The sequence below is a fragment of the Hyla sarda genome, chromosome 4, assembly GCF_029499605.1.
Source record: "Hyla sarda isolate aHylSar1 chromosome 4, aHylSar1.hap1, whole genome shotgun sequence".
Lineage (NCBI taxonomy): Eukaryota > Metazoa > Chordata > Amphibia > Anura > Hylidae > Hyla > Hyla sarda.
Genome location: NC_079192.1, coordinates 120274167 through 120346255, shown reverse-complemented (window position 1 = coordinate 120346255; position 72089 = coordinate 120274167). Strand labels below are relative to the sequence as shown.

General features: G+C 43.6%; 2 long non-coding RNA genes across 2 annotated transcripts; one reads left to right on the top strand and one right to left on the bottom strand.

Moving 5' to 3' along the window:
* Nucleotides 1-788: 788 nt before the first annotated feature.
* On the bottom strand, nt 789-10976 carry LOC130368369 (uncharacterized). Its single transcript, XR_008892433.1, has 4 exons — nt 10887-10976; nt 10638-10746; nt 3669-3768; nt 789-2182 (listed from the first exon to the last, which is right to left on the bottom strand). It is a non-coding gene; the product is annotated as an uncharacterized LOC130368369 (long non-coding RNA).
* A 9096-nt stretch (nt 10977-20072) lies between these two features.
* Nucleotides 20073-56938, top strand: LOC130368368 (uncharacterized). The gene is made up of 3 exons (XR_008892432.1): nt 20073-20190; nt 22408-22600; nt 56861-56938. It is a non-coding gene; the product is annotated as an uncharacterized LOC130368368 (long non-coding RNA).
* Nucleotides 56939-72089: the final 15151 nt, after the last annotated feature.

Sequence of the window (72089 nt, the reverse complement as noted above, 5' to 3'; positions counted from 1 at the left end):
TGTCTGTCCAAGGGGTTAAAGTATATATCCTGTTCAATCCTGTTTACAGAGCAAAGCAAAAACTTAGGCAATATGGCTGTCCCCATAATAATATACAACACATTACAATCAGAAAATTGAGAAACAGATTAGATTACAAAAACAGAAATTTGGCTCTAATAAAAAAAAAAACTAGGTGACACCATCCCTTTGAGCAATTAAAATATATTTACATAAAGTACATGTAATGGGCTGTCACTTTGAGGCCTGTATCATTGATTAATTTGTATTTGCACTTTTATGTATGTTTAAAATTAAACTGGTTAGCTGACAGGGACAGAGATACTGACCTGAATTTAAGGCCCCAAAGGCCATGGCGCCAGTATGGTTAAGAAAAGTTGCCACTGACATTTATAAAGTGCCTAAGGAATTGAGACCCACAGATTTTAAGCTTCAATTCCCAGAACCACAATAGAATGTTAAATCCGACCACACTGAAGAGGTTACCCCCCAATATAAGTAAGAATCCCTTAATCTGTTACAAAGTTTAACAGGCAATTAAATATAGAGCATAGGCCATTACCTCCTCCCCCCTCATCAAATCAATCATACTTCCAATTAAAATGTGCTAGCAGAAATAATAGAGAAAATGTCAGTTAAAATAATGTTTGGGCAGTTTGAATGCGAGTTAATGCAAAGGACATAGCAGGCTATTCAGACTTAATGCTTTAATCTTACATGCTGCCACCTCCGTCACACCACTCATCATTACACTCTTTCTCTCTTTCCCATAAGACTTTGCCATTTATTTTAGCGAGCAATTTCATTAAAACCTATGATAATTATCATCATTATAACACCTCTTTATGTAACAGTGGAAGAAAGCCTAGTTCCTTAGCCTCCAGTAGTAACAAGGATGTGACTACAAGAAGAGGACTACTTTTTTTTTTTTCACTGAATTTTAATGATGGTGTGTGTGACACCTGTCCGCAGATACGAGAAAGGTTGACCCCTTCTTATCTCTTCCAGAAGATGCTTTGCATTTTCGTGTTGCTTCCCACGGAACAGGACCCTGGAAACACCTGTTCCTGATTTTCTTAATGTATATTCATGAGCACAGTATGATATGCTGAATGGAAATAAAAAAAACCTTGGGAAAGCTTTCAAGTATCCATATGTATTCTGCAATTAAAAAAATGAATGGTTCATTAAGAGCGTGTGAAAGAGAGCAAGAGAGCGGCAGAGTGTGCGCTCTAGATCTGTACGTATGACACTCTGCATCTGTAATGCCACTATAAGTGATATGCAGAAAGGAATTAGCAAGGAATATATTCAACGTTCTCCTTCTGCTTCTAGGCTAGGATTAGCTGACTATACTGTGTGCTGCTATATAGCTGCTAAGCCTGCTCTAATATCATCTATAAATTTGTAGGACATCATTGTATACTAATAATGTATATATAAAAAGGATAAATGTGAACACACCGTATTAACTCATAACCAGAAGTGAATTGAAATACTAGCTACTCATAGACTTCATGTATAGAAATAACAACTATATTTTTCCCCAAATCTAGAATGACAGCTTTATAATAATGATGTCACTATATTGCATAAAATAATAGAATACAGTGGCAAAAACATAATATACCCCCCACTGTATATAATGGGCAGATCACGTCATCTTCAACTTCTTTGGCCTATATAGGAAAGATGGTCATGGTATATCATAGTGATTTGTGAGAGCCATATAAGGTACAGTAGGGGGTACATTAATCCATGTATTATGTATGTGATATTATAATTGATGTCGGAGTATGTAATTTATTATTATTACATGCAGCCGTTTTAGCATTCGTTAAGCGCACGTAGCATCATATACTAACGTTAAGATGACGCATAGAAATCAGCATTTTATGACAATAATGCATTAGTAAAACCCACAATGTGAACGGCTCTCCATACTGGATCAGTTAGTAGTTTTGATAACGACAGCACATTTGATCCGGCCTTTTATGCTTCCCTCTGTTAACAGAATGAAGAGTCTATCCTTAATCCGAGGATTGGGACACTGAAAACATCAACGTGTTCTGTCTTACAGCAAAATGAAAGAGCCACTTGGGGGCTGGGCTGAGCACATGCACTGTAATGTAAATAAGGATGTACCGTGAACATTTGCATCTGAGATGAAAGGAATTGGGGTCTGTGGAGAAAAGAGAGAATTACACTGCATTATATATTCACTTTACAGCTAGTAGGTCAGACACCTCAAATACAAAAAAAAAAAAAAAAAAAAAGAAGCATGCAATCACATATTGGGGGCTATTTACCATGCCAGCACTAGCTACTTTAAATATAGCTCTTTCCCTGTATGACTTAATCTTTTGCATTGTAGTGCAAGAAAATTATCCAGTAAATGTTACAAAAACCACTTAAAATGGTGAGGCATACCTCCTAGAGACATGTTACAATGAGGTCCATTCTTCTGCAGACCAAGATTATAATCATGGTCATGCTACAAAGCATATTGTACAATCTTTTTCACCGACAAGGTTTAAAATTGCACCACTAATGTAGCACATAACACACAAAAAAAAATCTTATGTCTAAGGCCTTGTTCACATCTGGGCTGGAGGTCTGTTTGCAGAATCTAGTGAAATAACTGGACTTGAGAGAAGAGAAAAAAATCCAATTTCTAATCAAATCCTGGAAAATAACGGACACCAGATAGAAAACCAGACGATTCCCATTCAAGTCAATGGGATCCATTTGTGTCCGTTGTACAAAAGAACCAACAAATCCTATTCCTAGGATAAAAAATAGCCTTATTATTACCCCACCCTAAAACATCACTTTTATTATTGTGTTTATTAAAGGTATAACCAAAAAAATGTTTTAAAAATCCAGTGTTACCAGTCCAACCGTAATACGGTGTACGACACTAGGAGTATCACGTCAAATATACTGTTCATGGCTGCAAGTCCTAACAAATATAATAAAAATCTGACTGGTGACAAAAGCTTAATAAAAACTCAGACAACTAGCCCCCCTGATATGTTTCACTCCTCAGAGCTTCATCAGAGGTCTGGGCTAATGGCCATCAGCCCAGACCTCTGATGAAGCTCTGAGGAGCAAAACATGTCAAGGGCACTATTTGTCTGAGTTTTTTTGTCTGAGTTATTTTTTTTTTTAAACGGAGGTCTGATGCAGATGTGAACTTAGCCTTAGTAACATTACTGTATTATGGATTTGTGTTGTTTGGCTCTGGGTAGTGGTGAACAACCTTACACAATGCATCACTTACAGAAATCCCTTCCTGTGCAGAGTTGACAAGTTGCCCATAGCAACCAATCTGATTGCTTCTTTCATTTTTCACAGGCCTCTTTCAAAATGAAAGAAGCAATCTGATTGGTTGCTACGGGCAACTGCACCACTCTTCCTCTGCACAGGTTTTGCTAAATCTTCCCCACAATGTACACATGGGGACTGGGTTTACTGAGACCATCATTTCCCACACCTGTCATATCACAGAAAAAGAATATTGCTTATACATGTTGCTCACTAGGTCATGCAGATGTGTCTAGCTTCTGTATTTGGCTCACAAATGCCTCTGTTCTGCTGCTCACTCATTCTGGCAGCCACTACTCAGGAAGAGGCATGTCCAAGGCACTGAGCCTGCCCTCACTCACCATGCATTCACTTCCTCCCTGATTCTGTTGTTCTGAGCCTCTTCATCCAATCAGTGTAGGCTGCTCTATAACCACCTCCTCTCTGTTCTAAAATGGGAGTCTGAAAAACATGACAGGAGTGAGCACAGAGGAGTCCTCTCTTCCTGGACTTTTTTCCCAGCCTGTGCTACATCTGGGACAAAGATGATGCTACAGCTAAACAGGATTATGTTCTTTTTTTTTTGTAAAATATTTTAGAAAGGTTAATGTTTTGCCAAGATGTACATATAACAAGTTTTTGATTCTGACAGTGCCCATTTAAGGTAAATCCTGTTGCTGTGGCTTTTCGCAGATTCATTAGAAGGCATGTGCCTGTTTCTGAACTTGCCGAATCCCACAGTAACAGGATTTTATTTAAAGGGGTTATCCAGGAAAAACACTTGTTTTTATATATCAACTGGCTCCAGAAAGTTAAACAGATTTGTAAATGACTTCTATTAAAAAATATTAATCCTTTCTGCACTTATGAGCTGCTGAAGTTGAGTTGTTCTTTTCTGTCAAAGTGCTCTCTGATGACCCGTGTCTCGGGAACCACCCATCGGTAGAAGCAAATACCCATAGCAAACCTCTTCTACTCTGTGCAGTTTCCGAGACAAGCAGAGATGTCAGCATTGAGCATTGTTGTCAGACAGAAAAGAACAACTCAACTTCAGCAGCTGATAATTATTGAAAGGATTAAGATTTTTTAATAGAAGTAATTTGCAAATCAGTTTAACTTTCTGGAGCCAGTTGATATATATAAAAAAGTTTTTTCCTGGAATACCCCTTTAAGACTGGCGTATGAAACTTTAGCTGCTGCCCAAACCCTGCACATAGAAATCTATGCTAACTGGGGTAAGCAAAGATTTCCACTAGAGTTTACAATAGTGTATTTATGTGAAGCCCGCTCAGTTTTTCCAAATTGGCAGAGGCAGTGTAGATGTGCCCAAAAGTCACACATTTTTGGGCAAAGGACATGCACAAAAAGTTATGACTTTTTGCACCAAAAACTGGCACAAAAATAGCAAATCCCCAAAGGAGGTTGATATACTGTTCTAATTAAGATTCTACATATTAGAATATGTGGAATCTTATAGAAATAAGACTGTTTTTGAAATGGCATCTATTATTTTAGGTGGCAATGGAATGTCATGTTTTTAGTTGTTTCATTGCATTTGTGTCCTATTGACTTAATAAAAAAGAATTGCAAAGAAAACCATAAATATAGTTTTATTTGTCAGTTCTGTTGCAGTGAATCCAGCAGGAAAGAAATGTATGAGTTCTCCCTTTATATATTTCCTATTCTTTTTAAATCCACTTCTGGCTTTGGTTAAAAAAAAATTAAGAACTAAGGATTTTGGTCAGTATTTTTTACCAAAACCAGGAGTAGAACCAACACAGAAAAAAAACTATAATGGAAAAATATGCACCATTTGGAACCAAATACTGACAGGAATACTATGTGTAGACCCACCCATACAATTCACTCCTGACAATGGCTGTAAAAACTGCATAAACCCTGCATTAAAATGGAGCATAAATAAGAACATGGTCAGAGTGAAAAAAGGAAAACAAAAATAATTTCCCCACAAATAGTTATCAATCTCATTTATTCTTTTTGCTCAGAATAGCCAAGCCCCCAAACAGATCTAGATAGTGGTGTCCCTACCATAAAGGCAAATTATGCTATTGCTGTCAGGCCAGGGGTGGCCAAGTCAGGGGATTTGAGTTACCCAAAGGAAATGGCTTTCAACTGTGTATGAGTCTTTAAGACAAAAACACAGTTTATTGTATGCTGTTGATATACAGGACAGAGCCAGTGGCCCCCTATCCTGTCACTTCAGCTGGGACTTTCGGTACATGCAGTGTCTCTGTAAAATGCTGTCTGCAGCGGGAGCTCTGAGAAAAGGAGCAATGAGGAGCAGAGTGCCAGGACCTGCCCCTCGCAGGTCTTGTGAGTGATTTTTTTCATGGGCCTACTAATGTATGGGGGCAGTTTGGGGATCTACTAATATATGGGACCTAACTACTATATGGAGCTGTATGCGGACCTAATAATATATGGGGGTAGTATGGGAGCCTACTCCTATATGAAGGTAGCAAGGGGCCTAACTAATATATGGGAGCAGTATGGGGACCTTTTACTATATGGGGTAATATTGGGGCATAATACTATATGAGGGCAGTATGGAGTCATATAGTGTATGGTGGCAGTATGAGAGCCTAACTACTAAATGTGTGCACAAAGAGGCCCAACTATTATGCGGGGGCACAGAGGGGCCTATCTAATATATGGGGACACAGAGGGAACCTAACTACTATATGGGGGCACAAAGTGGGCACTATTAATTTGTGGGGAAATGGGGAGTTGCTACTGTACATGCGTCATAAAAAGCCCATACCCCTGCTGGAGGATCTTAATTATTTAGATCCAAGGTTAGTTTGGCCCACCAGAATACCACAGGATCTTTCAGCGTGACCAAGCAATAAGCTCCAAAAGTCTAGTAAAGGATAACACATTTGGAACTGACATTGTAGCCAATCCCTTAACAGTCACTGTTGCTATATGAGTTCATTCTCAAACAACTTTTTAGATCTTATAGATGATACTGTTTAGTATGTAGTGTGTGTGTCTGTACAATGATAACAAGTGTGGTATGGGGTGTGAGATGCAGGGCAGATGGCTTTACCCTGGGGGCAGATGGCATTAACCGCTTGTATTCGTGACGCCAGGGCGTGGTTTATCCTCAATACCACCTGAAGGTATACCACTGGATCCTGGGCTAGGCACGGGGGCAATAATGACTCTGACACCAAGTTACAGACAATAGTAGCTTTACTGGGATTAGACAGGTAGAAAAGTCTATACAGCTCAGCCAAGGCCCATGGAGGTGACCAGTAACTCAGTGATCTTAAGGGCTTGCTGGGTTAATTTAATGCAGGCCACGTTGACTTGACAATTGTTGACTGTGACTTGACTTGACTGATGACTGACAATACTGAGACTGTGGCTCGCTTGTAGATGCTTGTGGCTGCAGACTGGACTTGAAGCCTCCTATGACTCTGGACACTCTCCAGGACTTGACTTGACCTCAGCAAAGACTTGTAAGGAAAGGGAGAGAGAGCTAGCTCCACCCAGGGCTTATATAGGGGAGACTAGCAGGGAGCATATAGGTCACACCTGGGATTACCTGGTCACTGGTACCTCCTGGGTAACAATCACATGACAAGTCACATGGTAAACAGTCTTAAAGTGACAACGCTTTCTGAACACATTATATTGTATAATACATTAGAAACATATTTATATAGGGGGACAGATGCAAGGGGGGCAGGGGGAAAGGCCGAGGGGACACTGTAGCAAGAGTACGGGGTAACACCTCCCGTACTGGACCACCACAAACTCCCCCTCTTAAGCACAGCCATCCTCGGCACTCAGTCCTGGAGGGCAGACAACTAGAAGTGACCACTGGGGCCTAGTGACAGTTCCTGGGGCATATTTGTATAAAATGTCCTTCACAGATCTGGATAGTTAATAACAACAGGGGATGAGTCTATGTAGCACTTTATAAATGTCCATACATGCTCCTTCGGGAAATAAATTGGTAAACATGTGGGATTGATTACACTTGCAACTTCAATGGTAACATACCTTAGACACGGAAACACATAAATTGCGGATTGGGCTTCCGGAGGCTATTTACCCAATGCCTTAGCTGCTGGGGCCCTTTGGTGCTAAAACACTTCTCCCCATAACTCTATACATATTTTTACAACATACTCTTGTTACCTCTATATACAGCATTTCTGTCACTCTACGTGCTTTACTTAAGTTGCAGGGGAACCCTCTGGCCAGGAGAGCAACCTGTACACGAGGACAGTCTATATAAACATTTCGACTGGTAATGTACTCATTAGATACAGTCCTGACTAGACATTTTGACTAACTCATATACATTATATAGACTATGTGTGATACTGTTTTTACTCCCTATATCTAGCGGGAAAGCTGTCCTTGAGTAGACCTTTGGGATTTACGCAACACCACCTCGGGGGAATCTTGAACTCTTGCGTCTTGGAACCTCCGAGGCCTCAGCTGGTTCGTCCTCAGCGAACTCAGGAGCTGGTATTAAGTTCAGGACTGGTAGGGCCCAGAGTTGCTGGCATCTGCGCTGGTGAGGCTGGAAACAGTGTTGGTTCTCTAGAGAGTGGTGTATAGACCAGAGCCAGTGGTGACAAGACTGGGACTGGTGTAGAGACTAAAGTAAGTTGAACCAGCCCCAGTGCTGGTGAGACACAGAAGATCGCAGGCTGGGTTGGAGAAAACATGTGGAAATCCATGGATGGGTGGATTCCCTCGCTTGGAAAGTACTCTCTCGCAGGTCTGACAGCTGGAGGAGGTGGCGCTGGGAGCACTGGTAGACCTTCTTTCAGACATATCTTAATTCGTTTTGGTGAACAACTTGCGGCTCATACCCAGGCTTTTGTACTTCGTATACAACAGATTCTGGATAGGGTACTGCCATCACCGTGTACGGTTCTGTCTCCCAGATAGAGTCTAACTTGTGGGTCCTTGAAAACTTCCACAGCAAGACGTTATCGTCCAATTGAAGTGGTTTGGCAGAAGCATGATGGTTATAGTCCTCCTGTTCTTTCTGCTGGGCCTTGCCCATCTTCTTGCTGAGAATTTCTTTAGCCTCTTGGATTCTTCTCTGGTGGTCAGAGACAGACTCCAGGGATGCTTGTGGAGAGTTGTTGAACGGGGCTTGGAGCCCAAATGTTCGGTCTTTAGGCAGCTGCCCATGTAGCCCATCATCAAGTAGAAAGGGATGTACCCAGAAGAACAGTGGACTGTGTTATTATAGATCTTCGGCAGCAGTCAGGGCCACTCTTCTTGTCTTGACACAGAGGCTGTTTTCAACATGTGGATAAAGACTTGGTTGATGTGCTCACAGAGCCTGTTCCCCTGGGGGTGATAAGCAGTAGTCCGGAGTTTCTTGCAGGCATGGAATTGACACAGTTCTTGGAAGAGTTGCGCCTCAAAGGCCTTTCCACGGTCCGTTTGGACAGACTCCGGACACACAAGGGTTTGCACCCAATTGGAGTAGAACATCTGGGCCGCTGTCTTGGCTGTGAGATATTTGACGGGGAGAATGACAACCTATTTATAGTAGTGATCCACCATGGTGAGAGCATAAGTGTACCCGGACCGGGTAAGAGACAACTTGACATGGTCTAGCTGGACCAACTGGTTAGGCCTTTCACTCTGGATGGAATGGAGGGGTACTCTTGCGTCCTTGTGCACGTTCTTGGTGACGTTACAGACAGCACATTCACTGCACCATTTCTTAATGTCACTCCGCATTCTGATCCAACCGACAGTAGCTTCGGTCTTGTGGACTCCAAAGTGTCCCGACTGATCATGGTATGCGTTGAGGACCATAGCTGCATCTCTTCAGGGAACCAGAATCTGATCCAAAGAATTTCGGTACTTTGTGCACAAACAGTCGCTTCCTCTGTTGACACAGATGTTTCAGCTCGTAGTCACACTGGGCCCGGCGTAGATGGGTTGGTACCTTTTTTGCCAGAAGATATTCCAACAGATCCCCCATGACTCGACTTTCGTCCTGAAGAGTCTTCCAGGTATATAGGTCTTGTTTAACCTTTCGGGAGCTGGGCTCACAGTCCATGAGGACCGTCACAAGATTCTGGTTCACAAACTTTTGGTAGAATGGGGGCATCTACACGTCTTCCCACACGTCTTCGACATGGGGTTCATTGCCGGGGGTCATCCTAGACAGTACTTCGGCATTCACATTCGACTTGCCGCTTCTGTACTTGACGGTGAAACTGTAATTGGCTAATCTTGAAGCCCAATGCTGCTCAATGGCACCCAACTTGGCAGTGTTCAGATGGGCCAACAGGTTATTATCTGTGCAGACAGTAAATGGCGTGGCTGACAAATAGTCTTTGAACTTTTCGGTCATGGCCCAAACCAGGGCGAGAAGTTCCAACTTCAATGAGCTGTAATTCGCATTGTTCTTCTCTACTCCTCGCAGGTTATGACTGACATAGGCAATTACTTGCTCTTGCCCTTCCTGGACTTGGGACAGGACAGCTCCCAGACCATTAAAACTGGCATCAGCATACATCCGGAACGGCTGACTGAAGTCTGGATACGCAAAGATGGGTGGTTCTGTCAGCAGACATTTGAGAGCTCGGAACGCCGTCTCTTGCTCTTCGGCCTATTCAACAGGTAGTCTTCCATTGTAGTTCTCCTTCACTGTAACCCGCGTTAGATGTCAGTTCACTATACACCATCATTGAACACAAAACAGGCATTTCAGCAGTTGGCAGATTTTTGGAAAAAGGTAACATTCAAACAGAACAAATTAATTATATCACATCAGCAATAGAGTATATACTTACACACAATTATTTTTATTTTGAGGGAAGTTATTATTTACAGTTAACAGGTACGGCAATGGGCACGAGGTTCGCGCCGAGTTATACCAATCTTTTTATGGCATCCTGGGAGGCAATATCCTCACCCCCAAACTTGGCGCCAACCTGGTGCTCTGGAGACGTTATATAGATCACATTATTTTAATTTGCCGGGGTGCCCAGTGTGAACTTGAAAAATTCATAGTTGAACTAAATTGTAATAACCAAAATTAAAAATTCACTTCTACAATATGTAAGGAGAAATTGTCTTTTTTGGATCTAGAAATATTTCCAAAAGGCAATAAGTTGCATTGTAAGACCTACATAAAGCCAACTGCAAAAAAACTGTTTTATAGAATTTAATAGCTGTCACCTACCTAGGTGGCTAATTAAGGTCGCTAAAGGCCAGTACCGAAGGTTAAAACGTAACTGTACCATGGATTTCTATTTTCAAGAAGAAGCTAGACATCTTACAAACCAATTTTTGGAAAAACAATATCCACCAACCATTTTAGAAGAGTCCCTCGGCCTAGTTAATCGACTTGTCCGAACGGATTTCTTCATTGATCAAGATAAAAGACTTGAACCCATGGATCATCAATTAAAAATTATCCTTCTGTTTAACAAAGAATATAAAAAAGTAGAACAGATTATACAGAAACACTGGCACTTAATTCAGCAGGATAAATCTATTGGCAATATCTTACCATCAAAACCACAGATTGTTTATAGAAGGCCCCCAAATTTAGGAATTACCATTGCCCCTTCAATTAAACCACCTCAAAAACATGTTGTCACGCAGACTTGGTTGTCTGCTTAAGGCTTTGTTCGGTGTGGGTCTTGTCCCAATCTCAAGGGTCCTAAGAAAGTCATAGAGGTCCAGTCCACTTCTAACACCTTCAAATGGAAAATTTCTGAACTCATTACTTACACTACCAAAGGGGTGGTTTATGTTCTACAGTGTGGTTGTCCAAAACAATACATTGGTAGAACTAAACGGCCCCTTAAAGTTAGAATACCAGAGCATGTCTCCAACATCAAAAAGGGCTGCCCCAAACATCCTTTATCCAACCATTTCGCACAGTTCCATAGTAGAGATCCATCAGGATTAAATTTCATAGGGTTAATGATCATAAGACAAGACTGGAGGGGGGGGGGGGTCTCATATGCTACATATGTCTAAGGTCGAGAGCCAAAAGATCTTTGAGTTTTATAGTATGAAACCTCGGGATCTAAACTCAAATATGGAACTCTTTGGTTTCCTTTAGGGTAAATCTGTCCCCCATCTGCTTTATAGGGTTGTCAGCATAATTTATTCTATCATATTTATATATATTCATTTTCTTTTTTATTTTATCTATATATTTTCATTTTATTTTTATTTTATTTTTATTTATTTTTATTTTTATATTTATTTTTATTTCTATTTTCATATTTATTTTCCAATTCCATTTTTATTTTTATATTTATTTACATTTTTTATATTTTTCATTTATTTATTTTCATATTTATTTTATTTTTCTTTATTTGATTTCCATCATCCATCATTTCATTCTCTATCACCTCATACACATATTTAGTTACATTAGTTCTATTTTATCTCATTTTATTAACTTATTATCTGTATTTTCATTTGTCCTTATCACCATATCTAAAAAAAAATTATATATTCTCCATTTAATAAGACTTCTTGTGATATATGTACAGTTGTTTTATATGCAAGAGGTTTCCTGTGATAAATATATATTTTTTGAGATATCCTACCAGGTTTTATGTCCCTCCTGAATCCGTCCCTTGCTTTATTCCAAACCTAGTGAAACCACAGCTGCAGATTTCCAGATCATATATAAACTCACTAAGATTTTACTTTTATTATGCTATAGACCACTGAGGAAAGTTTTTTTTAACGGCTCATGTTCAGACACACCCCCTGAAACGTGTTTGGTGTTTTAAATCCATGCTTCGACCGACTATTTGTGGTTTTAAACCCTGGAGAGTTTTCATTTTATTTTCATTTTGTTTTAGTTCAATTTTTGCAAGAAAAGTCCACTGGTGAGTGGGAAACCACTATCAGCAGTTTTAAAACAGCATACCATTGTCTCATTGGACTTATTGCTGTTTTTCTGGATATTCCGTATTATTGGACTTGTCCCTCAATACAAATCCACAAGTGGCTAAACAGTACGATTTTACTGTTGAACTTATTCTACATCAGAGATTCAGAGTTCAAACATTGTCATACTATTGGACTTTCCAGACTATTGAGAGCTACCGGACTATTGGCTGTGCTGGATCACAACATCTTACCTGTGCCGAGATATTCATCAGTAACACCTGATTGCCTATGTCATTTTGACGTGGATTTCTATATGGAGCCTATGCAAGTTCAAACATCTACTTGATCAGCTAACTGGAAGTCAAATCACGTGACTACCCACGATCCACGTCACACGCTGGGAGCTCACGGTAGCGGATGGATGCACAAATGATCACCGCTTCCTGGTAGAGCAAAAGACAACTTCTCCGGGACTTCTCGTGGAGTGGCACATAGTACCTGTGACATCTATTTTCCAGGAACTGTTACACCCGCATATTGCCTATAGCCGAATTACCGGGCTCATAATACTCTGTCATTAACACCTATGCACAGAATTCTGCTCGCCAAAAAGTATTTTCTTCTCTGCATTGAGATATATGTTTTGGTACAATTCATAGGATACATTAAACAAACTTTTGTTACTTTTGTTGCAATACTTTTTGTATCAGGACTCGTGCTACATTCAACAGCATGACTTTTGTGTTTAGATATTATTCTTTACAGGATTGAAAAAACGAAAAACTATTTCCTTGCCACATTCACTATTTTGTTCACTGCCATATTTTTGCTCCAGGTTTATTTTATTTGTCTTGATATTTGTTACACAACCGTAGGGCCATGCGGCTGTTTTATTTGTTATCTAATAATACATTTTAAAAATACGATATCTGGAAATCTGTTCTCCTTTTCCAATTTTGAACCATTCATTCAACTTATATCCTATTTTTAAGGTTAGGTAGCTGAGGACTGAGTACTCCTATTTTTTCATATATTTATACGTGCAGGACATTCATATATTTTATATGGTATATCACTACAGGTATAAGACTGTTTACCTATCCCCTTATGGACCCAGCCCATTTTCACCTTAAGGACCTGGCCATTTTTTGCACATTTGACCACTGTCAATTAAGCATTAATAACTCTGGGATGCTTTTACTTTTCATTCTGATTCCAAGAATGTTTTTTCGTGACATATTCTGCTTCATGTTAATTGTTAATTTTTGTCAATACTTGCATCATTTCTTGGTGAAAAATTCAAAAATTTGATGAAAAAATTGAAAATGTAGCATTTTTCAAATTTTGAAGCTCTCTGCTTGTAAGGAAAACAGACATTTCAAATAAATTATATATTGATTCACAAATACAATATGTCTACTTTATATTTTCATCATAAAGTTGACATGTTTTTACTTTTGGAGAACATCAGAAGGCTTCAAAGTTCAGCAGAAATTTTCCAATTTTTCACAAAGTTTTCAAATTCTGAATTTTTCAGGGACCAGTTCAGTTTTGAAGTGGATTTGAAGGGCCTTTATATTAAAAATACCCCACAAATGACCCCATTATAACAACTGCACCCCTCAAGGTATCCAAAATGACATTTAGTAATTGTGCTAACCCTTTAGGTGTTTCACAGGAATAGCAGCAAAGTGAAGGAGAAAATTCAAAATCTTGATTTTTTACACTCGCATGTTCTTGTAGACCCAGTTTTTACATTTTTACAAGGGGTAATAGGAGATAAAGCCCCCAAAAATGTGTAACCCAATTTCTCTCGAGTAAGTAAATACCTCATATGTGTATGTCAAGTGTTCGGCGGGCGCAGTAGAGGGCTCAGAAGGGAAAGAGCAACAATGAGATTTTGGAGAGTGAATTTAGCTGAAATGGTTTTTGGGGGGCATGTCAGATTTAGGAAGCCCCTATGGTGCCAGAACAGTAGAAAACCCCCACAAGGCATGTAACAAGGGATCCAGTGAGCCTTTACACCTCACAGGTTTTTGACGACTTTTCGTTAAAGTCAGATGTGTAAATGAAAAATTTTTTTTTCACTAAAGTGCATTTTTTGCCCCAAATTTACAATTTTTACAAAGGGTAATGGGAGAAAATGCCCCAATGGGAGAAAATTTGTAACCCTATCTCTTCTGAGTATGGAAATACCCCATGTTAGGACATAAAATGCTCTGTTGGCGAACTACATTGCTCAGAAGAGAAGGAGTCACATTTGGCTTTTGGAAAGCAAATTTTGCTGAAATGGTTTTTGGGGGGCATGTCGCATTTAGGAAGGCACTGTGGTGCCAGAACAGCAAAAAAAAAACACATGGCATACTATTTTGAAAACTACACCCCTTAAGGAATGTAACAAGGGGTACAGTGAGCTTCAAAAACTCACAGGTGTTTGACAACTTTTTGTTAAAGTTGGATGTGTAAATGAAAAAAACATTTTTTTTTACTAAAATGCAGTTTTTTCCCTAAATTTAACATTTTTACAAGGGGTAATAGGAGAAAATGACCCCCAAAATTTGTAACCCCATTTCTTCTGAGTATGGAAATACCCCATGTGGGGACGTCAAGTGCTCTGCTGGCGCACTACAATGCTCAGAAGAGAAGGAGCATCATTGAGCTTTTGGAAAGAGAATTTGTTTGGAATTGAAGTCAGGGGACATGTGCGTTTACAAAGCCCCCCGTGGTGCCAGAAAAGTGGACTCCCCACATGTGACCCCATTGTGGAAACTACACCCCTCACAGAAAATAATAAGGGGTGCAGTGAGTATTTACACCCCACTGGCATTTGACAGATCTTTGGAACAGTGGGCTGTTAAAATGAAAAATTTAATTTTTCATTTTCACGGACCACTGTTACAAAAATCTGTCAGACACCTGTGTGGTGTAAATGCTCACTGCACCCCTTATTACATTACATGAGGGGTGTAGTTTCAAAAAATGGGGTCACATGTGGGGGGTCCAATGTTCTGGCACTATGGGGGCTTTGTAAACACACGTGGCCTTCAATTCTGGACAAATTTTCTCTTTAAAAGCCCAATGTTGCTCCTTCTCTTCTGAGCATTGTAGTTCGCCCGCAGAGCACTTTACATCCACATATGGGGTACTTTCTTACTCATAAGAAATAGGGTTACAAATTATGGGGGGCTTTTTTCCTATTTTCCCTAGTGAAAATGAAAAATTTAGGTTAACACCAGCATTTTAGTGAAAAAAATGTTTTTTCTTTTCATTTTCCCATCCAAATTTAATGAAAATTCTTAAAACACCTGTGGGATGTTAAGGCTCACTATACCCCTGTTTACATTCCGTGAGGGGTGTAGTTTCCAAAATGGGGTCACATGTGGGTATTTATTTATTTGCGTTTATGTCCGAACCGCTGTGAAATCAGCCACCCCTGTGCAAATCACCAATTTAAGCCTCAAATGTACATAGTGCGCTCTCACTCCTGAGCCTTTTTATGCGCCTGCAGAGCATTTTACACCCACATATGGGGTATTCCCGTAATCAGAAGAAATTGCGTTACAAATTTTGGGGGTCTTTTTTTGCTTTTACCGCTTGTGAAAATGAAAAGTATTGGGCAACACCAGCATGTTAGTGTAAAAATTAAAAAAAATTTACTCTAACAGGCTGGCGTAACCTCCAACTTTTCCTTTTCATAAGGAGTAAATGGAGAAAAAGCCCCCCAAAATGTGTAGTGCAATTTTTCCCGAGTACGGAAATACCCCATATGGGGCCCTAAACTGTTTCCTTGAAATACGACAGGGCTCCGAAGTGAAAGAGCGCCATGCACATTTGAGGACTACATTAGGGATTGCATAGGGTTGGACATAGGGGTGTTCTATGCCAGTGATTCCCATACAGGGTGCCTCCAGCTGTTGCTAAACTCCCAGCATGTCTTGACAGTCAGTGGCTGTCCGGAAATGCTGGGAGTTGTTGTTTTGCAACAGCTGGAAGCTCCGTTTTGGAAACACTGGCGTACAAAACTTTTTTCATTTTTTTTGGGAGGGACAGTGTAAGGGGGTGTATATGTAATGTTTTACCCTTTATTATGTGTTAGTGTAGTGTAGTGTTTTTAGGATACATTCGCACTGGCGGGTTTACGGTGAGTTTCCCGCTAGGAGTTTGCGCTGCGGTGAAAAATTTGCTGCAGCCCAAACTTGAAGCAGAAAACTCACTGTAAACTCGCCTGTGTGAATGTACCCTGTACATTCACATGGGGGGGGGGAAACCTCCAGCTGTTTCAAAACTACAACTCACTGCATGTACTGACAGACCGTGCATGCTGGGAGTTGTATTTTTGCAACAGCTGGAGGCACACTGGTTGGAAAACCTTCAGTTAAGTTGTGTTACCTAACTCAGTATTTTCCAACCAGTGTGCCTCCAGCTGTTGCAAAACATCAACTCCCAGCATGTACTGATCGCTGAAGGGCATGCTGGGAGATGTAGTTATGCAACAGCTGGGGTAACGCAACTACAACTCCCAGCATGCCGAGACAGCTGTCTGGGCATGCTGGGAGTTGTAGTTTTGCAACATCTGGAGGGCTACAGTTTAGAGACCACTGTATAGTGGTCTCAGACTGTAGCCCTCCAGATGTTGCTAGGCAACTCACCGGCTTCCGTAGTATCCAGGGAGCTGCATCGCCGCCGCCGATGGGTAAGTGGACTTCGGCGACGGTCCCTGTCAGTTTCCCCGTTCTGCCCCGCCTATTGTGGGTGGGCACAACGGGGAAACCGAAAGTTAACCCCCCCGCCCCCAATCTGCTATTGGTCGTCACTTCTTGAAGACCAATAGCAGGGATAGGAGGGGTAGCACTCCTGCCACCTCACTTCTATCCCTTCAGGGGGATCGTGGGTGTCTTGGACAACCGCGATCCCCCTTATTTTCCAGGTCACCATAGACCCGTATGACTCGGAATGGGCGCAAATCGCCGGTGTGAAATTACCGTCGATTTGCGGCGATTGCCGACATGGGGGGGTCTGATGACTCCCCTGGGCATTTGCCTGAGGTGTCTGCTGATAGATTTCAGCAGTCCCCCCAGTCTGGTCCCCGCCGGGTGCGCAGCGGGGACCAAAATTCCCACAGGCGTACAGGTACGCCCTGGTTCCTTAAGTACCAGGGAGCAAAGGCGTACGCCCTGGGTCCCTATGTGGCTATTATAGGGATATTTTCTTGATATACTATTGCCTGTGCATATGTATCATTGTATATTAACTTCTGTGGCAAAACTTGGAATATAGGAATGGATATAACACACCTACCAGACTATTTGATAGCCTCATTATTACTCATTTTGGTATTTTTTAGAGGATCATAATAAAAGTTACATTTTAAAGGGGTATTGTGTTGCACTCTTAATTACACGTTAAGTGCCAGCTTTTTAAGGATCTATGATGCCTTCAGTTCTGTTACGCCGAGCGCTCCGGGTCCCCGCTCCTCCCCGGAGCGCTCGCAGCATCCTCTCATTCGCAGCGCCCCGGTCAGACCTGCTGACCGGGTGCGCTGCAATATCACTCTCAGCCGGGATGCGATTCGCGATGCGGGAGGCGCCCGCTCGCGATGCGCATCCCGGCTCCCGTACCTGACCCGTTCCCCGTCTGTCTTGTCCCGGCGCGCGCGGCCCCGCTCCTTAGGGCGCGCGCGCGCCGGGTCTCTGCAATTTAAAGGGCCACTGCATCACTGATTGGCGCAGCAGGCTTAATCAGTATGTTCACCTGTGCACTCCCTACTTATACCTCACTTCCCCTGCACTCCCTCGCCGGATCTTGTTGCCATTGTGCCAGTGAAAGCGTTCCCTTGTGTGTTCCTAGCCTGTGTTCCAGACCTCCTGCCGTTGCCCCTGACTACGATCCTTGCTGCCTGCCCTGACCTTCTGCTACGTCCGACCTTGCTCTTGTCTACTCCCTTGTACCGCGCTTATCTTCAGCAGTCAGAGAGGTTGAGCCGTTGCTGGTGGATACGACCTGGTTGCTACCGCCGCTGCAAGACCATCCCGCTTTGCGGCGGGCTCTGGTGAATACCAGTAGCAACTTAGAACCGGTCCACCAACACGGTCCATGCCAATCCCTCTCTGGCACAGAGGATCCACCTCCAGCCAGCCGAATCGTGACAAGTTCAGTCATTAGATCCGGTAAGGCTAGGACTTTTATCAATAATATGGATTGTAATAGCTTTCAAGAAATGATTGTAAAATAATTTCACTGAAAAATGATAAATCTGCAGCAGCAAATCTGTACAATATGTACAAGTTTTTTTAATGCTTTATTGCACAATTGTGGTTGCAGATTTTAGTGTGTAAAATGTTAATGTAAATAAGAAACATTAATGCAGTGTCCTACTACATGGTCCTGTGGAATAAGAGTATTGGTTGTCAGCCTCAGTGCCTGGGACTGTTTGGGGTACAGTTACTCCAAGTTGAGGGATTTTAAGAGAGCTGAAGATTCTGATACAAAGACAAGAGACTTGCCTAGAAGTTGTACAGGAAATCCTATTGCACATCTAAGAACTTTCTAGGCTGGGTCTAGAGACTTTGTGACTGCCACCACAGAATATTACCCCAGGACGTGCACCCTACAGTGGAAATTTCAGCTCAACTTGAGTGAGCACTTTTCTTTAACACAAACCATTGGGGATCAAACAGTGTGTGCACAGTATGAACATAAATCAAGGTTTAATGCATTTACCTTAAAAGGTTAGATGGGAGCACAGACTGCTTCAGGGACCCACACATACACATCCCAAGTTTCTTTCCCCGTTTCAGCTATTGCATTTCACTCATCTTTGTGCCATCAAGGGCACTCCACTATTCCTGCAACTAAACGCTACACAGAGTGTTTCCTGGGCAACATTATACCAACAACTATTGTGCACCCCCTTGTCACTGCATCTTCCCATGGATTGTGGGAGAATCTTGTGGAGGCCTTTGTGCCAACCTGAATGAGACAAATGGTGGCAATACTATACCCAGCTATTCCACAGGTTCAATCCTTTGCAAAACTTTCTCTGGGCCGCTGCATAAATGTATTTAAAATCTGAAATGTTGCTGTGGATTCACTGTATTTAAGAAAAATCTGCAACAATGCTGATTTGTTGAAGTAAAGGGGAAATGTCCACCGTAAATACATAATATAAATTGCCATTCAAAGTCCCCACCACAGGTCATTTGCCATGTGGATTCCAGAGTACATGCATTGTGTGTGAAAGCTCTGATAATTTGGCTCACATAAAGGGGGCGTAAGCACTAAAAGTGGCTAGGGTAGCATGAACACTAAATTTGGCCCAGTGAGCCCCAGTATTATCCTGCTATAGCACTTTAGACTGGAAAATAAATAGAATGGATTCTCAACATGATTGATGAGTATAGGTGTAAGTCTTCTGGTATATCTGGATATCAGTAATTCTGTATATTTATTAGACTGTAAATACAAGATACAGTAATTAGGAAGCCTAAGCGTCTAACCAAATTAAACAAACTATTTAATATGGCCAAGGGATATGTAACAGCAGCCCTTTCTTTCTGTATACATATATACATACACACATTCTTTTAACATGTCTTGCATTGTTTTAGAGATGACAGACAATTACACCAAGAGTGACATCTACAGGCTGAAACAAGGAACATCTCAACATAAAGGAGACAAAAGGTGAACTACAAACTATCAACCTGCTTCCCTTTTTATAGAGCCACTTACTCCTTCAAAATTAAAACGTTAACTACCGGTATATTTCTAAATGTCTGTTTACTGGTTTTATTCTGCGTTTTTTCTATAACATGGACAGATACAGATGTGTGCAGCCTAACCATTCTGCAAATTTCTATACAAGGAATACATTATCTGACATGCTAGCATAACCCAAAAAGACAATTTGTATCACAGCTACTGGATGGCCACAAATAGACACATTCAGCAGAAACATCTCTCAACAGATCTTAAAGCTGGAAATCATGCATTGGTGAAGGAACGGTAAGGACACATCTGTAAATGCCCATTTCTCTGATCTGTAAGGGGCTGCATACTTGCAGGTCCTGGTTGATTTATTGCAAATCATTAAAGTGTAAGCAGTGTTTGACTGGGTTTACATATTTAAATGCAAGTGGTGATAACAAACTTTTTTTTTAAATATATATTAATACAAAAAATGTCCAGTACCCTTACTCTGCTTTTCTGAGATCTTTCTTCCTACCCCCTGTGTCCCACACTGGTCACTCAGAAACATTGCTGCTGCCTAACCTTCTACTGTCTAATCCCAGAGCTGAATTCACAGCAACATTGCTTAGTACTGCTGTAAAATGTCCTCTGTGCTGCTGCTTCATAGGGTGTGAAAGATCCTCTTTAAGTATGTTCATAGGAGACATCATATCAGCTATCTCCACCCACTAGCTCAGGTTTAGAAGTATACACTACTAAAATTTATTGTGCATAAAGTATTTTATTATGCAGATGTATATGATACATTTAACTTATATTCATTCTGACACTGTTACCTCAAATGTCTAACATTTTTTTCCATTTTTATAAGTATCTCCATTACTAAGTAGACAGAAAAACAAAATAAATACCAGCTTTTCTGGAAGATCCATCAAGGCTGGAAGTTTATATGTAGATCGGGGGTAATCAATGACATTTTCACACCCCAGTGAAGAATATGAATGCTTTATTTCTGCTTTAATGCGTATCACATAAATATAACCTTGGGGACAAAAAATTCAATACAGAATATATGTAAGAACCTTACTGAAGTGAAGCAATGACAAGTAAGGCTCCGGTAGAAGCTCCGTTCACTGATTCCTTTAAAATGATGGGACTGTAGCAAATAAAAAAAATCCCGCATATCAGGGTTATTTCTCTACAAAAATAATGAAAAATAACAGACATCTAAAGTATTACCGATGGACAAAGTAAGGGGACCTATCGAGTTCAGTTGATGTCCAGTTTTATAGCCTCTGTCCCAGCCCCATTATCGGAGCTCTACAACACTGGTGTGAACATAGCCTAACAAGGTAAAGTTTTCTCCCAATGTGCAGTAATGCCTCCTGGGTATTTCTATACTTTCCAGGACATTGTATTGATTATTATTGGCACATAGGAAAGAAAAGAGGAACTACTCAAAATCTTCAACCTGACAGCAGAATATTCTGACTGCGGCATTTGATATTCTATGTTCTCTTTAAGATACTTCAGTTGAGACAAATTTGGATTGCCTTAGTATCATATAAACACAACCTAAACTGGTTATATGACATAAAACATACACCTATCATTCATGAAAACACATACAACGTGTGTCTACGCACCTCCACACTGCATTTTATTCACTTTCCCTAGCGTACTTCATCTTCTCATTTGAAAGACTAGCAGCAGCAGAAGTAGAATGTTCATGTTATCATGTGTCAGAAATGCTTGACAAGTGTAGCTTGACATTTCTCCTCTTTGTAACAATCTGTCTGCACAAGGCACTTTCCTGTAGACATCCGTTTTGGGAGCTGCCTGTTACACAGCCCTGTTACTTTGAAAAGATTATGTAGGATATGGCTCTAGTGTTAACGGCTAATGACAAAGGACTTTTAATCCCCAATGTCCAATAGATCAGTTGCTAATCCAGCAAGCCATGAACAGTGTTGATCTGTTTAACCACCCACTATTGTATTTGATGGTTAAATGGCCAAATAAATGACCCCTGGGTCGCATGGGATACATCCACCATTTAACCTCTGCGACCTTCCATCGATCTGTACTCAAGAATCAGATGTAGAAAATCCATCAGCTCTCTATGGGGTTGTGTTACATGTTAGCTGATTATATTCTCTCCCTGTCAGTTAATGTTCTTTAGGAGGCTTTATATTTATAGTGTTGATAGGTTGTTTTTATTTTTTCTGATACATGTTTTAGGTGTAGTGCTCACACAATAGGGCATACTTACAATTCTTTATTTTAAAGAAAAAATTTAAATTGGAAAATACAACTTAAGCATATATATATATTTAGTGATGCACTGTGCAAAACTACAAACTGTGCAGCGATTAAATAGGTTTCCCAGTTTCATGTAGCTAAAGCTTATGCAACTTTCTTGTATGCTGCTTTTGAGTTTCTCATTTTTTTCAGGTTGCCGTTTTCTTAGAGACTGAATAAGTTCTTGTTTACATTCAGATGCTGAAGATTCTTTCTATGTGCACACAACAGGTTTTTTCATCTGGGCTGCGGGATGTCAGTGCCTGTCAGTACTCACATCATAGGCTGCACACTGCATCAGATTGGTCTGCATGGCTGTCATCTAAAGATGACGCACAAGAAAACCTGCAAACAGTTTGTTGAAGACAAGAAGACTAAAGACATGGATTACTGGAACCATATCCTGTAGTCCAATGAGACCAAGGTAAACATATTTGGTTCAGGTGGTGTCAAGTGTGTGTGGTGGCAACCAGGTAGGAAGTACAAAAACAAGAGTGTCTTTCCTAGTGGTGAGAGCAGGGACGTGCACACATAGGGGTAAAAGGGGGCTGAAGCCCCTGCCCTTTTCCTCACCTGCCCTTATAGTGCCCTCACAAAAGGAGGTGCAGACTCAGGGTGACAGGTGCAGTAAAAAAGATCCGTTGCTGGGGAGATTTGTATGTGGTTTAATGGAGGGTGCGGTGCCCTCCCTGCAGGAAGGGGGCGCCACTCACCCTGTCATTATCAGCTATTTCTCTGCTCCTCTCCACACGGAGGAGACAGGAGCAGAGGAGGCAGAGAGAAGCCCCGCCCACAGTCTGCCCGGCCACAAACTCCAGCCTGTGCAGAGGGGGATGGAGCCCTTACTTACTGTAAGTAACTGAAAATATGAGTGAGTGATATTGTGTGTGTGTATCTTTATGTATGTGCCTGTGCAGAGAGGGATGGCTGGGGCCTTACTGTAAGTGACTGTGAGTGTGTATATATGAGTGATTGTATGTCAGTGTGTCTGTATGATGTGTATATATGTGTGTGTATCTCTATGTATGTGCATATATATATAGATTTGTGAGCAAGTGAATCTATGTATATCTGTGTGTGTGTATATATGTGAGCAAGTGAATCTATGTATATCTGTGTGTGTGTATATGTGAGCAAGTGAATCTATGTATATGTGAGTGATTGTATGTCAGTGTGTCTGTATGATGTGTATATGTGTGTTTGTGTATCTCTATGTATGTGCCTATATATGTGAGCAAGTGAATCTATGTATATGTGAGCAAGTGAATCTATGTATATGTGAGCAAGTGAATCTATGTGCGTGTGTATATAATGTGAGCAAGTGAATCTATGTATATGTGTGTGTATATATCTGTGAGTGAATATATGAGTGTACCTGTATGTATGATGTGCCTGTTGGTTATATCTTTTAATATATATTCCATGTTGTATGTAAGTGTCTCTTAGTATGTGTGTATATTACCTATGTACTGCATGTGTCTTTATGTTATGTGCTTGTATGTATTGTATGAAGCACATTATTAGGGAATTAATAGATGAATGTAAACACAGTATATAGGGAATTTATGGAAGCATAGTATATATTTTATATATATTGGAACATTATATTTTTATGTATGCTGACACTGAGTATAGATCCTTAATGGTGGCACAGTATAGATAAATAATAGTGGCACAGTATATAGTTCATTAATGGTGGCACAGTATATAGGGAATTAATAGATGAATGGTGGCACAGTATATAGTTAAATAATAGTGGCACAGTATATAGTTAAATAATAGTGGCCCAGTATATAGTTAATTAATGGTGGCACAGTATATAGGGAATTAATAGATGAATGATGGCATGGTATAGTTAAATAATAGTGGCACAGGATATAGGGAATTATTAGATGAATGGTTGCACAGTATATAGTGAATTAATAGATGAATGGTGGCACAGTATATAGTTCATTAACCCCTTAAGGACTCAGCGTTTTTCAATTTTTGCACTTTCGGTTTTTCCTCCTTACCTTTGAAAAATCATAACTCTTTCAATTTTGCACCTAAAAATCCATATGATGGCTTATTTTTTGCACCACCAATTCTACTTTGTAATTACATCAGTCATTTTACCCAAAAATCTATGACGAAACAGAAAAAAAAATCATTTTGAGACAAAATTGAAAAAAACATTTTGTAATTTTTGGGGCTTTCGTTTCTACACAGTAAATTTTTTGGTAAAAATGACACCTTATCTTTATTCTGTAGGTCCATACCATTAAAATGATACCCTACTTATATAGGTTTGATTTTGTCGTACTTCTGGAAAAAATCATAACTACATGCAGGAAAATGTATACGTTTAAAATTGTCCACTTCTGACCCCTATCACTTTTTTATTTTTCTGCGTATGGGGCGGTATGAGGGCTCATTTTTTGCACCATGATCTGAAGTTTTTATTGGTACCATCTTTGCATTGATAGGACTTATTGATCGCTTTTTATTCATTTTTTCTTGATATAAGAAGTGACCAAAAATGCACTGTTTTGGACTTTGGAATTTTTTTTGCGCGCACGCCATTGACCGTGCGGTTTAATTAACGATATATATTTATAATTTGGACATTTCCGCGGCGATACCACATATGTTTATTTTTATTTACAGTTTTTTTTTTTTAAAGTATATGTTTTATTCCACATTTTCAAACTCTACAAAAGTACAAACATGGTATGAATGGTAAACTGAATCACAGTAACAAAGTGTTTGCACACAAACAGTAACAGTAACAGTAAGAACACATAAGTACACCCCGATCTCCATTATAGGGTTAGGTCAGTAAAGACATTAACCTTTCATGGAACCCAGGTAAGCCCGAGGGCATCAATAAGTCTAATCATTAGATGGGGGAAGCTCATAAGAAAGACACCCTAGGGCATTATGGCTTGACCATGAAGAAGACAGAGAGTTGGGGGAGTCAATGTCATATCTAAAGAGCACATTCGTTGGTGTCAGAGGTGTAAGAGAAAATGGGGAAGTAGGTTTGAAATGGGAGTAGGGTAGTCAGAGGGGGAGGAAGGGAAGGGGAGGGGGAGGAGCAGTAGGACTGTTTTTTTTTATGGGAAAAGGGGGGTGATTCAAACTTTTAATAGGGAAGGGTTAAATGATCTTTATTCACTTTTTTTTCTCCACTTTTTTTTTTTTTGCAGTGTTATAGCTCCCATAGGGACCTATAACACTGCACACACTGATCTTTCACATTGATCACTGGTTTCTCATAGGAAACCAGTGATCGATGATTCTGCCGCTTGACTGCTTATGCCTGGATCTCAGGCACTGAGCAGTCATTCGGCGATCGGAGAGCGAGGAGGCAGGTAGGGATCCTCCAGCTGTCCTGTAAGCTGTTCGGGATGCCGTGATTTCACTGTGGCTATCCCGAACAGCTCCCTGAGCTAACCGGCATGCTTTCACTTTCACTTTAGACTTCAACTTTGAACGCCGCGTCTAAAGGGTTAATAGCACGCGGCAGCGCGATCAATGCCGCGTGCTATTAGCCACGGGTCCCGGCCGTTGTTAGAGGCCGGGCCCGAAACGCTGTGGTCCCGCGTTATAGATCGGGAGCGGACTCATGACGTACCGGTACGTCATGAGTCCGTAAGGGGTTAAGGTTACAGTGCAGGAGAACAGGAGAAAGATAATGTTATACTTACTAAATGTGGACCAGCCGTTTTCTAGGTATTGCCCCACATTTCTAGTATGCAAAGTCAGTCTTGTGTGCAATGGAGGTGGAGCTTCCCTGCCTCCATCCTGTATGCTGTGCTATGCCTGGCCGTCTTTGTATAATTCTTTTTTTTGCCAACTTGTATATTGTAGCATGTAAGCATATATTAGTGTGGTGTCTATCTCTTCAGTGTAAGAACCAGAGCTGTGTGGAGATTCCTGCATAAGGTGGGTGCTGGGTGATGGGTGCTGGGTGAATGGTGCTGGGTGATTGGTGATGGGTTCTGTCATATAGAGCTCAGACCGGGGCATATAGGGGAGATTTATTAAAACCTTTGCAGAGGAAAAGCCTTCTGCAAAATGACAGCAGCGATCTGATTGGTTGCTATGGACAACTGCACCGCTCTTTCTCTGCAAAGGTTTTGATAAATCTCCTCTATAATACAGTATATTATAGGGCAGCTGTCACATGTTTTCTGTAAATAAGACTGACAGCCAGCACAGCTAAAGTTGTATATACACATGGCAGACCTCAGAGAAACTGTTCTTGACTTTATTTTACAAAAACACCAACTTTTATGGGGGATTGCAATGTCGAGGAGGCCTGGCGGGAGGTCCACTGTGTCCCTGGTCTGCAGCACATTAAGTCTGGCAGAAGTTTTTTAAATGATGAGAAGTGCCCTCTTTTTTTACTTGAGCTCCTGCCCTCCAAAATGTCTGTGCACATCCCTGGGTGAGAGTATCATGATCTGGAGATGTATGAGCGCTGCTGGCACTAAAGAGCTATGGTTCATTGAGGGAACCATGAATGCCAATGTGTACTATGACTTACTAAAGCAGAACACGATCCCTTCCCTTCAGAGACTGGGCTGCGGGACAGTATTCCAACATGATAACTACCCCAAACACACCTTCAAGATAACCACTGCCTTGCTAAGGAAGCTGAGGGTAAAGATGATGGACTCGCCAAGACCTTAACCCTATTGAGCATCTGTGGGGCATCCTCAAATGGAAGGTAGGGGAACGCAAGGTTTTTAACTTTCAATAGCTCCGAGGTGTTGTCATGCAAGAGTGTCAGAGGACTCCAGTGGCAACCTGTGAAATATCCTCCGAAATTCCATAATGTACACTGTACAGCAGAATCCCATTGACAGAAATAGGACTTTGCTGTCCTGGAATTTCTGAGCTGAATTTTGCTAGGAAATTCATGGTGTTCCATAATTAAAACCTGATCCAGAGTGCTCTGGACCTCAGAATGAGCCAAAGGTTCACTTTCCAACAAGACAACGACCCTAAACACACAGCCAAGACAGCACAGGAGTGTCTTAAGGCCAACTCCGTGAATTCTCTTTGACCCAGTCGAACATCTCTGCAGAGATTTGAAAATGTTTTTCACCAACAGTCCCCATACAACCTGACAGAGATTAAGAGAATCATCAGAGAGGAATGGCAGAAAATCCCCAAATCCAGGTGTGCAAACCTTATGTCGTTATACCCAAAGGGGTTTCAACTAAATACTGACTAAAGGGTCTAAATACTTACGTTTAGTCATACTATTTATTTAGAGTCTTAGTGGTACTATTTGTGTGAATAGTTAAATGAAATATGCAGCAATAACAACTTATAAGTGCCTGATCGCGGGGGGTCCGACCACTGGGACCCCCGCGATCTACTGCATGGGGTCCTGGCACTGGCACGGCTCTCCCGTGCAGGAGACGTGCCGGTCGTGGCGTCATGCTGCGGCCTGCATGCCTCCTGCACACTTTCCGATCGTGCCTCCCCGCTTCTCCCATAGAGCTGTATGGGAAAGGGGCATACCGTCAACCTCACTGAGGTCAACACTACGAGTGGTAATGCCGGGGCCCGTTTGGGAGAAGGCTTACCTCTTATCCTGTGCCGGCTGCTGTGCTGAGAATGATAAAGCCTGGCAGGACCAGGCTTAATCAACTGAGCGCAGAGCACACAGATCAGTGTGGTTCTATGAAACCCCATTGATCTGTATGAGGAATCTAATGATTCCTCCTAAAAGTCCCCTAAGGGGACTAAAAGTGAAAAAAAAAAAAGTTTAGCAAAAAGTTAAAAAAAACACTCATTTATCAAAATTGCGTATTTTTGGTCACTTTTTATATCATGAAAAAATGTATAAAAAGCGATCAAAAAGTCACATCAATACAAAAAAGGTACTGTAAAAAATTTCAGATCATGGCGCAGAAGTAATCTTGACAGATTAACAGGTACAAAATAGTACACTTCTTAGATGTAGTTATGTGGTATGCACTTATCAGGGCATAAAAATGTGCTGCAGTACGCTTAGAAAAGTATGTGAGTACAACACCAGCCGGTGAGTACTTTTGCCTGGCCTTTCACAGTATCTAGGTCCTTGACAGATTAACAGGTACAAAATAGTACACTACTTTGATGTAGGTATGTGGTATGCACATTTGAGGGCACAAAAGTGCGCTACAGTACGTTTAACCCCTTAAGGACCCAGCCATTTTACACCTTAGGACCCGGCCATTTTTTTCACATCTGACCACTGTCACTTTAAACATTAATAACTCTGGAATGCTTTTACTTATCATTCTGATTCTGAGACTGTTTTTTCATGACATATTCTACTTTAACATAGTGGTAAAATTTTGTGGTATCTTGCATCCTTTCTTGGTGAAAAATCCCCAAATTTGATGAAAAATTTGAAAATTTAGCATTTTTCTAACTTTGAAGCTCTCTGCTTGTACGGAAAATGGATATTCCAAATATTTTTTTTTATTCACATATACAATATGTCTACTTTATGTCTGCATCATAAAATTGACGAGTTTTTACTTTTGGAAGACACCAGAGGGCTTCAAAGTTCAGCAGCAATTTTCCAATTTTTCACAAAATTTCCAAACTCACAATTTTTCAGGGACCAGTTCAGGTTTGAAGTGGATTTGAAGGGTCTTCATCTTAGAAATACCCACAAATGACCCTATTATAAAAACGGCACCCCCCAAAGTATTCAAAATGACATTCAGTCAGCATTTTAACCCTTTAGGTGTTTCACAGGAATAGAAGCAAAGTGAAGGAGAAAATTCACAATCTCCATTTTTTACACTCGCATGTTCTTGTAGACCCAATTTTTGCATTTTTACAAGGGGTAAAAGGAGAAAATGTATACTTATATTTGTAGCCCAATTTCTCTCGAGTAAGCACATACCTCATATGTCTATGTAAAAAGTTCGGCGGGCGCAGTAGAGGGCTCAGAAGCAAAGGAGCGACAAGGGGATTTTGGAGAGTTAGTTTTTCTGAAATGGTTTTTGGGGGGCATGTTGCATTTAGGAAGCCCCTATGGTGCCAGAACAGCAAAAAAAAAAAACACATGGCATACCATTTTGGAAACTAGACCCCTTGAGGAATGTAACAAGAAATAAAGTGAGCCTTAATACCCCACAGGGGTTTCACGACTGTTGCATACGTAAAAAAAAAAATTCACTAAAATGTGTGTTTCCCCCCCAAATTTCACATTTTTGCAAGGGTTAAATACCCCCCAAAATTTGTAACCCCATCTCTTCTGAGTATGGAGGTATCCCATATGTTGACCTGAAGTGCACTACGGGCGAACTACAATGCTCAGAAGAGAAGGAGTCATATTTGGCTTTTTGAGAGCAAATTTTGCTCCCCCTCAAAATAACCCCCACATGGCATACCATTTTGGAAACTAGACCCCTTGAGGAACGTAACAAGGCATAAAGTGAGCATTTACCCCCCACTGGTATCTGTCAGATCTTTGGAACAGTGAGCTGTACAAAATTTTTAATTTGCACAGCCCACTGTTCCATAGATCTGTCAGACACCAGTGGGGTGTAAATTCTCACTGCACCCCTCATTACATTCTGTGAGGGGTGTAGTTTCCAAAATGGGGTCACATGTGGGGTTTTGTTTTTTTTGCCTTTGTCAAAATCGATGTAACACTCAGCCACCCCTGTGCAAATCACCTCAAATGTACATGGCGCACTCTCCCTTCTGGGCCTTGTTGTGCGCCCCCAGAGCACTTTGCGCCCACATATGGTGTATCTCCGTAGACGGGAGAAATTGCATTACAAATTTTGGGGTGCTTTTTTCCCTTTTACCTCTTGTCAAAATGAAAAGTATAGGGCAACACCAGCATGTTAGTGTAAAAAATGTATCTTTTTACACTAAAATGCTGGTGTAGACCCCAACTTCACATTTTCATAAGGGGTGAAAGGAGAAAAAGACCCCCAAAATTTGTTAGGCAATTTCTCCCGAGTACGGCGATACCCCATATGTGACCCTAAACTGTTGCCTTGAAATACGACAGGGCTCCGAAGTGAGAGCGCCATGTGCATTTGAGGCCTGAATTAGGGATTTGCATAGGGGTGGACATAGGGGTATTCTACGCCAGTGATTCACAAACAGGGTGCCTCCAGCTGTTGCAAAACTCCCAGCATGCTTGGACAGTCAACGTCTGCCCGGCAATACTGGGAGTTGTTGTTTTGCAACAGCTGGAGGCTCCATTTTGGAAAGAGTGGCGTACCAGACGTTTTTCATTTCTATTCGGGAGGGGGGCTGTGTGGGGGTATGAGTATATGTAGTGTTTTCTACTTTTATTTTATTTTGTGTTCGTGTAGTGTAGTGTTGTGTTTTTAGGGTACAGTCACACGGGCGGGGGATTACAGAGAGTTTCCCGCTGCGAGTTTAAGCTGCCGCGCAAAATTTGCTGCATTGCAAACTTGCAGCCTGATACTCACTGTAAGCCCCCTGCCCATGTGAATGTACATTCACAGGGGGGGGGGACCTCCAGCTGTTGCAAAACTACAACTCTATAGAGCCAGATGTTGCTGAACTACAACTCCCAGCATGCTTGGAGTTGTAGTTTTGCAACATCTGGAGGACAACAGTTTGCAGACCACTAATACAGTGGTTTCCAATCTGTGCCCTTCCAGATGTTGCAAAACTACAACTCCCAGTATGCCAAAACTGTCCAGGCATGCTGGGAGTTGTAGTTCTGCAACATCTAAAGGGCCATATGTTACAGAACTACGACTCCCAGCATGCCTGGACAGTCAGGGCATGCTGAGGATGTGTAGTTTTGCAACATCTGGAAGGGCACAGTGGTCCCAAAACTGTGGACCTCCAGAAGTTGCAAAACTGCAACTCCCAGCATGCCCAGATGCCAAGGGCTGTCTGGGCATGCTGGGAGTTGTAGTATACAGGGTCCCAATACAGCAATGCATGTCGCTTTACGGCGACGTGCATTGCTGTAAATGGCCCGACCGCGGTTGAAGAGGAACTCGCCTGTCGCCTGTCTTCAGGGATGAAGTAAGTACCGGGGTCAGTCCCCAGCAGTCCCCCGTCCCCCGTAGAGTCCTCCGGTCTTCCTCCCATCCTCTCCGGACTTCCAGGGGCCGGGCAGGGCGGGAGGAAGTAACCGCCCCCCACCCTGCGATTGGTCGGTTAGCCACCTTGCTCCTATACTTCAGCATGGTCCTGGCTGTCTGTGACAACCGGCATCATGCAAAATTGCCGGTTGGTCGGGTCCCAGAGACCCGATCAGCCCGGTATCGCCGCAGATCAAATTGCAAGGGCAATTTCCCCCGCGATTTGCGGCGATTGCCGACATGGAGGCCTACATGGCCCCCCTCGCGGAAAACGCCAGGACGTACGGGGATGTCCTGGGTCCTTAAAGCCCAGGGTGCGGGGACATCCCCGTACATCCTGGGTCCTTAAGAGGTTAAAGAAGTAGTGGAGTAAAACACCAGCCGGTGATTACTTTTGCCTGGACTTTCACAGTATCTAGTCCCTTGACAGATTAACAGGTACAAAATAGTACACTACTTAGTTGTTTTTATGTGGTATGCACTTATGAGGGCAAAAAAATGCACTACAGTATGCTTTAAGAAGTATTTGAGTAACAACACCAGCCGGCGAGTACTTTTGCCTCACCTTTCAAAGTATCTAGGCCATTGACAGATTAAATGGTACAAAATACTACATTACTTAGATGTACGTATGTGGTATGCACTTATGAGGGCAGAAAAAAGCGAAACAGTATGCTTAAAGAAGTAGTGGAGTAAAACACCAGCCAGTGATAACTTTTGCCTTGACTTTCACAGTATCTAGGCCCTTGACAGATTAATAGGTACTTATGTGGTATGCACTTATGAGGGCCAAAAAATGAGCTACAGTACGCTTAAAGAAGTAGTGGAGTAAAACACCAGCCGGTGACTACTTTTGCCTGGCTTTTCACAGTATCTAGGCCCTTGACAGATTAACAGGTACAAAATAGTACACTACTAAGATGTACGTATGTGGTATGCTTTTATGAGGGCAGAAAAATGTCCTACAGTACGCTTAAAAAATGTATTTTTGTACAACACCAGCAGTACACAACAGTGCTGCAGCACACAGTCGCTGTGTACTAAACCCAAAATTGCACTCTCTCACAGACTATTAAGAATGGACTGCTGGGTGTGTATTATAACGTCTACCGACTAGTATAACTACAGACCATTTGTTGTGGAAAAAAGAGGGCAGGAAAATGCACTGCAGTAAAAAAAGTATTGGAGTAAAACACCATCCGGTGATTACTTTTGCCTGGCCTTTCACAGTATCTAGGCCCTAGACAGATTAAAAGGTACAAAATAGTACACTACTTAGATGTAGGCATGTGGTATGCACTTGTGAGGGCAGAAAAATGCGCTACAGTATGCTTAAAGAAGTAGTGGAGTAAAACACCAGCAAGTGAGTACTTTTGCCTGGCCTTTCACAGTATCTAGGCCCTTGACAGATTAAAAGGTACAAAATAGTACACCACTTAGATGTTCGTATGTGGTATGCACTTATGAGGGCAGAAAAATGCACTACAGTACGCTTAAAAAACATATTTTTGCACAATACCAGCAGTTCACAACAGTGCTGCAGCACTTAACATAAAATTGCACTCTCTCAAAGTCTATTAGGAATGGACTGCTGAATATTATACCATCTACAGACTAGTATAACCAGCAGACCATTTGGTGTGAAACAAAGGCACAGAGTGTGCTGAAAAATTATTCCTCCATCCTCTGCCAAGGTTTCTCAAGCTGAGCCAGCTTATTCAAATGTATGAGGCAACACACAGCTCACTGTCCCTCTCTGTAATACAGTGCTGTAGAAAGTGACTGGGAGGTTAATGGCTGAGGTAAAAATTATTTTCTGTGAAAAATGTACTGCTCTCTGTCCACCAGAACACTGCTGGAAAAAGCTTGTCTGTGTAACACACACAGCGCTGTCCTATCTCTCTGCAGTGAAAGGATAAAGTGACTAGTCGGAATGTGGCTGCCGATTATATATGGCTGTGACATTACAGGGGTGACTGGCTGCTGATAGACTGCATCCTGCATGTGATTCAGGGTCATCCCGCCTACCCTTGTTCATGCCTCCCTAGAGTTACTTGCCCCATGTCCTCACATGTGGACCCACCATTTTAGATGCCCTGGAGCCTGGACTGTAAGATGTTCGCATTTGTTGCAAATCAAATTTTTCATGAAATTCGTAACAAATTCTAATTCGTCAGATTCGATTCGCTCATCTCTAGCAAAGACCTCTAAAAGGTGGAAGGGAACAATGTATGGTCCATTGTAACAGGTGGGGGTAAAAACTTCCCCTGTAAGGCCCTACTCTCGCACTATTAATTCCCTTCTTGTCAAATGTTACTCGCCCTAAAAAGGGCGGCCCCACACAGGAACCTCTCCCTATTTCCACCTAAAAACACTGCCATTTCCCAGGGCTTTTAGTAGGAAATAGGGAGAGGTTCCTGAGTGGGGCTGCCCATTTTAGGATGAGTAACACTTGCCTCCAAAAGGTGGAAGGGAACAACATATTGTCCATCGTAGCAGGTGGGGGTAAAAACTTCCCCTGTAAGGCCCTACTCTCACCGTATTAATTTCCTTCTTGGCAAGTGTTACTCGCCCTAAAGAGGACGGCCCCACACAGGAACCTCTCCCTATTTCCACCTAAAAACCCTGGGAAATAGCAGTGTTTTTAGGTGGAAATAGGGTGAGGTTTCTGTGTGGGGCTGCCCTTTTTAGGGCGAGAAACACTTACAAAGAAGGTAACTAATAGTGCGAGAGTAGGGCCTTACAGGGGAAGTTACAATGGACCATACTTTGTTCCGTTCCACCTTTTAGAGGTCTTTGCATCGCATCAATACTTGGTGGTGTAGGTCGCACATGGTGTTTTTTGCACACCTTTTCTATTGTAAGATTTTTAAAAAAAATAGGGGTCTATATATTGTATCCTAAGAAAAGCTAAGTTTTAGCTAATGCATATCCTCAATACTTAATTTCTGTAACTGTGGAGCAGCACCTTAATTATGCTTTTCAGTATCCATGGCAGCACAATGAGAGACCATATGGCATGAAGAGACCATATGGCGGCACAATGAGAGAGTCAGGAGGTGGCAGCATCAGTATGAGGAGACCTTATGGTGGCACAATGAGAGACCTGGAGGTGGCAGCATCAGCATGAGGAGACCATATGGTGGCACAATGACAGAGCCTGGATCTGGCAGAATCAGTATGAGGAGTCCATATGGCGGTACAATGACAGAGCCTGGAGGTGGCAGCATCAGCATGAGGAGACCATATGGCGGCACAATGACAGAGCCTGGATCTGGCAGCATCAGCATGAGGAGTCCATATGGGGGTACAATGACAGAGCCTGGAGGTAGCAGCATCAGCATGAGGAGACCATATGGCGGCACAATGACAGAGCCTGGAGGTGGATGCATCAGTATGAAGAGACCATATGGCAGCACAATGACAGAGCCTGGAGGTGGCAGCAGCAGCATGAGTGCCATGCCAATTGAGTGTTGAGTCTGAGGAATTCACTGACTGTTGACTGGCGGTGTCGGATGTAATTTTCAATGAAGTGGATGACCGAGTGAACCAATCAATGACAGCTGCTGGGTTGCTGGTCGAGACAAGACTGCTAACTGACAGCTCAGACCTCTCGCTGCGACTCCTGCTACTACATGCCCCTACTCTGCTGCGACCTCTGCCTCAGCTGAGTGCATATATGTTACACTTATGAGAGGAGGACTATGCTCTCCACTACACTTAAAACTGTATTAGACTACAGAAACCAGAGCCGCACACAGAGATTCGGGCACACTGTAAAATGCCAAGACGCCAGTCCCTGATGACTGATGGCAAAGGAAACTCGTAGGACCCCTGTCTGGACACGCAACAGATACGTAAATTTGTTGTGGATCAACACTGATGTGTTGTCTGACTAGGAGTACTCTTTATGCAAATAGGGCAAGTGCAATGATTGAGACTCCACTACAGGATAAGTCTCATTATTTAGCTGCTTACTGGAGGACTATTGCTGCTCTGAAGGTGTACTGATAAAGGGAGAAGTGCAATGTCTATATGCTGCTATACTAAGTGCAATTCTCAGATGCTGCTAATAAGACTGTGATAATATAGAGTCCAGTGGGACATGAAAGTGTTGTTGCTGCCAGCGATGAGTGCAATATTGACATGCTGCTGTGTGAAGTGCAGTATCCAGGTGCTGCTGCAAGGACTATGATAATGGAGAGTTCTATGGAACGAAATGCACTGATTACTTTGATGAACTTTGATCTATCAAGCACCTTATCTACTGTAAGGAGAATATTTTGATGCTAGCACTGATTGAGTTAAAATCTGCACTTTTGGATTTTGTGCGAATATATCAGAGGCACTTAACTACCCCCGGGATGGATGAATTGCTGGGGACAAGAGCCCTATAAGGAAATATTGTTGACAGTACTCCAGTCAAAATGAAAGGACTGTCCATAAGTGGATATTTATGCAGTGACAAGCTATATCTACAATAACTGGTGGCGGACCGTAATAAGATTTTTGTGCACTAGTGAGTTATTTTTGGTTTGTTTTTTTTGTTTTTTAATAGCTACATTAAAAGTGAAGTTTTAATATTATCTGAGTATAAGGTTCCCTTTTACCGCTCTGATACTAATGAATTGGGAGACCTAAACCTGTGGCTTTAAGCTAATATATCAATACTAGATGTACGTACAGTTTACACTAATAAGAGGAGGACTATGCACTCCACTACGCTTAAAATTGTATTAGACTACAGAAACAAGTGTGTAGCTTTGGCTGGCCTTTCACAGTAACTAGGCCCAAATTAGTTTAACAGTAAAATATATAAAGGACACCACGTAGGTGTACGTACAGTTTACACTTATGAGAGGAGGACTATACGCTCCGCTACAAACTGTATAAAGCTACAAAAACAAGTGTGTAGCTTTGGCTGGCATTTCACAGTAACTAGGCCCAAATTAGTTTAACAGGAAATATATAAAGGATACCACATAGGTGTATGAACAGTTTACACTTATTAGAGGAGGACTATGCGCTGCACTACGCTTAAAACTGTATTAGACTAAAGAAACAAGTGTGTAGCTTTGGCTGGCCTTTCAAAGTGACTAGGCCCGAATTAGTTTAACAGGAAAAAAAAATGAACACCACGTATTTCTATGTACAGTTTACACACGCTTTCGCTGGCCTTTTACAGTAAGTAGGCCGAAATTAGTTTGACAGGAAAAAAAACTAAAAAGTACACCACCTATGTACGCACAGATTACACTTATGAGAGGACAACACACTCGCTACTCAACCTATATTAGGCACTAAAATCAGGTGACTATGGCTTTTCGTGCTCACCCTAGCTGGCCCCTGTTAGCTTTAGAGTTGTATTACACACTAGTGCTGCAGCACAGAGTCACTGTGTAGTACAGCCCAGTACAATATTATTATGCACTAATAACAGGTGACAATGGCTTTTATTGCTCAGCCTAACTGGCCCCTATAAGCTTTAGAGTTGCTGTACACCACACTGCAACAAAGTCACTGTGCAGTACACACAAGAGTGTACTTTCTCTCTCTCTCCCTTCCCTGTCAGTGATTTTCTACAGTGATTTGGGGTTGTGGTGATTCGCTGCTGTGAACCAGTTTTTCGGTGCAACAAACACACTGCTCTCTCCCTTACATCCTAACCAGTAGCACAGATGAGGTATTCCACCCCCCCCCCCCCCCCTGCGAACTGGTTAGGACAGATGAAAGTTTTATTGAAATCAATCAATTAATTAGTTAGACACACCCACAATACCCTGTATAAGTAGGAGGATCACTCTCGGCCCCCTTGTGTTTTTTCTGTCCTCCCGGACAGTGGGACAGATGGTGACCCCCCCCCCCCCCCTTCAAAAGTGGGTAGATCTTACTACTTTTTTTTTTTACATAAGGCTATTTTGCCTTCCACTTTTCTTCCCTTTTTTCGGGGTTTTTAACTATTCAAATTACAAGTTAGTTTTTTTTTTTTGCTTGGAATCTTCTGATTCCTCCTCCTTCTATGCCTGGCTCTTACCTCTGCCGGCTTCTCTATCATTCTCCTTCATCTCCCTAATCGTTTCATACATAGTTTTCTTAAGTTTCAAACATTTTTATTAAACTCAATTTTTCTCTTTCTATCCCCGCCCCTGGAGGTGGGGCTTACTTTAGGCGCCAACTGGAGAGGTATTAAAACCTTCTCAGTACTGCCGCAGGGTCTCTTTGAGCGCAGTACTGTTGATTAGCCAGCAGTGCTGTCTTTCTGATACTTGAAGCTTTGCTTCCGCACAATCATTGCGGAGAGTACCTTATTTGCTTAATTCCATTTTGTTCCCACTCTTGGGTACTTATTAGCTCTTTTAATCTAGCCGCTCCTTGGAGCTTGCTGCCTTATATAATTTTCTCTAACATATTCCCTAGATCATGTCTACGGAAGGCTCTGCTGACCGTGAGGGCCTGGGGAAAAGAACTGCCAAGCTGAAGCACCTCTAATGTCACAAATGTAACATCCCGCTTGAGGATAATTATGAATTTTCCAGGTGCCCATCTTGCAGAGCGAAATCCCTGCCACCTCACTAGGTGTGGCCTACTGTGCAGGATATGTATGTGTGGGTATCCTCTAACATGTCCGCCATGCAGGCCTCCATTGAGGAACTCAAACAAGTTGTGTCCCAGAAGCGTTCCAGACCAGCTTCTCCTCCTAGAATGGAAATTTCTGCGGAACCTGAAAAAGAAGATTCCAAATCGTCTTCATCTGATGTAGAAGTCGCTGCCTCTTACTTTTTTCCATTGGAAAATACCCAGCACCTTCCAAGATCCATCCGGTCGGGGGACCAGGATGCTGATCTCGGGAAGCCTCTACCTCCGCTTTTAAGGAACCTAGGGTCTTTAAAGCGGATGACACCCTTTTATCCGTACTTAGAATGGAGTGGATAAAAACAGGGATTTAAGACCATGTTTCCTATCCAGGAAACTAAGCTTTCCTCTTGGGGCCCTGTCCCTAAAGTTGACATGGCTGTCGCAAAATTGTCCAAAAGGACCGTGGTTCTTGCCGAGGATGGGTCTTCCTTGCCGGATCCAATGGAGAGGAAAGCTGATTGCACTATGAGGCGTTCCTACTCCACTGCTACTTCTTCTGCGATTGCTTGCTCCGAGGAAGCAGATTTTTTGAAGACCCACTTTTCTAACATCCAGTCGGATTTTGACCAGGGTGTCCCCAGGGATGAGATTTTATTATCCTTTAAGACGGCCAATCTGGCTGTTGATTTTTTTGTGCGATGCTGCTGCTCAGTATCTAAAATTAGCATCTAAGTCCATGGCCCTGGCTTCCGCTGGACATCGTCCTCTGTGGTTAAAGCCTTGAAAGTTGACAACTTTTCCAAAAATACCCTATGTGCCATGCCTTATGAACCCGGCATTTTATTCGGTGCAGAGTTAGACAGCATAATGGAAGGGCTGTCTGACAAGAAGGGCAAGTCCCTTTCTTACTAATCCTTTCGCGGTCGGGGCCAGCGTTCTGGGGGCAGATCAACCTCCCATCCCAAACCTCAAAGAGATTGGGGCAATCAACGCCGGGGCGGTAAGCGCTCCCGTGGCTCAAGAGATAAGAAACTCTGACTACAGGCTTCTACGAAGCTCTGGGTTCCCTGCCGGTTTGACCTTTCCAGTTTCTCATCCCGCCTCCAATATTCCTGTAGGTGGTCGTCTTCACCATTTTCTAAGCGCTTGGTCTCTCCACATTTCCACAGAAATATCTCGGATGGATATTCGATAGACCTTGAATCAATTCCCCCATCCAGGTATGTGGAGACAAGAATTCTTTCACCAATCAAACAAGCTGCACTAGAAACCTACATTCTGGAATACATCCAGAAGAACGCTCTAGAGGAAGTTCCTCTTGCAGAACGGGGGTCGGGAATTTATTCTCCAGTATTCCTAGTTCCCAAGGTAACGGGAGACTGGCGAATGATTATAGATCTGAGATACTTCAATCAGTATGTAAAGCGCAAATGCTTTCGTATGGAAACTATTCAATCTGTGGTCAACCTTATTGCGCCAGGGGATTACCTGGCTACTCTGAATTAAAAGGATGCCTACCTTCATATTCCCATTCATCCTGTATCCAGAAAGTATCTAAGGATCGCAGTTCAGGTAGGGAGAGTTCTAAAACACCTCCAGTTTGTAGCCCTCCTGTTTGGAATTTCTTCATCCCCACACACATTTACCAAAGTTGTGTTAGCAGTAGTTGCTGCTCTAAGGCTCCAGGGGCTCAGCATAGTTCCCTACCTTGACGATTGGCTCCTCAGAGCTCCTTCTCAAGTGATCCTGTTCCAACACCTGCAGTTAACAATATCCTTCCTTCACCAGTTGGGGTGGATAGTCATTTGGGCCAAATCCAATTTCCTCCCAACATCAGTGAGGTTCCTCGGCTTCATAGTCGACACAGTCTCCATGACTCTTTACCTCACTCCTGAGAGGAAATCTCGGGTTCAAGAATCAGCTTTTTTTTCTCTTAGTATCCCGGAGAGTGTCTATTTGCACTCTCATGCGAATGTTGGGACTTGTGTCCGCTACCACAGATGCGGTTCCCTGGGCTCTTTGGCATCTATGCCCTGTTCAGTCAGAGGTCCTTGCCACTTGGAATCTCATGCCATCAGGCCTAAATCAGTGTCACTCTCTGTCTCATTCAGTCCGGTCCTCCCTCAGATGGTGGTTTCACCTCGAGGAAGGCAAATCAATGATCCAAACCTCTTGGATCATACTTACTACCGATGCTTCCCTTGTAGGTTAAGGAGCACATCTCCTGGATCTAACAGTGCAGGGGTCTTCACAGAAGAGAGTGTTAACCTTAAATCTCCTCGAGATTCATGCTGTCTGGTTAGCACTCATCCACTTTGCTTCTCTTCTTAAAGGTAAAGCAGTAAAGATCCAATCCGACAGCATGACGGCTGTACTGTATATCTACAAACAGGGAGGCACTCGATCACAAAGCCTCCTCAGAGAGGCGGGTCTGATCTTGGATTGGGCAGAGAGGAACCTAACCCACTTGTCGGCAGATCACATTCGGGGGTCTCTCAATGTGCTTGCTGACTGCCTGAGCAGAGGACTTTAAACCGGAGAGTGGTTTCTCCATCCAGAAATATTCAAACAGATAACACTCAGGTGGGGTGTGCCAGAAATAGATCTTTTGGCAACAAGGTTTAACACCAAGTTGGTGAGATTTTGCTCCCTGTACAGGAAAGAAAACCCAGTAGCAATCAATGCTCTCTCAATCCCATGGAGGTTCAGACTGGCCTACATCTTCCCTCCAATTTCCTTGATCCCGAGGGTATTGATGAAAGTCAGGCAGGACCAAGCCTCTGTCTTAGCCATAATTCCATTTTGGCCCAAGAGAGCTTGGTTTACCCAACTCCTTCAAATGAGTCGGGTACAATATTAGAGGCTTCCCCAGAGCAAGCACTAGTGTCGGGGGGACACTCACAGCTGCTCAAATCTTCAAATGTTCAACCTGACAGCTTGGAGGTTGATCAGTCCATTCCACATTTAGAAGGGCTTTCTAGTGCGGTCTTGAATATTCTTTCACATTCTAGAGCAGAATCCACAAATTCTGACAATTGTTCAGTCTTGGCGCTCCAGTAAACAAGTTTCTGTACTGAATCCAGCTGTTTCTACCATACTCAGCTTTCTCCAAGAAAAACTTGACAAGAATCTATCCCCTTCCACTCTGAAAGTTCAAGTGTCAGCTATTTCTGCTTTTCTCAAAAAACTTTTATCTCAAGACCAACTAGTCAAAACTTTCTTGAGGGGTTCCTCAAGATTAAAACCTACAATTGTGCAACAAGTCCCAGCATGGGACTTATCTGTGGTGCCCAAGGGATTAGCATCTCCTCTTTTGAGCCTTAAGGACCCAGGGTTTTTCCGTTTTTGCATTTTCGTTTTTTCCTCCTTACCTTTAAAAAATCATAACTCTTTCAATTTTGCACTTAAAAATCCATATGATGGCTTACTTTTTGCGCCAACAATTCTACTTCGTAATGACGTCAGTCATTTTACCCAAAAATCTATGGTGAAACAGAAAAAAAATCATTGTGAGACAAAATTGAAAAAAAAATGCAATTTTGTAACTTTTGGGGGCTTCCGTTTGTACACAGTAAATTTTTTGGTAAAAATTACACCTTCCCTTTATTCTGTAGGTCCATATGATTAAAATGATACCCTATCTATGTAGGTTTGATTTTGTCGTACTTCCGGAAAAATTCATAACTACATGCAGGAAAATGTATACATTTAAAATTGTCATCTTCTTACCCCTATAACTTTTTTATTTTTCCGCATATGGGGCGGTATGAGGGCTAAATTTTTGCGCCGTGATATGAATTTTTTTGCGCTACCATTTTTGCATTGATAGGACTTATTGATTAATTTTTTCATGATATAAAAAGTTACCAAAAGCACTATTTGAGATCTTGGAATTTTTTTGTGCGTATGCCATTGACCGTGCGGTTTAATTAACAATATATTTTTATATTTCGGACATTTCCGCACGCGGCCATGCCACATATGTTTAATTTTATTTTTATTTACACTGGGTTTTTTTTTATGGGAAAAGGGGGGAGATTCAAACTTTTATTAGGGAAGGTGTTAAATGATCTTTATTCCCTTTTTTTTTTTCCACTTTTTTTTTTGCAATGTTATAGCTCCCATATGGAGTTATAACACTGCACACACTGATCTTTTACATTGATCTGTGGTTTCTCATAAGAAACCACTGATCGATGATTCTGCCGCTTGAATGCTCATGCCTGGATCTCAGGCACTGAGCAGTCATTCGGCGATCGGACAGCATGGAGGCAGGTAGGGACCCTCTGGCTGTCATGTAAGCTCCCTGAGCTAACCGGCATGGTTTTACTTTGAACGCCGCATCTAAAGGGTTATTAGCACATGGCACCGTGATCAGTGCTGCGCGCTATTAGCCACAGGTCCTGGTCGTTGTTAGAGGCCGGGCCCGACCAGCGTTATAGAAAGGGAGTGGACTCATGACGTACCGATACGCCATGGGTTCTTAAATTCATCACCATTAAAATAATCTTTTTACTGGCAATTACTTCAGCCAAAAGGATTGGGGAACTCCAAGCGCTTTCCGCGCATGAACCTTATACAAAACTTTTGCCTGATTGAGTATTCTTAAGATTTATGCCATCTTTTATCCCTAAATCCTTTCAGAATATAAACCAAGTCATATCTCTTCCAGTCTTTACTCTACATCCATCCTCCAATGAAGAAAGGGATCTTTATTGCCTTGATATCTCGAGATGCCTCCACATCTACTTGAACAGATCTAAGGAGTTTAGGAAGGATGAAACTCTTTTATTTCATTTTGCAGGATCCAAGAGAGGTCTCAAAGCTTCAAAACCTTCCATCAGTAGATGGGTAAAGGATGTGTGGTGTCCTGGTACAGTATTGCATACCGTACCTAGTGTAGAGGTCCCCAAAGTCAGAGTAACTACGTTCAGGTAGGGTTCCTCAGGTGGGACAGCCCCTAGTCGCCTCTCCTCAAGTCTATCTCTAGTAATAATATATGTATATATTTAATAATTATATATATTCTATAGTAATGTATAGTGCTTACCTTGTTCAGCGTCGCAGGACCTTCGGTCTTGTGACCATGCTAATAACCTCAATGGTATGTTGGAGGACCTTTGGAGGTCCTTGGGTCACGTGTTACCCACAAATCTTTGTAATGGTGATTGACATCAGTATAGACCAATTAGCATTAGTCCAGCCCCTGCCCATATAAGGGAGCTGCATCCAATTACCGCTCTCTTGGGTTGCTGCTCTCATGGACGCCGGACTAACAGAACGGTGCTATGCTAGGCCTCAAAAACCTGCCGGCCTCAGCGGAACCAAAACTGTGAGTTCAAATCTAAATCCCTGCTAATGCTAGCGTGACTACTGGACCGCGACTAATCCCCTAAATCCAGTGGAACAACGCACAGTACTAAAAGACTCTAAATGCTAAAGTCCCAACCTTTGTCAATCTCCAAGGAAAGCCGTTGTTATGCTGAGAGACTGTTATGTTATTGAGGCTTGCAGAAAACCTTCAGTAAAAGTTAATACTGCTTCAGAAAACTCTTGGGTTGTGGACAATCTATTCTTATTATCTACCTCCCTATCGCTCTTGTGAAGGGCGGCGGTGGGAAAAGCATTATTGAGGAACCCTCACCCTGGTGTCACGAATAGCAAGGGTTAACAAACACCCTTTCATTACTGCACAGCTACACTCCCCATACCCTACATCCCCCAGGCTATCACAGATGCCATTCGTATTTCCATGGTATCTCAAGGTATGGAGCCTCCTGAGTTTGTAAAAGTTCACTCCACCAGGTCTGTATCAACCTCCTTTGCAGAAAGGAGTTGTCACGATTCGGCTTCCAGGTAGTGGATCCTCTGTGTCAGCGAGGGATTGGCGTGGACCGTGCTAGTGGACCGGTTCTAAGAGGCTACTGGTTTTCACCAGAGCCCGCCGCAAAGCGGGATGGTCTTGCTGCGGCAGTAGCAACCAGGTCGTATCCACTAGCAACGGCTCTACCTCGCTGACTGCTGAGAAGGCGTGGGACAGAAGGACTAGGCAGAGGCAAGGTCAGACGTAGCAGAAGGTCGGGGGCAGGCGGCAAGGTTCGTAGTCAGGATGGGTAGCAGAAGTTCAGGTACACAGGCTTTGGACACACTAAACGCTTTCACTGGCACAAGGCAACAAGATCCGGCAAGGGAGTGCAAGGGAGGAGACTAGATATAGCCAGGGAACAGGTGGGAGCCAATTAAGCTAATTGGGCCAGGCACCAATCATTGGTGCACTGGCCCTTTAAATCTCAGAGAGCTGGCGCGCGCGCGCCCTAGAGAGCGGAGCCGCGCGCGCCAGCACAAGACAGCAGGGGACCGGGACGGGTAAGTGACCTGGGATGCGATTCGCGAGCGGGCGCGTCCCGCTGTGCGAATCGCATCCCCAACGGCCATGACAGTGCGGCGCTCCCGGTCAGCGGGACCGACCGGAGCGCTGCAGGGAGAAAGACGCCGTGAGCGCTCCGGGGAGGAGCGGGGACCCGGAGCGCTAGGCGTAACAGTACCCCCCCCCTTAGGTCTCCCCTTCTCTTTGTCCAGTAACTGCCTCCCCTGGGATGAGGACACCGGGAAAGAATGGAGGGTTTCCTCAACGGCAGGCAGTACAGCAGGAGTGGGAATGGGGAGGGAGGGCAGAGGGCGAGGCCTGGCACGGGGCAGTGTGACACCAGGACGGGGGCCATGGGGTGGCACAGAGGCTTGCCTGACGGGACTGGGAGGGGGGGAGAGGCACTTCCTGTGGCAGGCAGAGTCCCAGTTCCTGATCTCCCCGGTGGTCCAATCAATGGTGGGGGAATGAAGCCGGAGCCAAGGCAGACCGAGGAGAACCTCAGAGGTACAGTTGGGGAGAATGAAGAATTCAATCCTCTCAAGGTGGGGTCCAATAGACATGAGGAGGGGCTCTGTGCGGTAACGCACGGTGCAGTCCAATCTGGCTCCGTTGACCGCGGAAATGTAGAGCGGCTTGACGAGACGGGTCACCGGGATGCTGAATTTATTAACAAACGACTCCAAAATAAAATTCCCAGAGGCACCAGAGTCCAAGCAGGCCACGGCTGAGAGGGAGGAGCTGGCTGAAGAAGAAATCCGCACGGGTACCGTGAGACGTGGAGGAGCAGACTTGGAACCAAGAGACGCCACACCCACGTGAGCTGGGTGCGTGCGTGCGTTTCCCAGGCGTGGAGGACGGATAGGGCAATCCACCAAGAAATGCTCGGTACTGGCACAGTAAAGACAGAGATTTTCTTCCCTGCGGCGATTCCTCTCTTCCTGGGTCAGGCGAGACTTATCCACTTGCATGGCCTCCTCGGCGGGAGGCCCAGGCGTAGATTGCAACGGATACTGTGGGAGAGGTGCCCAGAGATCTAAGTCTTTTTCCTGGCGGAGCTCTTGGTGTCGCTCAGAAAAACGCATGTCAATGCGGGTAGCTAGATGGATGAGTTCTTGCAGATTGGCAGGAATCTCTCGTGCGGCCAGCACATCCTTGATGCGACTGGATAGGCCTTTTTTAAAGGTCGCGCAGAGAGCCTCGTTATTCCAGGATAATTCTGAAGCAAGAGTACGGAATTGTACGGCATACTCGCCAACGGAAGAATTACCCTGGACCAGGTTCAACAGGGCAGTCTCGGCAGAAGAAGCTCGGGCTGGCTCCTCGAAGACACTCCGGAGTTCAGTGAAGAAGGCCTGGACTGTGGCTGTGGCAGGATCATTGCGGTCCCAGAGCGGTGTGGCCCAAGACAAGGCCTTTCCTGAAAGAAGGCTTACTACAAACGCCACCTTAGACCGTTCTGAAGGAAACAAGTCCGACATCATCTCCATATGCAGGGAACACTGAGACAAAAATCCGCGGCAGAGTCTGGAGTCCCCATCAAATTTGTCCGGCAGGGACAAGCGGAGGCTAGGAGTGGCCACTCGCTGCGGAGGAGGTGCAGGAGCTGGCGGAGGAGATGGTTGCTGCTGTAGCAGAGGCAGAAGTTGCTGTAACGTGGCGGTCAACTGCGACAGCTGCTGTCCTTGTTGGGCAATCTGCTGCGATTGCTGAGCGACCACCGTGGTAAGGTCAGCGAGACTTGGCAGCGGCACCTCAGCGGGATCCATGGCCGGATCTACTGTCACGATTCGGCTTCCAGGTAGTGGATCCTCTGTGTCAGCGAGGGATTGGCGTGGACCGTGCTAGTGGACCGGTTCTAAGAGGCTACTGGTTTTCACCAGAGCCCGCCGCAAAGCGGGATGGTCTTGCTGCGGCAGTAGCAACCAGGTCGTATCCACTAGCAACGGCTCTACCTCGCTGACTGCTGAGAAGGCGTGGGACAGAAGGACTAGGCAGAGGCAAGGTCAGACGTAGCAGAAGGTCGGGGGCAGGCGGCAAGGTTCGTAGTCAGGATGGGTAGCAGAAGTTCAGGTACACAGGCTTTGGACACACTAAACGCTTTCACTGGCACAAGGCAACAAGATCCGGCAAGGGAGTGCAAGGGAGGAGACTAGATATAGCCAGGGAACAGGTGGGAGCCAATTAAGCTAATTGGGCCAGGCACCAATCATTGGTGCACTGGCCCTTTAAATCTCAGAGAGCTGGCGCGCGCGCGCCCTAGAGAGCGGAGCCGCGCGCGCCAGCACAAGACAGCAGGGGACCGGGACGGGTAAGTGACCTGGGATGCGATTCGCGAGCGGGCGCGTCCCGCTGTGCGAATCGCATCCCCAACGGCCATGACAGTGCGGCGCTCCCGGTCAGCGGGACCGACCGGAGCGCTGCAGGGAGAAAGACGCCGTGAGCGCTCCGGGGAGGAGCGGGGACCCGGAGCGCTAGGCGTAACAGGAGTCTTGTTCCTTTGGAACATATATGCAAGGCTGCATCTTGGAGTTCACTCTCCACTTTTATCACCCACTACAGACTTGATAGTAGATTGGCCGATTTCTCCTAATTTGGATGGACAGTATTATCTGCCCTTCTCCATAGGGTCTTCTGCTTGCCATTTCCCCATCTGTGCTACTGGTTAGGATGTGAGGGAATAGTTAATTTCTAACGATTATTTGTTTTCCCTTAGTCCTAACAGTAGCACAACTTTCCCTCCCTAGTTTAAATTCTATCATTTTTAATTATTAATTGTTAATTATTAATTACTATTTGTTAATTATTACATTTTCTTTTTGTTCTTCTTGTTTATTACACAAGGGGACAGAGGATCACCCTCCTTCTTATACAGGGTATTGTGGGTGTGTCTAACTGATTGATTTCAATAAAATTCCATCTGTTCTAAACAGTTTGCGGGGGGTGGAATACCCCATCTGTGCTACTGTTAGGACTAAGGGATAACAAATCATCGTTAGAAATTAATGAATCTCTCTCTGCAATAAAATGCTCTCTCTGACATAAAATGCTGGAATGGCCGGACTGGGCGTGAAAACCAGCCCTGGAAAAAATTACATGCCAGTACCATAGTCTTGCGTCATTATACCAGCGTGTCGTCATTTTCTTGTTCATAAAAGGTAAAATCATGCATTTTAAAGCATATTTGAAGAGTGCCTTACTTATAGATAAGACATATAAAGAGCAAAAATAGTAGTTTCCCCACATTAGGTGCAGTATATTTCCCCCACATTAGGTGCAGTATAGTGCCCCACATTAGGTACACTCTGTACACTGAGGACAAGCGGGGCTCTGTACACTGAAGACAAGCGGGGCTCTGTACACTGAGGACAAGCGGGGCTCTGTACACTGAGGACAAGCGGGGCTCTGTAAACTGAGGACAAGCGGGGCTCTGTACACTGAGGACTAGCGGGGCTCTGAACACTGAGGACAAGCGGGGATCTGTACACTGAGGACAAGCGGGGCTCTGTACACTGAGAGCAAGTGGGGCTCTGTACACTGAGGACAAGCGGGGCTCTGTACACTGAGGACAAGCGGGGCTCTGTACACTGAGGACAAGCGGGGCTCTGTACACTGAGGACAAGCGGGGCTCTTTACATTGAAGACAAGCAGGGCTCTGTACCCTGAGGATAAGCAGGGCTCCGTACATTGACGACAAGCAGGGCTCCGTACAATGACAACAAGCAGGGCTTCGTACACTGACAACAAGCAGGGCTCTGTACATTGACAACAAGCAGGGCTCTGTACACTGACAACAAACAGGACTCTGTACACTGACAACAAGCAGGGCTCTGTACACTGACAACAAGCTAGGCTCTGTACACTGACAACAAGCAGGGCTCTGTACACTGACAACAAGGAGGGTTCTGTACCTGAGGACAAGCAGGGCTCTGTACACTGAGGACAAGCAGGGTTCTGTACTGAGGACAAGCAGGGCCTGTACGAGAGAGAGCGGGGGCGGGCGCACTGCTCGGTGGCACAGTGAACTCCGACATGGCGGGCTGCTGCGCTTAGATGTGAGGTCACGTCACCCCTAAGGTTTGAACGCAGCAACGTGCCACGCCGGCGTTCAAAGCGCCTCTCCCAGGCAGCCACACTGACAACCCAGGGCCGTAAGTAAGAAGCAGGGCCGGTGTGAGGTGGTTTTTTACGCCCCCGTAGATCCATGCGTCCGCTCCTCCCCCAGCTCGCCGAACATTTCCGAAGCTAGAACTGGGGGAGGGCAGAGCAAGGGGAGAGAGAAGGTCCACGCCCCCTCCCTCATCTCCCCTCCCTGAGCTTGGCTGTTCGGCTGGACGCAGATCTCTACAGCACGCCCCCTCCCTGAGGACATAGATCTCCACGGCAGGTCCCCTCCCTCATCTCCCCGAGCTGAGGACGTAAATCTCCACGGCAGGTCCCCTCCCTCATCTCTCCTCCCTGAGGACATAGAGCAGTGCTCCCAATGAGCTCTATGTGTAAAGGGGGACATACTGCACGGGCTAGAGGGGGACATACTGCATGGGCTAAAGGGGGACATACTACACGGGCTAAATGTCCCTCTTTAGCCCCTGCAGTATGTCCCCCTTTACACATAGAGCTCATTGGGAGCACTGCTCTACGTCCTCAGGGAGGAGAGATGAGGGAGGGGACCTGCCGTGGAGATTTACGTCCTCAGGGAGGGGAGATGAGGGAGGGGATCTGCCGTGGAGATTTACGTCCTCTCCTTGCTCTCCCCTCCCCGAGCTCTAGCTTCGGAAATGTTCGGAGAGCTGGGGGAGGAGACGACGCATGGATCTACGGGGGCGCAAAAAAAACAACTCACACCGGCCTGGGACAGTGCAGGGCCGGCCCTCTTCTTTGTTAAGATACGTATCGTGGGTGCCGGGCGGCCTATGCGGGCCGGCTGGGCAGGCCGCTGGGCCTATTTTTATGTAGGGGCCTGGTGCCCGTACGTTAATCTCTGCAAAGCGGCCCCATGCTCGGCGGCCCACCGGAAAAATTCCTGGTATCCCGTTAGGCCAGTCCGGGCCTGGCCGCAAGATGGCTGCCGATTATATAGGGTTGTGACATCACAGGGCTGGCTGGCTGCTGATAGGCTGCATGCTGCATGTGATTCAGGGTCACCCTGCCTACCTGCCTTCCCAGAGTTCCTTGCCCCATGTCCTCACATGTGGATCCGCCATTTTAGATACCCTGGATCCTGGACCGCACTAAATGGAGTTTAATTAAGTGATTTGTTTCATCGAATCGCAGCGATATTCAGATTCAATACGAATCAAATTTTTCCTGAAATTCGTAACAAATTTGGATTTGTCAGATTCGATTAGCTCATTCCTATTCCCAATGCGTTTTTTTTTTTTTTGCCCATGTGAACCTACCTTAATTCTTGACCTCTTGCTCACTTTCTAGATAAGGGAGTGAGAAACACCATGCACCTACTAGGTATACTTATTCTATTGTTTAGGCTATATGCATTCACACTTTATGCATAGTTATATTACTGAAAATACATACAAGTTATGTATTGTATCGTATGTGTTTTTTTTAAAAACTTAAATGTAAGAGCTGTGTGTTAAATATTTTGTATTTGAGTTCCATAGACCAATCCACAAGATATAAAGATGATTGAGGCAATTGAAGCTAAATTGTTCTATTATCATAAGGGTAATTTCATAGGGTGCATTGTTCCCCAGTTACCCTGTATTTTGACCCTGTTTGTATAGTACTGTTTTTCCCATCTCTTCTGTAATTTTACAAAAAAAAAAAAAAAACACTGACTGTAAAATTCCTAAAAGTTTCTGCATGGTCAAAAGTGTGCTCCCGCCCCCCCCCCCCTCTAATGCTCAGCACTGTGAACAGGGTTTGTTTAAAGATTTCCCCTTTTATCTCTCTTTTTGACTGTACAAATATTACTAGTAAATCAGCAATGTACAAATGTACAAAATGGTCAATCATTTTTACCATGCTTCTGTATTTTAGGGTTAACAGACACCATTGACATTTCTGTCAGTCTCTGCTAGTCCTGAGATCTCACTAGAGGACGAGTCCTCTGTGTCTTTCTATTAGAAATGATAAAATGGGGTTTGATGTAGTTCTTCCATATTTCATGTCTGAACGACTCATAAAATTGAAATGATAGCACTGGGATATCTGTGGCTTTCCCAATCTGTGTGCCTAAGCTTTAGATAGGTGTCTTTATTCCGCCTTAATTGACATTAAACAGATGAAGTCTATAACTCTGCTTCGCTCTAAAGAATGAAAAAAAAACAATTCTTCATCCTCTTTGTGGTTTCTCTCCTCCTTTATTCAACAGACAAATCTGTGCAAAACCGCAGCCTCCTGATCTGTCATCTTTCAAGGCGGAAAGTGACAATGGTCAGGCGAAACAAGAGGTGTTAGCACACTACGAACAGCATCTGCCTGCATGTAGCTTCTGCCTCCTGCAGAGCTTTATGCTAATTTCTTGGAAAGCGGTCTTGCTGAGCATACAGATTAAACCCTACTTCAGACTAAATTGAGAGTTGTTGACTGGAGCGAGGACAATGGATTGTCCCTTCCCAAACTTTATAAGAAAGGGGCTGCCATTTTATTGTGTCTGAATGACACAAGGGACAAAAGGAAGACTTGTTCCACTAAAAGGAAGACTTGGTCCATATAGCTTTCCAGCCCCAGTCACCCAGAGACTAATTTAGGAGAAGCTCGTTCACATGGTGAAATGAATGAGGTGATTTAATGCTATCCATTTCTGAATAAATACATACAAATCTGAAAAAATATATATAATTATTTTAGTGATAAAAGTTAAATTCATAATAAAATTCAAAATAAGAAAAATTGCCGCTAATCACAGCAACCTGCCTCAGCCAGTCATCGCTTCAGTGGGCCATCAGGAAGTGGGCAGCAGCAAGGACTTGGGTACCATTGAAATAGCAGCAACAGCAGATCGGACAGGTCATTATTAATAACTTTTATTTTATTATTTTTAAGGCATGCTGTCCCTTTTGAAACCTTTTTAATTTACCAGACAATTCCTTTAAAGCTTACCTGTCATTTGCAAAAAACATTTTTTATAATGTAGATAATAACATTAGAAGGAGTAGAGGAACTAGAGGAGGGTCCCTGGTGCACCTAACAGCTTTTTTTGCATATCAATTACACTGACATGATAGATGAACGGTGAACTGGAACGTCATATTAAAGGTTAGAGTTGAGCGAACTTACAGTAAATTGGCTCGTAGCGAACCTCGCGGCTCAGCTGTAGATCACATTATCCTACATAAATTAGTTCAGCCTTCTAAGTGCTTCGGTTGCTTGGAAAAGGTGGATACAGTCCTAGGACACCTAAGTCTGTCACCCAGGACTTTTCCAGGCAACCAGAGCCCTTGGAATCCAGAACTACTTTATACAGACTAATGTAATCAATGGCTGAGCTCCGAGGTTCACTACGAGCCAATTTACTGTTCGCTCAACTCTATTGAAGGTACTATAATGCATAGTTTAATGACTGCAGTTGTAAGTGGTGCGATTGAGACTGGGCCTTGACAAAAGAACGCCCTCCCTCATGTGCATCCAGTTAATAACTATGACAGAGCAGAGAGCCATTTGCTCTCTATCCCACTCCTACTTTACTAGAAGGCAGGAGCATCCAAGGATTTTAGCACTACAGAACAGTGTCCTGAGAGAAGGGAAAAAGTGGAGTCCAGCTACTTATCATTGAAAATGGAAGAAGTGAGTTTCAGGGGATTTTTCAATTTCATTTGAGCACACTGTGCACTATTAATATGGGTCTGGTGTCCTAAATACATTTCTAGCTTTACTATCCCAGTACAAAAAGGGGAAGCATTACCAATGTATGGAGGGTTACTACTGCATAGGGGCAGAAAAGTGATGCATTACTGCTTTATATGGGTACAGAGTTATTACTACTGCAATGTCCCAATTACTGTATGTGGCTGGGCTGCTGATTGTTCTTGTCCACTGATGTATGTTACATGTTTATATGCAGTATTTTATACTGTTATGCACTTTCTGATAATCATAACAATATTCTAGGCCAATAAAGAAAGGACTGCCATTAAAACACATATAACACTTAGTCTCCACAAGTTTGGGGGTCAGCCATGCCCCTCGTGACATCACGGCCATGCCCCCTCAATGCAAAAAGTCTATGAGAGGGAGCATGATGGCCTTCACGCCCCCTCCCATAGACTTGCATTGAGGGGGCGTGGTCAAGATTTCACGAGGGGCGTGGCCGACCCCTACAGCGCAAAAACAGCATTCGGAACATTTACTTCCGAATGCTGGCCAGTGGAGTACCCCTTTAAAGCATTTTTTCTTTGGAAGGGGTTGTTTTTGTACATCATGTCACATTCCTATTATTTGTGTAAACAAGAAAAAAATAAGCCCTAATGCTATAACTTTATAGAACAGGAAACAACATTACACAATCTTCAAAGGGAACCAATCATCAGATTTTACCCTATATAATGCTTGGCAAAGCGTTATATAGGGTAAAATTGTTGTCCTGACCATCCCCGGGGGACGCTCCTGCCCCAGGGATGGTGAAGATATGAAGTTATAAACTAGTCACTGCCGCCACCGTAAGTAGTCACCTGGGCGGGGAGCTCCTCTCATCTAGTCCCGTTCTTCGGCCGGGAGCGACGCCCCCTCTGCTTGATTGATGGGCCGCGTCATTGTTCCGCTCACTGAACAGACAGAGCAGAGCGATGACGCTGCCCATCAATCAAGCGGAGGGGGCGTCGCTCCCGGCCGAAGAACGGGAGTAGGTGAGAAGAGCTCCCCGCCCAGGTGACTACTTACGGTGGCGGCGGTGACTAGTTTATAACTTCAAATCTTCACCATCCCTGGGGGCAGGAGCATCCCCCGGGGATGGTGAAAATAAAGATTTTACCCTATATAATGCTTTGCCAAGCGTTATATAGGGTCAAATCTGATGATTGGTTCCCTTTAAGTCATAGGAAAGTAAAAAAGCAAGGAAAAATAGAAAGCCTATGATTTATACTGTGTGTTTTCTACATTTTATATGCAGAACATAGCACCGATTGGAAGGTACCAGAACACTTTTCTTTCATCTGATTAGAAATGAAATTCATTTAAATGAAACAACAGGAGTATTCATGACTTCAGTGGTTCCATTTAATACCCTATATCAGTATAACTTATTCCCAAAATGCATGCTCACATGAGTGCCTTTGTGCTGATGCAAATGAAAGCACAATAACATCTGTAGAAAGTGTAGAATTGCAACCATAATACTCCATTTTATCCTTTTAATCTTGAACAACTCCTTTCTCGTTGGGCGTGTTAATAATTATACCTGCACATTGTGAATTGGTAGCATTGGCATAGAGTAGATGTTTATACATAGTTGTCATATCTAAATGGATGGAAGTAAATGCAATGTAACAACCAGCAGCTTGTACTGTATCTTGCTGCTGTTGTTTACTGGACTAGAAAGTGACATGACAAGTTAATAAAGGACAGCAGTTACAGGGTGGGATGTTCTGAGTCTTCCTTAAGTGTCACTTAAGATAGTATGATCATGATAAGACATGAAGGGAAATTGAAGAGAACATGGCTTGGGTGGGTATAACACAATGAGAGTTGAGAAAATAAACAGGAAGAGTGGTTTATATAGTCAATTACTACCTACTATAACCTGTTATTATTAGGCTATGAACCCTCCTTAAATATCTGTTCAGAGTAGGCTTTCTTCACATTTCCCATCTTTCTCACAAACAACTGCTACCTAAGTACACAGGGATGTACTACATCTTGGTCATCTAGGATTCAGGGTGCAATGATCGAACATTAACTCATCATGGTAACAGCACAGTGATGTACTCATGATATACATAACTACTATATATCTATATAGATAAATACTTCATACAGATTTATATGTTATATGGATTTTGGAGTGTACGATGTAATGACAGGGAGAGGCATGGCTGTTAGTAATGTTCAGAAAGAGCCCAGGCCCACTGGGGGAGTTTTTTTTTTCTATATTTTTGTGTCCTGCATAATTTCTTTTACACCGTACATTACAAGAAACTACACAGGACAAAACAAGACATGCCTTATAACTGCAGTTTCCATTGCTAGAAGGGGTAAGGGACCTGCAGTGACAATATGGTCTTATGAACATGAATGCACAAGTCCTGAACCTAGGAAAGGACGAGGAACGTCTGGAGAGTACAGATGAATGGAGAGAAGGTAAGGAAGGATCCTGGAGAGTTATCCTGATGTACGGTGTCCATTTTAGGACATCGTCAGTCGTCAGCCGTACCTCTGTCCTCCGTCAGGTGAAACAGCATCCCACCTCCTCCATCGGACCAATCGCTGTCAGTCGTCAGGCACAACTCCGTCCTCCGTCAGGTGAAACGGTGTCCCGCCTCCTCCCTCACACCAATCGCTGTCATCCTTCAGCCACAACTCCCTCATCCGAAAGTCCCTCATCCAAAACGCCGTCATGCCTCAGACGATTTTCCCTCAGACGCAGAGCCGACGCTGCACAGCTCTGTATAGCAGAGCCGACATAGAATAGCTTGTACAGCAGAACCCGTATAGCAGAGAGCCGACACTGACTCAGCTCTGCTACACGGCAGGAAGGTTTTTTGTCTGAGGGATGACAGAGTTTTGGATGAGAGACTTTAGGATGACAGAGTTTTGGATGAGAGACTTTAGGATGAAAAAGGAGGGAGGAGAGAGTTGAGGCTGACGCCTGACGGAGATTGGTCCGAGGGAGGAGGTGGGACTCTGTTAAGTCTGACGAAGGACGGAGGTACAGCTGGCGACTGACGATGTCCTAAAATGGACACTACTGATGATCGGGATAAGGATGCTGCTTCCAGTCTGGGAGGGTGGGGATGTCGAAAGTATTGCTGCCAGTGGGGAAGGGTGGTGTGGGGAAAAATTCCACTGCCAGTGTGGAAGGGAAGGGAATGAATCCTGCTGCCAAAAGGAGCAGGTAGAATGCTGATACAGCTGCCAGTGGGGGAGGGTTGGACTGGACAAGTCCAATCTATAAATCTAGTGCATCACAACATTTCAAGGAGTACTCTGGAGGGAATTTTTTTTTTTAACAGATTTGTAAATTACTTCTATTAAAAAAAAACGTTAAGCCTTTTAGTACTTCTCAGCTGCTGTATTCTCTAGATAAAGGTTGTGTAGTTCTTTCAGTCTGACCACAGTGCTCTCTGCTTCCACCTCTGTCTGTGTCAGGAACTGTCCAGAGCAGAAGAGGTTCGCTAGCAGGTGTTGCTGCCAATTGACTTCAAAAGACAGCAGAATCTACCAAAGCAAATCTGCAGCAGAAAATATGCAAGTGTGAATGCACCCTAAGGAAGCCAGAATTCTGGCAATGCTTGAGGAAGGGTTCTTTATATTCAATTATCTATCAATGGCTTATTTTTCCTGGTGTCTGACAGGACTCAGGACCTGCAGCATGGAAAGTATAAATGCTAGCAGTGACCACAGGCTACATTGTTGCCTATGAAATGATTTTCTTTTGTTGCTGGCACATCTATATATTTCTACATGGTAGGACATTATTGGTAGAAATAAAGGGGGAGATTGATCATTGATTTTACCCATTTTTTTGCGCAGTGACTTTCATTGCGTCTTTTTTGTGCGTCTTTTTTGACAGAGCAAAAAGCAAGTACTCTATTTTTTTTGTGTATTGTGGAATGCATTTTACAGTGGATACTGATTTATCATGTGTGTTTTTTTTGTTTAGACGCATTTTTTTTTTGCCCAAATACGTTTTTTTACGCAAAAATACACCATCAAAAAGGACACTTAGGAAAGACTTCTACCGAGACAGCCAGGGGATGCAGTCCCTCAACACTACTAAACTACAACTACTCCCATTCCTATCATGGGACAGAGCCTGTCCCATGATGGGAGTAGTTGTAATTCTGCAGCGCTGAGAGATGGCACCTGCAAGTCCCCCCCTGGCTGCAGGACTATTTTGAGACAGTTAGGACTACTACTCCCATCATGGACATACTCTGCCCATGATGGGCGTAATAGTCCAGGGGCTGAGGGGCAGATTGAGTCAGGTCATTCTCTAAAGACCAGCTGCAATCTGCATTTATTAACTGTAAAACCGGCGCACATGCGGCTTTTCATAATACCCGCCACTGGGACACGGGAGCTCTGATTGGTGAAAAGCTATTCACCAATCAGAGCTCCAGGGTCCCGCAACCGGGGGATGTGCAAGTGTCATCCCTCAGCGCTGCGGTAATACAACTACTCTCATTATGGGACACACTCTGTCCCATGATGGGAGTAGTAGTCCAAGGGCAGAGGGACAGATCGAAAAGGGGGTCTCACTCCTGAGACCCCCTGCGAGTCGACCTTTACTGCTCCGCCGCTGGCTACACAGTCCAGGCCTGCGTTTTGTAAAATGGGAACAGAGCCTTTCTGGCCATGTGTTCCCAAACAGAGAGACTCCATCTGTTGTTTAACTACAGCCCCCCATGATGGGAATTGTAGTTTTGCAACAATTGGAGGCTCTTTGTTGAGGAACACGCTGCATTATGTGCGCTCTCCCCAGAAAAGAGCACAAAAAATGTACTAACCCATATTTCTTGTTTTTCTTTTCTTCTCATTTCAGATATGTGAATGCGGAGAGCTACGCCAGATTCGGTGGACTGTGACAATGACCAGCATTTTTTAAATTTCAATAAAATGGTTAATGAGGGCTGTAGGGGAGTGTTTTTTTAAATAAAAAAAGTTTTTTCAATGTGTCCTGTCTGATCCTGAAAATAGGGGGAACCCTGTGCATTTTTGTTCTGTTCCCGCATAGGATCAGGAGCGCCATATCAGCATGGGTTAACTCTTTCCTTACTGGGCTCCTGTATAGCATACATGGGTACATTATGCACCCCTGTATACTATACAGCCGGCGGAGGTAAGTAGTGATGCTCTACACCCTGTATATGCTATACATCACTCCTCACCTCCTTACGCTCTGTGGACCAGGCGCTCTGCATCCGACCCATGGAGTGGTAGGTAGAAGGCAGTAAAAAAAAATTGCCACAGGGTACAAAAATGACTGTTTCCACACACCAGCAAAAATGCAAGAAAAACTGACAAAACGCAGGAAAAAGCTGTGACAATTTTTCTGGTGTTTTTGCTGGTGGACAAAAAGCCTCAATGGAATCCTGGCCTCAAAGCAATAGAACAAAATCCCTGTGTCCACTTTTCCTGTGAGGTGCAGCTCAGGTGTACAAATAGAACTGTGTGGAGATTTAGAACTTTGTACAAAATTAGTTGCAATTGCAATTGCACCAAATTTAGACCAACCAAAACAATCTACAAAAAACTTCTACCTACACCAACATTGATAAATTTCCCTAAAGACAACAAGTAAAAGTTACTATTTTGTTGATAAGGTAATACAGCATGAAACAATTATTACATTACTGCCATACTCTCCAGTCACAGTAGATGTAATCTGTGACAAGCCAGGTACAACATTTTAGTTATATACTTTATTAAAGAGCATTACAAAAAACAACTCTTCAGATTGTGCTCCTTACTGCTAAGCTTCTCACATGAGTTACTAGTCCCTAACCTCTGCTGAGATAGAGACAAACAGTTCACCTTACTATAACGCCTAGTGCTATGACTGAGCGTGTGCGACCAGCAAGCTGAGGGTGAACTTAAGGTTATCATCTTAGCCACCCAGCTATTAACATGACATTTTGGACCAGTAAGGGCTGAGGGAGTATGTAGGACTACTACATTTACTTACTAAATACTGAAGATTCTTATTACTTTAAATGGAGTTAAGTTCTGTATTCCAGTCACCCCTTGAAAGTGAATGTCACCCACTGCCACCATAGAAAACCATTCCCAATCTAAAAGATGATATGGGGCACTAAAAACACCTGTACCCTTGTTTTGCAAGTCTGTGCTTTAAAAAACACAGACAATCAAGTGGATTCAGTACGGCCGAATAGTCGAATGGCAGGGCCAAGGCTTGAAAAGGCTGGATAGCCCACCTCTCCTCTCTCCCTTCATGTCCTGTCTTCCCTCGCCAGTCCTCACTGTCATAGTAACTCAGCCTAAAAGTTTAAAAAAAGAAAAACATCCATCAAGTTCAACCTATATCACTACTGTGTTCCTGCTCTGTTGATCCAGAAGAAGGCAAAACACCTTTATTAGGCTGATGCCAATGGCCTTGTACAGAAAGTGGCGAGACAAGGCAGGACAGGACCTAGAAAGAGAGGCGTGACAGCCCCCAGCTTTTAAGCCTTGGCACCGCACATCCGTTTGTTTAGCTGTAATGGAAAAACAAAGATATGGTCGATATCTGTGCTCTACATCATCTGTTAGATTGTGAGTGCTTTGCTATGGTCTCAGCAGGTGACAGATACACTTTAAGTTTTTCCACAAAACTAAATGTAAAACAAAATACAATTTGGGGTAGTGCATAGTTTAGACAATTATGGGAATCAAGGTTTGAGTAGCAATATTTGCATGTAAAAACAGCAATTAGTTCGAGTTTACCCTGCAGAAAATAAGACTAAGCATTGTAGAGCGGTTATATAAACTAGAGGGTTTAGTGAGGTAAGGATGAGTGTACAATCCTGCCTTCAGCTTACCGAACACCGACATTCTAGACCTCCTTGAGGAACTAGACAGCTGACAGTGTATTTGCATAATCTTGAAAAAAAATTATACAGAATAATACAGAATTACTGTGAAGCAATAAAACAAAGTCCCACAATTCCTGTAAGGAGGTTAATAAATCAAGCTAAATAATTGAAAAATCTATAGAGGGGGGAAACATTAGACTTGGGCCTTCCTCTCTCTTTCACACCGCGTGAGAATGGCTGAAGTGCTCTTTCATTCCTGAGAGTCACCTCTGATCCATGACATAGCTGGCTTGCAGCTGATGGCTAGCAGAATGCCGCTCACAGAGGCACACCAGACAAGAGGAAGCGGAGAGATTTGGGGAAGAATTTAGGTTAGCTGTTATGTGCCAATCAGACGGAGAAAATAACAAACCTCCCAAAACAAGATGTCTGCTGTGAATCTACAGATCACTCCATAACCCAGTACTGTGCCAAACTAAAGCCCTGCGTGCAATCAGAAGCCTTAATGCCTTGCTTAGCAACATGACAAGCTTCACGACTACCATGAAAAAGAGGCTTTATGCCGGCCTGTGAATGAGTCTTCGCTTGTGGCTGCAAATGGCCCCTCCTTTCAGTTTAATGCACGTCAGTGGCAAGAATTCTCTGCGGATAAGATCATGCATAATCTGCTATTCTCTAAAATACTTTTCAACAACTTTACCTACAGGCCTGAGTTTTGGGTAACGCTTGGAGAGGAATGTTCATAGCATTTCCCCCTAAAATAAAGTAAAAAAAAAACATAATCCTTGAGTTGTTTCCTTCTTTCAAATTTTATTTCTTAGTTATATATTAGTGACATCCAATATGTCTTCTATTAAAGCCGTGACAGGGGTGGCCTCCAGCTTACCAACTGCATTCATAAGAGACAAAGTGTGAATTGCTGCTCATCTGAGCAGATACTCCATTCATGGATATGAGAAAGCTGGGTGACAATCTTTGGATGAAAAACAATGCAGATTTCCATTTAGTTTTATTTCCCCAGAAGCAGCTTCAAAAGAAATTGGAAATATAATGGAACATATTGTTTACAAAACATATCTCCATATCACTTACTTCTGGCTTTGGCTCAAAAACTGCATCAAAAACTGTGTCTAAAACCAATAATAGAAAAAATATAATATATAATCATCATCATCTCATTGAGACGGGTTCTACAAAACCAATATTACAGCACCAAAGGGATCTATAGGTTTGGTTTAGTAGAAGTGCTGGGGTCCAGTTGATACAACCGGTAGATGAACACCTACAGATGGATACAATATGCCTGTCAGAATGAAGCCTTATATTCAGCCTATTATTACTATTATTTTAGAAGTAAAGAATCTCGCTTTCATATTCTATTTGAGTGATTGTTTTTCGTGCTGTGTCAGCTCTAAAACTCACTAACAACAATTTTTACATTATTTATCGCAATGGAGAAAATATCAGATTTATAACATGTCACTGCTCACGAATGACAAATGCTGAAATACGTTTTATCAGTTCCTTAGCCTTGATACATTGTCACTTAGCATTTTAATGTCTCCAGACTGGAAGTGATGGCAATTCAAACTCTATGAAAAGGAAAACACAGAGCAAAAAAAACGCGCTAAAAACAAAAGAATCAAAGAGACCCTAGAAAACAAAACTTGTCTAGACTTTCACAAAGCGCATTCTTTATGCTTCCTATTTATGATGGTGACAGTGAAGAGGTCGCGTTGTACTCGGCAGAACGTATTTTTCTATCATTAGATTTTTTTACTTTTAGAAATTGTCAGACATCCTTGATCATAAGACACATCAAATGCTGTCTGCCCGTAAACATAAAATAAATGGCACAAAACCTATTCCTTTACACATGTAGAGAAACAATATACCAAAGAACACTCCATTTTTTTGAACAACATAAATAGTTGCAACCTAACCTTTAACCCTAGAGGCCCCCTTGATTTGGGGCTTTGAGGACACAACATTTTTTTTTTTTTAGTTTTGTTTTAACCATCAATAACCATAACTTTTAATTTTTTATATTTCTGTCAACATAGTTTTGTTTGGACTTTTTTCTTGTAAGACAAGTTATATTTTTCAATGGCACCATTTCAAGGGACATTGTTTTTCATCAACTGTTAATTCATGTTTTTTGGGAGGGAATGCAAAAAAACTAAAATAATTAATGTTTAAATTATTATTTTTTTTGATAACATGTAAATAACATGTCCATGCGTGTTAGTAAAGATGCAGCAATAAGAAATCATTTTTATTTTTTTATTATACATTTAAGTACTTTCATAGAATAAAAACACGTTTTATGAAAAAAAATATATAATTTCTGCATTGCTGCATTTCAACACAGAAACTTTAGTTTTTATTTTGTATTGATGAACCCATATGAGGACCCCACTTTTTTAGTAAGATCAGATTTAGTATCTATTGGTAAAAGTTACAAAAAAGTTATTACTTATTATTTATTTCCAGGGGTGTGGGAAAAAGCTATTATTTTTATTTATTTTGGAATTCACCATGTGATTATAGTTACTGGTTAATTATATTATTCAGGTTGTAACAGTTGCATTTTTGTTTTGTTAACATGTATACAAAATTAAAACACTTTTTACTGTTTATTTTTTTTTTATAAGCTTTATTTCACTTACTTACTGATGGTATACAATGCTTTACAATGCTATCTGCTGACCGCTTCTATAAAGCTTTGAAAATATTATTATACTAAAGCATTATTGCCTGCAAGTTGGAAGCTGTCAACCAACCAGTGATGCCTCTGTTTTGGACCTGATCCTTATTTAGTTGATTACTCAAATTCTGCATACGTAATGTGTCTATGCTATTTGCATTGACAAGCTGTTTATTGGTTAATTTTATAGTATTGTATGTATATTTATTGTAGACACTGTAATACTGGCATAACACATAGATAAAAGTTTGTAGGTAAAAGTTTGAATTTATCTACATATAGATTACAACTTTATTTAGGATTTCATTGATCTGACAGTTTGTGAAACCTTTAAATGTTATATTGGAGAACAGGGGTGACTGCTAGTATACAGGGAGGCTAAATGTATATTTACCTTTGCAACATCATATGGTGAAAGAGGGTTTAGAGTCAGAGTCACTGTGGAGAACCTCTCATGTTCTGCATTATACAGATAGCCTATTAATGTAAAAAGCCATTGTCTAATGCATAATTTCTCCAGTGGTGGCGCTGTAGGAAAATTGGCCAATTACAGCCAGTTTTCTCTGCAAATTACAGGGGAACATTGGGGGTCCTATCAGTACAACACTGTGCTTAACGTAGGGATATTCTAAAGTGGAAATGCCCTCTAAGGAAGTGTTTCTTCTAGATGTACAACACCTCTTTTACAATTTGGTGTTAAAAAAAATTTAAACAGCCAAAATTTTGATGAAATTAATAGAAGTGCAAAGGGAAGGTAAACACACAACTTTCCTGCGGATTTTGCAGCAGATTCACTCTGAACTTTACCCCCTGTTGCAATAAAAGGTGTGAAACTCGCAGGGAATCTGCAACAGAATTTGAAATATTGTGAATTTTAAAATCTGCACAGCCGGTTAATTTAAATGTGGAAAGCATGCCTATGAGATTAGTAAAACCTTATCCACTTTCCTCGTACTATATATTTTACCTACTTTAATCTGCAGCATTTCTGCAACATGTGAATTTACCATTAAATATGTTGTTTCCAGGGCCTCTAGCAGTTAGTACATTAACTATAGATCACAGCAAAATGAAATCCCATTATTTAGGAACTCTGAAGAAACATCAAAGTATATTATCTACAAATACTATGATAGCACTGTATCTTAATTTTCCCTGAATTATAATCTAAATTGTAAGGAATTGTAGGAGTCACTTTACTTTATCCTTTTGACCTTAGACTATATAGACCAATGTTTCCCAACCAGTGTACCTCAAACTGTTGCAAAACTACAATTCTTAGCATGGCTGTCCGGGCATCCTGGGAGTTGTAGTTTTGCAACAGCTGGAAGCACACTGGTTGGGAAACACTGATGTAGACAATACACACCAAGGCCGTAATTACTGCACTTAAAACCAAGGAAAACCTCATCCTTTCCACTCAACAGCTGGGACATAGAGAGGACCTAGGTGTAAAAAACCTTTGTATTACTTCCAGATTTCTAAGACTGTCTTAAAAGCTTGCAGAAGCCCACCAACCCATATTCTGCTGGAAATAGTGACCCTTCTGGATTGTGGTTGTTACTTTAAGTGCAGCCCCAGCAATCAGACTTTTATACTATATCTATTGTAATCAATATGCCAGAAGTCTTTGGACAAAGTACTACTAACTGGTATAAATTTGCTTCCAGAAATAATTTCTGATCCAAATGTTTGATGAGAAATAGGTTTAGACCCACGTGCTTTCAAATTTTTACATCCATACAATCTGACATTTAAGAATATTCCAGACATGGCATGCGGAAGCTCGGACAACCCTTTTATAACTCTATAAATGACATGTTGTACAAGCTTACAATGTGATTTAAGGGTCTTTATTGCCCTCTACTGGTTTAATTATGTACACACATCATTATTGAGATATTCGACTACATAAAGCTACATTTTTAAGGAAGCATTAACCATTGATATCCTGGCTAATTTGTTATTTTTAAGGATAAATTCAAAACAATATAAAGTTCACCATTTCTGTATATTTTAAACTGTGGAAAACTATTGGGAAACATGACTGATAATCATCGAAAATGCTAAAAAAAAAAAAAAAAAACACCTATATGAACATAAAAAGTGACAGTATTTTCTTCATCTTTTAAATGTTACCAAGCTGCATCCCATCAGGTGAAGAATGCCATTTGGTGCACCATATCATCATCATGGAGGACTGCAGGTTATATGCATTGTCATAAGGCTGAAATGATCAATCACAGTACAGAAAGTTATCAGAACTTACAGAAGTTACAGAAAGTTATCACAGTACAGAAACGATGCAGCCAAAACGTGCCGATAGATCATTTCAGCTCGGCTGCATCGGATTTCCATGCTTCCAAACAAGAGAAACTTCCAATGAATTCACTGAGTTAGATAAAGGAGGCCTATAGATAAAAGGTGTAAAAGAAAAAAGAGCTGGAGTGCCATTGATCTAAGATTGGATTGTGATGTTTATTTACTTAAGAGTAATTGTTTTACCGAAGTTCCCGGCTTAGTTTCTAATTCCTTCAACTTTTGGATGAATAAGGGAAGGTGCTAGGACAAGTAGGACTAATTTTAATTGGGTCTTCTGAAGCCGGGAATAGCCTTTCTTCGCTTGTCACTCACTCTAGAAGACATAAGCTCTTGTCTCAATAAATAGCCGCAGTATATTCCCATTTAATCCTGTGTTCTTTGTTCTGTTGAAATAAAGGGCAGTCTACAACATTTTCTCATCCCTCTTGTCACCGGCCCTTTCCCCACCCTACCATGACCTCTGATGACCCAACTGTTCTGTTTGTAATGTGAAGAATTTCCAAGAAGAGTTCCAGCTAACAGACATAATTAAAGGGTATTCCCTGCCCTCACTCCATGGTGTAGATTGGGGATTTCTTCTCCCAATAAGGTAAATGGAATCATGAACAGCAATACAAAACATAAGGCAATAATCTGACATATTTATTGGTCTCAAACCAGTTGAGTGTATTTTATGATAAAGAATGGTTGTTGAAATTGAAATGGTTGTTGAAATTGAAAACAGTCTTTCAAGTCATGTGTATGGAGTGGAGGGTCTGCAGTGGAATTCATAAAAAATTTAGATATCTAAACATAAAGGGGTTAATTTATCAATAAATATTGCATGTTTTTATTATTTCAGTTTGTTTACCAACCAAAAAAATGAAAAACCTATTAGTAGAGCTAAAACATAACTGTCACGATGCCGGCTGGCAGGTAGTGGACCCTCTGTGCCAGAGAGGGATTGGCGTGGACCGTGCTAGTGGACCGGTTCTAAGCCACTACTGGTTTTCACCAGAGCCCGCCGCAAAACGGGATGGTCTTGCTGCGGCGGTAGTGACCAGGTCGTATCCACTAGCAACGGCTCACCTCTCTGGCTGCTGAAGATAGGCGCGGTACAAGGGAGTAGGCAGAAGCAAGGTCGGACGTAGCAGAAGGTCGGGGCAGGCAGCAAGGATCGTAGTCAGGGGCAACGGCAGAAGGTCTGGAAACACTGGCAAGGGACACACAGGGAACGCTTTCACTGGCACTAAGGCAACAAGATCCGGCAAGGGAGTGCAAGGGAAGTGAGGTAATATAGGGAGTGCACAGGTGATAACTCTAATTGGAACCACTGCGCCAATCAGCGGCGCAGTGGCCCTTTAAATCGCAGAGACCCGGCGCGCGCGCGCCCTAGGGAGCGGGGCCGCGCGCGCCGGGACAGAACAGACGGGGAGCGAGTCAGGTAGGAGAGCCGGGGTGCGCATCGCGAGCGGGCGCTACCCGCATCGCGAATCGCATCCCGGCTAGCAGCAGGATCGCAGCGCCCCGGGTCAGAGGACGTGACCGGGGCGCTGCAGCGGAGGAGGTGAAGCGAGCGCTCCGGGGAGGAGCGGGAACCCGGAGCGCTCGGCGTAACAGTACCCCCCCCCTTGGGTCTCCCCCTCTTCTTGGAGCCTGAGAACCTGAGGAGCAGACTTTTGTCAAGGATGTTGTCCTCAGGTTCCCAGGATCTCTCTTCAGGACCACAACCCTCCCAGTCTACTAAAAAAAAATTTTTTCCTCTGACCTTTTTGGCAGCCAAAATCTCCTTGACCGAGAAGACGTCCGAGGAGCCGGAAACAGGAGTGGGAGGAACAGATTTGGGAGAAAAACGGTTGAGGATGAGTGGTTTGAGAAGAGAGACGTGAAAGGCATTAGGGATACGAAGAGAAGGAGGAAGAAGAAGTTTATAAGAGACAGGATTAATTTGACACAGAATTTTGAAAGGACCAAGATAGCGTGGTCCCAACTTGTAGCTAGGGACACGGAAGCGGACATATTTAGCGGAGAGCCATACCTTGTCTCCAGGGGAAAAAACGGGGGGAGCTCTTCTTTTCTTATCCGCGAACCTCTTCATGCGTGAAGAAGCCTGTAAGAGAGAATTTTGGGTCTCTCTCCATATAATGGAAAGGTCACGAGAAATTTCATCCACAGCGGGCAGACCAGAGGGCAAGGGGGTAGGGAGGGGGGGAAGAGGGTGACGGCCGTACACCACGAAAAATGGGGATTTGGAGGAAGATTCAGAGACCCTGAAGTTATACGAGAATTCGGCCCATGGAAGGAGATCTGCCCAGTCATCCTGGCGGGAGGAAACAAAATGTCGCAAATAATCACCCAGGATCTGGTTAATTCTTTCTACTTGTCCATTGGACTGGGGATGATATGCAGAGGAAAAATTTAATTTAATCTTGAGTTGTTTACAGAGAGCTCTCCAGAATTTAGACACGAATTGGACCCCTCTATCCGAGACAATCTGCGTAGGCAACCCGTGAAGACGAAAAATGTGTACAAAAAATTGTTTAGCCAACTGAGGCGCAGAAGGAAGACCAGGAAGAGGAATGAAATGTGCCATTTTGGAGAATCGATCAACGACCACCCAAATAACGGTGTTGCCACGGGAAGGGGGTAAATCAGTAATAAAATCCATACCAATCAGAGACCAAGGCTGTTCGGGGACAGGCAGAGGATGAAGAAAACCAGCGGGCTTCTGGCGAGGAGTCTTATCCCGGGCACAGATAGTGCAGGCTCGCACAAAGTCCCCAACATCCGTCTCCAGAGTTGGCCACCAATAGAAGCGGGAGATGAGTTGCACAGATTTCTTGATGCCCGCATGACCTGCGAGATGGGAGGAGTGACCCCATTTGAGGATTCCGAGGCGTTGGCGTGGAGAAACAAAGGTCTTTCCTGGAGGAGTCTGTCTGATGGAGGCAGGAGAAGTGGAGATCAGGCAGTCAGGTGGAATGATGTGTTGCGGAGGGAGATCAACTTCTGAGGCATCCGAGGAACGAGAGAGAGCATCGGCTCTAATGTTCTTATCGGCAGGACGAAAGTGAATCTCAAAATTAAATCGGGCAAAGAACAGAGACCACCGGGCCTGGCGAGGATTCAGCCGTTGGGCCGACTGGAGGTAGGAGAGGTTCTTGTGGTCGGTGTAGATAATAACAGGAAATCTTGATCCCTCCAGCAGATGCCTCCATTCCTCAAGTGCTAATTTAATGGCTAGAAGTTCTCGATCCCCGATGGAGTAGTTCCTCTCCGCTGGAGAGAAGGTCCTAGAGAAAAAACCACAAGTGACAGCATGCCCGGAAGGATTTTTTTGTAGAAGAACAGCTCCAGCTCCTACTGAGGAGGCATCAACCTCCAATAGGAAGGGTTTGGAAGGGTCAGGTCTGGAGAGCACGGGAGCCGAAGAAAAGGCAGACTTGAGTTGTTTAAAGGAGTCTTCTGCTTGAGGAGGCCAGGACTTGGGATCAGCATTTTTCTTGGTTAAAGCCACGATAGGAGCCACAATGGTAGAAAAATGTGGAATAAATTGCCTGTAATAATTGGCGAACCCCAAAAAGCGTTGGATAGCACGGAGTCCGGAGGGGCGTGGCCAATTTAAGACGGCAGAGAGTTTGTCTGGATCCATCTGTAGTCCCTGGCCAGAGACCAAATATCCTAGAAAAGGAAGAGATTGGCATTCAAACAGACATTTCTCAATTTTGGCATAGAGTTGGTTGTCACGAAGTCTCTGAAGAACCATACGGACATGCCGGCGGTGTTCCTCTAGATTGGCAGAAAAAATTAGGATATCGTCCAGATATACCACAACACAGGAGTATAATAGATCACGAAAAATTTCATTGACAAAGTCTTGGAAGACGGCAGGGGCATTGCACAGTCCAAAGGGCATGACCAGATACTCAAAGTGTCCATCTCTGGTGTTAAATGCCGTTTTCCACTCGTCCCCCTCTCTGATGCGGATGAGGTTATAGGCGCCTCTTAAGTCCAATTTAGTGAAGATGTGGGCACCTTGGAGGCGATCAAAGAGTTCAGAGATGAGGGGTAAGGGGTAGCGGTTCTTAACCGTGATTTTATTAAGACCGCGGTAGTCAATGCAAGGACGTAGGGAGCCATCTTTTTTGGAGACAAAGAAAAATCCGGCTCCGGCAGGAGAGGAGGATTTACGGATAAAGCCCCTTTTTAGATTCTCCTGGACGTATTCGGACATGGCAAGAGTCTCTGGGGCAGAGAGAGGATAAATTCTGCCCCGGGGTGGAGTAGTACCCGGGAGGAGGTCGATAGGGCAATCATAAGGCCTGTGAGGAGGTCGCGCAGAGGGCCTCATTATTCCAGGACAATTCTGAAGCAAGTGTACGGAATTGTACGGCATACTCGCCAACGGAAGAATTACCCTGGACCAGGTTCAACAGGGCAGTCTCAGCAGAAGAGGCTCGGGCAGGTTCCTCAAAGACACTTCGGATTTCCGAGAAGAAGGAGTGTACTGAGGCAGTGACGGGGTCATTGCGGTCCCAGAGCGGTGTGGCCCATGACAGGGCTTTTCCGGACAGAAGACTGACTACGAAAGCCACCTTAGACCTTTCAGTGGGAAACAGGTCCGACATCATCTCCAGATGCAGGGAACATTGGGAAAGGAAGCCACGGCAAAACTTAGAGTCCCCATCAAACTTATCCGGCAAGGATAAGCGTATCCCAGGAGCGGCCACTCGCTGCGGAGGAGGTGCAGGAGCTGGCGGAGGAGATGACTGCTGAAGCTGTGGTAGCAACTGTTGTAGCATAACGGTCAGTTGAGACAGCTGTTGGCCTTGTTGCGCAATCTGTTGTGACTGCTGGGCGACCACCGTGGTGAGGTCAGCGACAACTGGCAGAGGAACTTCAGCGGGATCCATGGCCGGATCTACTGTCACGATGCCGGCTGGCAGGTAGTGGACCCTCTGTGCCAGAGAGGGATTGGCGTGGACCGTGCTAGTGGACCGGTTCTAAGCCACTACTGGTTTTCACCAGAGCCCGCCGCAAAGCGGGATGGTCTTGCTGCGGCGGTAGTGACCAGGTCGTATCCACTAGCAACGGCTCACCTCTCTGGCTGCTGAAGATAGGCGCGGTACAAGGGAGTAGGCAGAAGCAAGGTCGGACGTAGCAGAAGGTCGGGGCAGGCAGCAAGGATCGTAGTCAGGGGCAACGGCAGAAGGTCTGGAAACACTGGCAAGGGACACACAGGGAACGCTTTCACTGGCACTAAGGCAACAAGATCCGGCAAGGGAGTGCAAGGGAAGTGAGGTAATATAGGGAGTGCACAGGTGATAACTCTAATTGGAACCACTGCGCCAATCAGCGGCGCAGTGGCCCTTTAAATCGCAGAGACCCGGCGCGCGCGCGCCCTAGGGAGCGGGGCCGCGCGCGCCGGGACAGAACAGACGGGGAGCGAGTCAGGTAGGAGAGCCGGGGTGCGCATCGCGAGCGGGCGCTACCCGCATCGCGAATCGCATCCCGGCTAGCAGCAGGATCGCAGCGCCCCGGGTCAGAGGACGTGACCGGGGCGCTGCAGCGGAGGAGGTGAAGCGAGCGCTCCGGGGAGGAGCGGGAACCCGGAGCGCTCGGCGTAACAATAACATTTATTCAGTATCTGTATAAAACACCTGTAATCAACAGGGATAACACCCCAATAAAAAAAAAACACCTTGGTGATAAGTGCAAGAAGACAAACCACAAAAAATAACGTCACAAATGAATCAATACAGAAGAATTGCACTGTGGCGACCAATTTAAATGAAAACAAACATGATAATGTCTGCAATGTATCAATCTGACTATCTCTCACCTTAGCCCCATGACTCAGGGGATGGAGGCTGAAAGGGACAACAGGGAGGTGGAGAGGCCAGGGAACCTGTTAATGCCCTGATAGATACCCCTACACTCATCCTGCTCTAGGTGGACTGAATGGCCTGATAAGGACGGCCCCGCTCAGGAATCTACCCTGTAATTGCTATACGTCCCTCAAGCGAACTACCTCGCTTACTAAAGATAGATACTGACGTTCTCACCTGGACACTTCCCTGAAAATAAACTAAGTGATACAATAGTGTATACAGAGAGTGCCTGCCAGAGGAGAGATAAGGTAAGTATATGGTAGGTGTTGGTTGGTAGTGAAAGGGTATGATGGCCACATGCTTAAATATTATATGGTATAGTAATATTGACCCACCGCTGTTAACCTATGGCCAGTAAGTATGTGGTAAGATAAATCAATACAATATCATATGATGGGTCAAATTAATTTATAACAAAGATGCCCAATGCCAACACAATTTAGATATCATTTCAGATGCAAATCAAAAAATGTTGCAGTATTTTGTAATACCTTTTTTATTGGACTAACAGAATTTTGTAGAGACAAGCTTTTGGGATTCCTCCCTTTATCAAGTCCAAAGCAAATATAAAGGGAGGAATCCCGAAAGCTTGTCTCTACAAAATTCTGTTAGTCCAATAAAAAAGGTACTACAAGATATTGCAACATTTTTTGATTTGCATCTGCATCACTGGACTAAGAAGGCTACTCAAATTTACTACGATATAATTTCAGAAAGCTAAAGAAAGAGGGAAAGGCACTCCTTGTGGAGTAACATTGATGGAAAGGGTAGACAATTGGGTAGATTCAATACCGCTTACCAGATCAGGTTGTGCAACTACATACACAACAATGGAAAAGGTGTGTAGTAAAATAAATTCCATCTGCAGCCTTCCTGAGCACATGTAGAGTATAATCAAAGAGAAGCTTCGTTTGGAGCAGGATAGTGGCTATGACCGGAACAAAGGATCAAGAAGCCAGGATAAAATCCATCTGTTTTATTTCCAATAATGCAACGCGTTTTGCTGCGCATGCGCAGCTTCTTCAGGCATCATGCTGATGATCTCAAGAATGGTTAGCAAAAATCCCAGAACCCCATGGGGGAACCTAGTAAATGACCTGCAGAGAGCTGGGTCCAAAGTAATAAAGGCTACCATCAGTAACACACTGCACGGCCAGGGACTCAAATCATGCAGTGCCAGATGTGTCCCCCTGTTTAAGCCAGTACATGTCCATCTAAAGTTTTCTAGAAAGCATTTGGATGATCCAGAAGAGTATTGGGAGAATGTCATATGGTCAGATGAAACTAAAGTAGAACTTTTTGGTAAAAACTCAACTTGTCGTGTCTGGAGGAGAAAGAATGCTAAGTTGCATCCAAAGACCACCACACCTACTGTGAAGCATGGGGGTGGAAACATCATGCTTTGGGGGTGTTTTTCTGCTAAGGGACCAGGACGACTTATCCGTGTAAAGGAAAGAATGAATGGGGCCTTGTATCATGAGATTTTGAGTGATAACCTCCTTCCATCAGCAAGGGCATTGAAGATGAAACATGGCTGGGTCTTTCAGCATGACAATGATTCCAAACACACTGCACAAAGAAGTTGTCGCGATGCCGGCTGGCAGGTAGTGGACCCTCTGTGCCAGAGAGGGATTGGCGTGGACCGTGCTAGTGGACCGGTTCTAAGCCACTACTGGTTTTCACCAGAGCCCGCCGCAAAGCGGGATGGTCTTGCTGCGGCGGTAGTGACCAGGTCGTATCCACTAGCAACGGCTCACCTCTCTGGCTGCTGAAGATAGGCGCGGTACAAGGGAGTAGGCAGAAGCAAGGTCGGACGTAGCAGAAGGTCGGGGCAGGCAGCAAGGATCGTAGTCAGGGGCAACGGCAGAAGGTCTGGAAACACTGGCAAGGGACACACAGGGAACGCTTTCACTAGCACTAAGGCAACAAGATCCGGCAAGGGAGTGCAAGGGAAGTGAGGTAATATAGGGAGTGCACAGGTGATAACTCTAATTGGAACCACTGCGCCAATCAGCGGCGCAGTGGCCCTTTAAATCGCAGAGACCCGGCGCGCGCGCGCCCTAGGGAGCGGGGCCGCGCGCGCCGGGACAGAACAGACGGGGAGCGAGTCAGGTAGGAGAGCCGGGGTGCGCATCGCGAGCGGGCGCTACCCGCATCGCGAATCGCATCCCGGCTAGCAGCAGGATCGCAGCGCCCCGGGTCAGAGGACGTGACCGGGGCGCTGCAGCGGAGGAGGTGAAGCGAGCGCTCCGGGGAGGAGCGGGAACCCGGAGCGCTCGGCGTAACAGTACCCCCCCCCTTGGGTCTCCCCCTCTTCTTGGAGCCTGAGAACCTGAGGAG